Source organism: Solanum dulcamara, chromosome 7 (genome assembly GCF_947179165.1).
Source record: "Solanum dulcamara chromosome 7, daSolDulc1.2, whole genome shotgun sequence".
Classification (NCBI taxonomy): domain Eukaryota; kingdom Viridiplantae; phylum Streptophyta; class Magnoliopsida; order Solanales; family Solanaceae; genus Solanum; species Solanum dulcamara.
Window position 1 is genome coordinate 76101632 of NC_077243.1, and position 72089 is coordinate 76173720.

Consider the following 72089-nt stretch of genomic DNA (forward strand, 5'->3'; position numbering starts at 1 on the left):
AAATATATATGAATACATCAGATCTACGACAGTCTTAAGGACCAAAATATGTGTTTATGAATAATAATAATAAAAAAAATATAAAAAAATTTGTGTAGAGAATAATGTGGTTAAGTTGTCAATCTCAAGCAATAAAATATTATCTACAAAGCAACCGTTTGCCTTGAAATTGACTAATTGAGTTAAGAGAAACACCGTACGTTTCTGACTCCGTAGGAATTGGATCAAATGCTTGTTCCATGGCTTTTAACATTTCTTTTTATATTTATTGGATCGTGATAGGATGAATACGATTTTTTTCTTCTTAATTAGAGGATATCAAATTTAAACTTTCAATATGAAATGAATTCTACTTGGGAGCGTTTCATCCTTAATGAGTCTTTTGTATATAAGAATTAGTTGGAATCCTAATATAGATATCGAATATTGAGTAAGGAACCATTCAATTATCAGAGATCAATGTTAATTTAGATATTATAATAATTTTTTAAAAAAAGAGACAAGAATTATGAAGTTTTGAAAAGTTCCTTGGGTAATATATATGTCATGTATACGTTTTCTTATTTAGAAGGTTCTTTCTTTTTCCTTTAAAGAAAAAGAGTTCCAAGAGAAATATCCAATTTATATATGTAAAAATAATTTAACTTATAATTTTTATTATCAAAAAAAAGTAAATATCAAAACTTGATAAATACTTGATATTGTTATGAATGTTGACACCCAATTTTGACCCTCCACAACACAAATTAGCTATCGAGTTTCTTTGAATTTCAAACATTTTGAAATAATTATCTTTTATAAAAAAAAAGATATTTTCATATTATTCTTAACTATTTTTATTTTTTTTATATAAATTTTAGTATAATATACATATTTCTATATAACCGCATCTTTGATTACTATTTATGTAGTTATTTGAAAATCCTCTCAAAAAGATTTTATTTTTAACTAAATATAATGTTAGTTAGGTTATTTTAATTATAGTTTGCATTTTTGAAAATTTTAGTTTTTTCTAAAAAAAAAATAAAAGTAAAAATCCCCAATCTCCCACATCAAAAATTACAAGAAAATTTGAAGTTTTTGGAGCATATATAAAGTCTCATATTCTTATTAAGTAGGGAGAGGAAGTGAGGGGTTTTTTAGCCACCCCAAACTTAGAAATTTTCTTAACTTGCTAGGATTTTGGACTCCTGTCCCAGTCTAAAAGTTGTAAAAATTTCTAGCTTTCAATCTATATTTTTCTTCAAGAAAAATAGGAGATTGAAGTCGAAATTTAGGCTAAGAACATTGTTCTTATAACGTCGAACCCACAAAGGTTCGAGTCTAAATTTTTAATCTTTTTTTTTGTAGATTGGAGTTCCATCAAGCTTTTGGGTGGTGATGAAGTTGTCTTCCGCTCATCGTCTTCAATCTTGCTGACCGGAAAGAGGTAAAGTCTTTTCTTAGCTTTATTTTATTTAATTATTTCATATTTTATATTTAGTTGATTCGTAGTCTTATTTTTTTTAGTTAGCATGTATTAAAAATAATTAGATTAGTGATATAAATTTTTTATAGTTAGAATGTGTTAGAATTAATTAGCTATCATGTGTTAGGATTATTTAATGAAAGATCTTAATTTTGTTTATTATTTATCCAAATAGTTTCCTTTGACAATATAGATTTTCATGTTTTTAATTTATTCTTTTAACATGATTTAGATAACAAAAATATGCTTAAAGTTATTATTCAATTAGAACTTTCATGGCCTAATTGATTTAATTCTTTCTTTAAAATTTGAGCTAGTATAGCGTATATATTAAATCCGTGTTCTTTAGTTACTTAAATATGTTTCTTCTTTCCTTTCCTTTGTCCACGTATATGCATGTTGTTAGTCACTTCTAGGATGCTTATCAATTTGATAACTTAAACTATTATGATATGTTCCTTGGTTTAGCTTAAAATAAGTAAATGCTTCTGTAATTTTATTTTGGTGCATTTGATATCAATTCGAGTCCATCTTTGGACCCCATCGTTGCATATCGTTGAGTTTTGAGTCTTCCATCATCTTGTTTGAATTGCTGGAAAGTTGATAAATGGAAAAAAGGTAATATTCATGATTTATATATTGATATTGGGCTGTATACACGGAATACAGGTGGAAAACAGTGTAGTATACACTGATATACAATATCCATATAGTCTGATATGCAAGAAAATAATGTTGTATACACTGATATACAATATATATATTCTGATATACAATGTATATACATTTCGATATACAATGTGTATACAGGTGCGATATACAGTGAAATTGTGCTTAAGGCCTAAAATGCAGATGGCCCAATAGCTTAGTCTAGGCGTACAGAAACTAAGTGTCGGAACATATTTTCATGTGTTATTTATTGTTTATTTATATTAATTCGGGTTGTAATAATTTATTCACTTATGTTATTTATGCTTGCTTAGATATTAATTTTAATTTGTTTTAACTTAATTAGATTCCCCTAAAGATAAACCAATTCATGTTAATTTACTCTTTAGATGATTTTCTACCTTTACTTAGGTATTTGGCAAACTTTACTTTTTTTTATACATGTATATTATTTTCAATGTTTAAGTTTGATCATTTTTTCCAAAAAAATATTTTAAAGTCTTCGTTTCCTTTTAAATTAATATTTTAAAAGTTAGTCAAATAATTTTTAAATCGTCGGATAACCGCGCGTTAGCGGCCATTTAAAATGCTTAATACATTCTCAAAGTGGAAATAAGAATCTCGTACCTTTTTCTCTGAATTTTTAAGACTTAAATATGTTAGGGTCTTTTAAATTAAGTTTTCTTAATTTCTTTAAAAAAATTAAGTGGCGACTCCTCTTTTCTAAAATTAATTTTCTCTTTATAAAGTTGAAATTAATTTTAAATCGTCTTTTTCCGACATAACGATAAAATTATGTCAATATTTCATGGTGAAGGATAAAAATAGACACAATTTCATGGTGAAGGATAAAAATGAACCGTGCATGTGTAAAAAATATTTTGTTCAAATATTTGTCATTTAAAAAATATAATCACTATAGAATTAATTATATTTTTACCTTTATCCTTATTCTAATAAACATAAAAAGATTAATATGAAAAAAATATATTAAAATTAGATCAAATAATAAATAAAAATAATTTTATTAAATTATCTTCTTAATTAATATTTTTTTCTAAGTGGTGAATAAAAGATAAATATAACAACTAAAGAGGATGTGAGGGAATGGTAGTGGCTTTGTTGGAATGAAGTAATTAAATATGTCATCGATCTTATTGAGGCTACACATACTTCTCCCCCGATTACTTATAGAAATTGACTAAAAGTTGTATCTCCTAAAAATTTATGGACTAACACATACAATTTTTTTTTTGAGAAAATCGCTTAATTTCGCTTGAGTGACCCCTAAATGCTTTAAATATGTCGTTGATCATGTCGAGGTTACACGTTCTGATACCTCGGGTACTTACGAAGGGTCTCGTAAAGTTTTCGAGAATAAATTGACCGAAAGTCATATTACCAAAATATTTATAGGCTAACACATATAGAAAAAAAAGAGAAAATTGCTTAATTCTGCTTGAGTGGCTCCTAAATGCTATAAATATGTTGTCGATCGTGCTGAGGCTATGTCACGCCCCGAGAGGGTACCCTAGATGTAACTGGCACTCAGAAGCCATGTTTAGCTCCCAAGCGAACCACTTAGCCTGATCACACATTCATTCATTCAGCGGAATACTTAGTTTAAGAGAAAAAAATCTTAGTGGGCTAACTCAATCAACAATCTCAATCATTCTAAACAGTAACATAGTTTGAAATAAAACTAATCAAGCATTAAAAACATCAAAACAAATTCATCACTATCTAGTCTATGCAGCCTTTATCACTATCATCTAATTGGTGCCAATGATAGGTTCATTACTATTTCAAAAGAACTACTCATAAGCAATGGATTAAAAACAAATATTATTCCTCCGAAAGCAACGAGGTCTCACCACTATCAAGAAAGAAGTAGATCTTCAACGAAGTGCATGCTGATGATATCTAATAGTTGTCCCTGCATCATAAAATGATGCAGGTCAAAATGGACGGCAGTACATGGAATGTACGAGTATTTAATATGGCAGAATGAAACAATAATACATCAAAGGTACTCAAGATAGAATGAAACTCATCCAACTCAACATGATATGCAAGTATAAAATATAACAATGCTTTAAGAAGCGCTCAATAATATGCAATTTGTTCAAAACATGTCATATACTTTCATGTGCAATCTGGGAGTCTCTTTGTCACGCCCCGAGAGGGTACCCTAGACGTGGCCGGCACTCAAAAGCCATTTCTGGCCTTTAAGCGAACCACCTAATCTAGTCACACTTTTATTCAATCACATTCTATCAGCGGAAGACTCTATTATGGGACTACTAACCATAATATAGGGCCAAAGGTCAAACAACTATCAAATCAAAAATCAGCTAGAATAAAACTAATTAAAACGAACGAATCATCATTCCCACACTCTAGTCTATGAAGCCTCTATCAACAATCTAAGAGGTGCCCATGACAAGCCCATGGCTACCAATAATCAAAATAAAGGAACAAAACAAAGCTATAAAGAAAATCTCGGTATCCTCTGGAAACTAGGAGGACTCACCAAGTGACTGGAAGTAAGGGGATCTTCAACGGTGCATCGGTTGATGATCTCGAGTACCTGTCTCTGCACCATGAAACGATGTAGGCCAAATGGCGTCAGTACATGGAATGTACGAGTATGTAAAATGGCCGAATGGAACAACATCAGAAAGAATCAAACCAATTCGGAATCTCAACTCAGAAAGAAGAACAACTCAATCAAGTGTCCTAAGTCTCAACAAGAATATGGTTTAGACGGGACCAATCACATACAATTTAACCCAATCTGACTCAGAGTACTATCAATACCTATATGAGAGTTTCTCTTATCTGACAACCATCACTTATGAGCCAGTGAAAGTACAAGAAACCGACGTTGTTGCCGCGTCTGTTCAAACTTTACCAGAGTATGAACGAATCAACCAATCATGGATCCAATCCAACCAAGTCATATAATGTCAGGACAATAATTTTGGAGAAGCATCCGACTTTAACGGTTCAATCCCCTCCTACGTTTGGCGACGTAGTTATTGGATTCGAGTTATTACTTACTCTTACCTAATTCGGTGCTCGATACTCCTCCCAAGACTCAATGCTCATAAAACTCCATCCAATCAACTCAGTCAAATCATATCGACAAGTCTCATTTACAACCTTGTCAACTCATCAACTCTATCACAATCAAACCTCTCCCAATCATACTATCCAATCAGTCCCAATCATATCTTTCAAGAGTAGATTAAATATGCATTTATAACAACATACAAACCTATCCAATCGTGCCTCTATTTATTTAACAAATCTTTGGGACTCATCACAACTCCAAGGTTTTAAATCAACAATGCAAGATAAGCAACATATTTAAGAAAATTAATATTCTTTATCATAATCAACATAGTTAAGAAAATTAACAATGTATGTTCGACCCCTCATCTCAATCAACTCATACCAACATGTAGCACATCACTTTCTTGACTCCACAACATCAACATAATAAAAATTAGGTTAATAGATGAAAATGACCTATTTGGACCTAACTCTATCAATGAACTTCATTCTTATGAACAATCACTCTCAAAGAAGATGTAGGGAACATGGATGGACTCAACCCATGCTTTGAGTAGCCTTACATACCTTGGTGAAGACTTTGAAGAAACCTTGATGTTGGGTCTTCAATGGAAATCTTTGTTGGAAAAGGATTTGAAGGAGAAGAGAGGGGATTTCTGGGGATTTTAAGAGAGGAACTAAAAAATGGCCCAAAAATGTCCAAGGCTAGTGTGTATATATAATTTGGGAAATGCCCAATTTGCCCTTTCTTCAAAAATCTGGAAAAAGGGCTAAAACACTCCTAGCGCGATAGTGGCGCATCGCGCCACTGCGGCGCCAAGTTGAATATAGGCTTAAAATTTGCACATCTGATAGTGGCGCGTCGCGCCAAGGACCAAACTACTGAGGCTGTTTTATGGCGCTATAGTGGCGCGTCGCACCCTTACAGCGCCAAACCTAAGTTTTCTGGGTTCTGGGAAATAGGCTTAAAAACCCTGCACATCTCGTAGTGGCGCGCCGCGCTAGGGACCAAACTACTGAGGCTTGTTCATGGCGAGATAGTGGCGTGTCGCGCCACTGCAGCGCCAAACCCAGGTTTCCAGCAGTTACCACCCAGGTCTGAAATTCCTGCAGTACTAGTCCATCTTAGGATAGTTATAACTTTTGACTTTGAACTCTAAAAATTACAATCTTAGCGGTGATGGAAAGAAGACTCGAAGACCTTTAATTTAATAGGTCATGGGCCACCCAAATCATCATATTTCAAAAGGTATGATCATTAGAAGTCGACCCCTTATACGGACTCATTCTAGAACTTAGCCAAGACGAAGTCTTTAGACTTAGCTTGGTTCTAGGGATCCTTTGTGACCCCACATCACCTATAACACTCTTCAATTTCTTGGGAACTCATCCTAACTCATGCATACACTTCATAATAGTCGAGTTCGATCCTACACGTATTCAAAGAAGGGTCTGAATCTTAGTGAGAAATTTTGGGGGGGTGTTACACTCTCTTAACCGATAAAATCTCACCACCTATAAGTAGGTGATGTACAATGAAATGACGTCGCTGCCACGTCCATCCAATACTTGCCAAGGTAAAGTACGAATCTACCAATATGGATCCATCAATCAATCAAGTCCTATCTTTTCAGGACAATGAAATAGGGAAACATCCGACTTTAACGGTTCAATTCTCTCCTACGCTGGCTACGTAGTTATTGAGTTTTACTCTCACTCAATTCGATGTTCGATACTACTCCCAAAACTCAATATGCCCATACAACTTAAACCAATCAGTTCAATCAAAACTTTCGGCTAGCCTCATTAGACTCTCATCAAAATTGAATCTCATCTCGAATCATTAGATTCTTTCAAATCAACTCATTGAGACTCAGTATTCAATTCTTTTAAATTTTTTTAAAACATGCAATCTCGACTCAAAATAATGCATAGTGAAATCAGGATCAAAATAGTTATAATCTTAAAGACTCTTTCAATTCAACTCAGGCTCGGCTCATGCTCGAATTATCAAGTTCTTTCAGAAAAATATTTTTTCAAAATCGATTACAACTTATTAATACTCTATCTCAAAACCATCATTTATGTTCAAAATATTGAAAACTTTCAAAGACTCCTCAGACTCAACTAATGTGAAACTCAAACTCTTGTAAAATCAATGCTCAAAATTAAAATATAATTCTCAATTAGGGTTCATGTGAATGAAGACATGAACATGCATCCAAATGAAATACTCAACCCATAACAACATCAATACGTATTTAAATAAGTATAAGGAACTCAATAAGACAATAGATAACTCAAGAATTCAATTCAAGGAACTCAAAAACTCCATCTCAACTCAACTCAAATCAATAAAGATGAAGGGGCACGTGGACGAATTCAATCCAACGTTATGTTAGCCTTACATACCTGGAAGAATTATATTTTTGAAGGACTTTGAAGAACTCGACGAATGCTCTTGTAACCCTAGCTTGTTCCCCTCTTGAAATAACTTAGAACGTGTGAATTTTGATTTATATAAGGGTTTGGAATGAATGGGGAGGTTATAAGACTATAAGATAGACTTAGGGAAGTTAATTGAGGGTAAGAGGTCAAGAATACCCTTTTGGGAACATAAGAAAATCATAAAAATTTTAAAAAATGACCTTTTAATGAGTCTCGTCTGCCAAATCGGCGAGTTGGAGGTCTCCTCGCCAAAAGGGGCTTTAGCTCGCCTAAAATAATAGTTTCTAGAAGATTTTGGATCCATTCGACGAGCTAAATCGGGGTCTCACAGAACCATTCGACGAGTCGCCGAATTGGCTAATGAACTCGCCTTGTTGTCTTGTCAAGACATGCTTCACTGAAACGATTATAACTTTCTACTCTGAACTCCAAATGAGGCAAACTTGATGGTGTTGGAAAGAGTACACCTAGATATTTAATTTTATAGGTATGGGCCATCTAACGCTTAATATTCTGAGAGATATGGTCATTTGAAGTTGACCCTCATATGATCTTATACGAAAACTCAATCGGTATATGATCTTTGAACTCGACTTAGTACTAGAGGTTTCTTATAACCCTAATTCACCTTTAATAGACCTTGAATACTTAAGGAATTTATCCTAAAACATAGATACAATTAGAAATCATCGAGCTCGGGACTATATGCACAAGAAGAATGGCTCGGGTCTTAGTTTAAAAAATTTTGGGGTTATAACAGGCTACACGTACCACTCTCCCGGGTACTTTCCATAAGGATTTCAAAAAAATTGACTGAAAATCATATCACCCAAAAATTTATGGGCTAACACACATAAAAAATAATATGAAAATTGTCTAATTTTTCTCGAGTGACCCCTAAATGCTATAAATATATCGTTGATCGTACCAAAGCTACACGTGCTTCTCCCCTGGGTACATACAAAGGGTCTCCTAAAGGTTTCGCAAAAAAAAATTGACCGAAAATTATATCACCAAAAAAATTATGGGCTAACTCAAATGAAAAAAATAAGAAAATTGACTAATTAAGCTTTGATTGGCCCCTAGATGCTATAAATATATACAGATATAGATAATAAAATAAAACAAATAAATAAACAAAGATGGGTTTTAATAACTTGTTTAATTTGATTCTTCTTTTCAAATTCAAACCGATCAGATCTCATTATTTTTTGGATTTCATTGAAATGACATAGTTTGTAATTACTTTAAAATATTTATACCTAAAAAAATATACTTATTGACATGATAAAAATACTTAGAAAAAGTCGTCATTTAATATTTGAAAAAAATTAATAAAACTTAATTTAAAAAAGTTTTAATAGATAAATCTTTAAAAATTTAGAGAAAATGGGTAAGAGGTTCATATTTGCACTCTGAGAAGGTGTTAGAACGATTTCATGTGTCTTCCAAGAGATACTATTTCGACGAGATAGTCTCAACGATTCCGACGACAATAGTACTGTTCACTATCTTTGTTCTACCGCTATTCACTATCTTCGTTCTACTGGAATGACTTCAATGCCGTTGGTGGAGCTTTCCAAGCCACTGGATGACTCTCAAAACAAGAGGAGTCTCAATAAGAACATAATCCATCAAACATCATCTTCTAATTCGGCCCATATTTCCTCAAATCTGCAAAAAGAAGCTGAAATCGCAGTAGCAATTTCAAGTGAATCTGAATTGATGCAATCTACTATTCACATTATTGAAGAACTGATTCAATCTCAACATCGACCTACCTCCGATGGCATTCAAATCAATTTGAGTACTGGGGTTTGTTCTCCATGTCAAGGCGCTCCTACCACCAAAAACTCAAACCAAATGACCGATGAAATAGTGGTGGAACAAACTTTCGGCGATGGCAACGAAGCTCCGACGAACTTTTCAGGAAACCACCAATGCCAAAAGGGGTACTTTAATGAACTAAACAACCCCCACTATGTATTTTCCCTTGAATCTTAACTCAACAATTCAAATATAAAAAAGAATGCTGCTGGAGCCAAAACTATTGAAAATAACTGAGACAATTCATTGAATGACAAGCTGCAAACTACAGTGTTGAACTATGGCCGCAATGAGATTAATGGAATCAACTCATCTAATTTCTCCTTTGGTGTAACACCTCATGGTACCTTGTTAGATGGTCAAACTAATGACAAGAACAAAGAATCCTACGCCAATGGGGTATGATGAAGAGGACATCACTTTAGGGAGATGGCAAATAATACAATATGAAAATATCCCTGAATATTGCATGTATTGCAAACACCAGGGACACATGATACATGTATGTACTATTCAAAAGAGGGATGAGGAGCATAAAAAAAGAAAAGGATTAGAAGATGCTAAAAAAACAAAAACAAAGGAGAAATGGAGAGAAAAGATCAAAAAAAAGCACAAACTACTAAGGTGCAACTAAAGAACAATGGCTCCACATTTAGTCCTAAGGTACAACCACAAGTTGCTGCTGATAAAAAGGATGAAGATGGGTGGCAAACTCAAAGAAAAAAGCAAAATAAGAGACCCAACAATGTTCAGCAAAACCAAGGTCCTAGACCCACAGGAACACAAGAAACAGCCAAAGATGTTCAAATACAACAGAAACATACTTTGTCAGGGGAACAAATTAGAAAAAGAAATTCTTCCATGTGGAAGCAACCAACAAACCAAGACAACATCAATCATCAAGGACTAGGTATTTACTTAAGACTCCCAAAGACCCTTTCCCCTTATATTCAATGCACATGTGATGATATAAGGACCTCAGGTATTGACTCAATGCTCCCAACCCCCTGCATCCCATACCTCATATATTTGATGTTGTTGACTTAAGACTCCCAAAGACCATTTCCCCTTATATTCAATGCACAGTGATGATATAAAGACCTCAGGTATTGACTCAATTCTCCCAATCCCCCTGTACCCCCTATCTTATATCTCTGTTATTGTTGATTCAGAAGCTGTTGGAGGTTTGGAAGGAAATGTAAAGGAGACTCTCACTAACTTGCAAGATGGGGTGACTAAAAGGGGTGAGAATCTGTCTCATGTTATGTATAAGAACCCAAACACTGACCTTAGGTGTGACCTTAGAGCCCCTACTACCACTGAATACACTGATCAACACCTTATTGAACTCTCAGCAGTTACAGAAATAAATGAGCAAATAATTGAGCATTCATATACTGTAAGACCTGCTATTTTCCATTAAACAATCAAAGGTTCAATGGCTAAAGATATGGGGTCTGTAGCAAGTACAAGTGCCAATGATTCTACTGAAAAAAAGAATAAGATGAGTAAGAAAAGAAGGGATGCAATCAAAAAAAGAATTGAGGAAAAGAAAACTGTTGTCCCTCTGCAAGTTCAATACAACTACACCCCTCACAGGCAATTAGCAGGAAAGAATTCAGAGCAACCCACAAACACTCATTCCAAATGCACTCCCAATACTAACATAAAATTCCCTCCTGATCTGGATGAATATGTAGTGATTGAGTCTGAGAATAGGGTTAAAATGATATTTAATCATTGAAGGATCAAGATGAGGATGATGTTGTCAGTGAGCAACTAATCAGAGCTTTTAGTCCAGCCAATAAAAAGGATGTGGATTTAGAGAATGAGATTCAACAAGTCACCAAATCTCAAGGTTTGTCCCCTAGAGGTGTGCACAAAACCAGATTTAGTATCAAGTCAAATAGCCCTACCAACTCTGACCCAACAAGAAGACCACACACTAGACTCTTCATTTCTAAAATCTCCTAATGATTAGTGCACTCAGCTGGAATGTGAGGGGTATTAATACCCAAGGAGCAATAGAAAGAATCAAACAACTTAAAAGCATCCACTAGATTTTCGTTATTGCTATCTTGGAGCCATTTTCTGATAACTCTAAGCTTCAGCATTTCAAAAACCAGCTCAACATGGACCATGCTATTCATAATCTAAATGGTAAAATTTTGGCTTTTTTGGACCAAAGATGTGGACTGCAGGATCTTAGAGAATGAGGAGCAATTGATCACTTGTGAAATTAATCATGTAATAGTTCCAAACCAGTTTACTGCTACTTTTGTCTATGCAAAATGCAAGGATCATCTCAGAAGAAACCTATGGGATAGTATTCTACATCAATCAACCACCTCTCTTCCATGGTACACTTTAGGTGATTTCAATGTTATAACTGATCCTGAGAAAAAACTTGGGGGTGTCACCTATAATATGAGAAAAAGTATGAACTTTATCAGCATCATTGAAGCCTGTGGTTTATAGGATCTAGGCTTTTATGGCCAAAAATATACATGGTGTAATCAGAGATGCATACTCTTCAGAATTTTGAAGAGATTGGATAGGAAAATGGTCAATGACAAATGGTTGGAAACTATGCCTCAAAATTCCATTACTCATCTGTCTTCTATGGATTCTGATGACTGTCCATTACTCTTAGAAATGGTTGATCATTCTCAGAACCCCACCAAATACTTTAAGTTCCTAAACTGTTGGACTGATCAACCTTCCTTTATGGGTACTGTTAGTAGTTGCTGGAACAGGTGTATAGATGGTAATTCAGTGTGGATTTTTCATCAGAAAATAAAGAGGTTAACAACTACACTTAGTAAGTGTTCTAGAATATAATTTGGAGACATTTATGCCTAGGTTAAAGAATATGAAGGCAAGACTAGACAAGCTGAAGAGGAGCTGACTTCTGTAAACTCTGATGAGAATAGAATCAAGTTACATGACATCAATATAGAATATATTAATTACTTAAAAATGGTGCAATCCATACTCAAGCAAAAAACTCAATTGCATTGGTTCAAAGAATGTGATATGAACTCCAGGCACTTTCATGCCTTGATCAGAGGAAGAAAAAGGAAACTTTACATCCATAAGATTCAGGATGAAGAAGGTACTTGGCTGTAGGGTGATAAAGCTATAGCTAGGGCTGCATGTGAGCACTTTCAACACATCTTCACTGGTGAGGAAAAACATATTCAGGAGGAGGCTATTCACTGTATCCCTAGGATGGTCAATGATGATCACAATAGAGATCTTTAATGTCACGCCCCGAGAGGGTACCCTAGACGTAACCGGCACTCAGAAACCATTTCTGGCTCCCAAGCGAACCACATAGCCTGATCACACATCCGTTCATTCATTCATTCAGCAGAAAGTTTAAAAATAAAGAATAATTTAGCAGGCAACTCAAATCACCCATCCAACTCAAAGAATAAAGGCCATGGGCCGACAGATCAACTAAAATATTTGTCATTTAAAAAAATAGTTTGACAAGAATAACTCAAGGATAAAAATACTCAATTGACTCATCACTATCTAGTCTATGAAGCCTCTATCACTACTATCTAATTGGTGCCAATGATATGTTCATGACTACCTCAAATAAAATAAAAAGGGCTAACTCGATGTAAGAATACACAAATAGTGTCCTCCGAATGTAGGGGAGGACTCACCAATACGCTGAGTGAAAATAGATCTCCAATGATGCTCCTATTGACGATCTCATAAACCTATCTCTGCATCATGAAACGATGCAGGCTAAATGGCGTCAGTACGTGGAATGTACTGATATGTAAAATGGCAGAATGAAACATACCTCGAGGAAGAATAACATCGATCCACATATCTCAAATCAGAAAGATAAGAGGGACTCAAATAAAGCGTCGTAAATCTAAAGTAAGGATACAGTTTAGACAGAGATCAATCATATACCATACAATCCAATCCAATTATGTATAATACAGTTCAATTAAATCATTTACAATTTGATCCCTTTCAATCATGTACAATCCGATTATATACACTCAACTCAATAATTAACTCAATAATCAAATCCAATCTAGTCGCATACCATTCTATTCAATCCAATCACAATTCATCTAATCCAATCCGACCATATAAAATCAACTCAACATTCAACTCAACAATCAGCTCAAAGGACTCAACTCAGTAAATATGCAAATTAAATTATGCAACATTTTACAATTCAACTCAAAGGACTCAACTCAATAAATATGTAACAACTCACTCAAGTGTCCTAAGTCTAACAAGAAATAGTTTAGACAGGACTAACTCATAAGCATCTAGTAACTCACTCAAATGCCCTAAGTCTAACAAGAATTAGTTTAGACATGACCAACTCGTAAACCACTCAACTCAACTGACTCAGAGCACTATCAAGACCTAAATGAGAGTTTCTCTTATCCGACAACCATCACCTATGAGCCGGTAATAGAACAACAATCAGATGTTGTTGCCACGTCCGTCCATACCTTGCCAGGGCATGAACGCCTCCCTAATCATGGATACCATCGATTAGTCAAGTCCTTTCATTTCAGGACAATAAAAATGGGAAATATCCGACTTTAAAGGTTCGATCCCATAGGAAGCATCCGACTTTAACGGTTCCATCCCTATCTACGTTGGCGGCGTAGTTTCTGGGGTTCGAGTATGGACTATACTCTCACCCACTTCGGTGCTCGATACTCCTCCCATGACTCCATGCTCATAAGACTCCCTCCAATCATCTCAAACAAGCCCTCATGGCTAGTTTCATGTGGAACATTACCACCTCATCAACTCTGTTCTCATTTCAACTCAAATAAGTCATAATGGCAAGTCTCATTGGACTCTTTTCAAAACTCAACTCAAATCATCAAACTCTTCTCTTTAAAACTTGTACAATCTCAACTCGATGAATGCAGAAAATATTATGTACGTTAAAACATAATTTCAACCCCTCAACTCAAACTCAAAATAGATACTTTAATGTAAAAATACTCAACTCATTTAAAGGCTCCTCATACTCAACTCATACTTAAACTCCTTTCTAAATCAAAGATGAAACTAATAATTCCTTAGACTCAAAATAGCGTGTAAATGGTTTATGCAAAAAGGTTCACAAATAATTTATTTAAAGCTCCTTCTCAAAAGATAATTTATTTTCAAAATATTCCTAAGACTCCAATCAACTCAAATTATGCACATCATATACCACAAAATCACATTTGGACTCCAATCCACTTCATCACACAACATCCTCATCAATCATACCTCTTCATTAATCATTCTACACATATTAAATAATCACTATTCACATCATCACTCACACCATCATCACAACATCGTCATTCACGTCACCATCAAATATTATCATCACATCATTGTCAACTATTATCATCACGTTATTATCAAACATCTACTCCGCAAATCTTCATTTTAGTCCTATGTTCAAATTATAGAAATAAAGGGACATTCTTAACTACCCAATTCATCCTTTTCATTCCAATCAATACATATATACACAAAACCATCCACCTCAACTCAAGACAAATTATGACCAAAGAAATCTCATCTTGGGTTCATGTGAATGAAACATGAATCCATACTCTAATTAAAACTCAACTCAAGAATATCGTCAACATCTATATACAAAGATACATTTATAATCAATAATATGAAAGATAACTATTTAGTAACTCAAGTCATTAAAATCATCAATCAACCATTTGTATCTAAAAACATTCCTTAGTTTAGGGAAAACTTTCAAGAAAACCTTTCTAGAAGGTGCAACTCTTTCATAACTCTTAACCAACACATCTATGGGCATATGGAAGAACTCAATCCATATTTTAGGTTAGCCTTACATACCTTGTTTGAAGACTTTGAAGAAAACTTTGTGTTGGGTCTTCAATGGAGAACTAAAATCTTGAATCTCTTGGACCATTCTTGTTGGAAATGGAGAAGATGAAGAAGAGAGAGAGAGAGAAGCTCCTAGGGCTTTTAGAGAGAGAGAGAGCTAAAAAAAATGAGCTCAAAATAGAATAGGGTGATACATATATAATTTGGGACAATTCCCAAATTGCCCCTTCTTAAAAGTTCTAAAAAATAGGCAAAATGCACCTGGCGTGATAGTGGCGCGTCGCGCCCTTGCAGCACCAAGCTGATTACGCCTAAAACCTGCACACCTCGTAGTGGCGCACCGCGCCAGAGCCCAAACTACTGAGGCACATTCTTGGCGCGACAGTGGCGCGTTGCGCCCTTACAGCGCCAAGGCCAATATTTTCTGGGTTCTGGAAATTGGCTTGAAAAACCCTGCACACCTTATAGTGGCGCGCCGCGCCAGAGCCAAACTACTGAGGTATGTTTCTGGCGCGATAGTGGTGCGTCGCGCCACTGCGGCGCCAAGCCCAGTTTTCCAGCAATTGCAACCTATGCCTGAAAATCTCTCTTGTATTAGTCTGTAGTAAAATGGCCATAACCTCTGATCCCGAACTCCAAAAATTTAAATCTTGGTGGAGTTAGAAAGAGGACATAAAGACCTTTAATTTGGTAGGTCGTGGTCCACCCAGTTCTTTATATCCTAGGAGATATGGTCGTTTGAAGTTGACCCTAATACTAACTCATCCGAAAACTTAATCGATTGGAGTTCTTTGGACTCGACTTGGTATTAGAGATCTCTTATGACCCCTAAACACATATAACACACTTCCAATACTTAGGAATTAATCCTAACTCATGTGTAGAATTACAAGTCCTCCGTTTCGAGTTTACACACACGTAGAGAAAGGTCCGAGTCTTTGCGAAATTTTTTTTGGGGTGTCACATTTAAGCCACCCCTACCATGGAGGAATTAAGGAATGTGGTCTTTTCTATGGACCCCAATTCAGCAGCTGGCCTTGATGATATGAATGGCAAGTTTTTTCCAAGTATGCTGGGATATCATAAAAGAAGATCTCCTCAATGTGGTTTTATCTTTCTTTTGTGGACAAACTATGCCTAAATACTACACCCATACTTGTTTGTCCCTACTCCCAAAAGTAAGCCATCCAAATAAAATATCTGAGTTCAGACCTATTAGCCTTAGCAACTTCACCAACAAGATCATTTTCAAACTCCTATACCTTAGACTAGTATTTATCCTACCCAATCTTATATCTCTCAACCAATCTGGTTTCTCAAGAATAGGAGTATCTCAGAAAACATCATGCCAGCATAAGAAATCATACACCAAATCAAAAAGCCAAATGTGGGAGGCAATGTTATAATCAAACTTGACATGGACAAAGCCTATGATAGGGTATCTTGGTCCTATATTTGTCTAGTTTTGAGAAGAATGATCTTTGAGGAAGGGTTCATTGACATGGTATGAAGGATTATGTATGACAATTGATACTCTATCATTGTTAATGGTTCAAGACATGGCTTCTTCCATTCCACAAGAAATCTTAAACAAAGGGATCCTCTCTTCGCATCTTTGTTCATTCTTGGTGCTGAAGTACTATCTAGACTCATAAATAATCTCCACCAACACCATCAAATATCATGGTTTCTTTATGTCAAACAGGGGCCCCAGATTAATCATCTCAGTTTTGGATAACATAATCATCTTTGCTTTTGGGAGAACCCATACCTTGAAGCTCATCATGGAAACTTTGAAGATTTATGAGAGTGTTTCAGGACAGTTGATCATCAGAGACAAGAGTCACTTCATGATTCCTTCTAATGCTTTCAATTCTATTGTGACAAGCATCAGGAAGGTTATAGGTTTCAAGCAAAAGAGCAGTCCTATCACTTACCTGGGGTGTCCTCTCTACATTGGCAGGCAAAAAGTCATCTACTACTTAGAGCTTACTGCTAAAGTTGTAGATAGGATTATAGGTTGGCAAGCCAAAATTCCTAGTTACAGAGGAAGGGTTACACTTGTTAAACATGTAATTCAAGCCCTTCCTATACATTTGCTTTCAGCTAGTTCTCCACCATTAACTACCATCAAGCAAATTCAAAGTATCACAACAAACTTTTTCTGGGGATGGAAAAATGACAAGAGGAAATATCATTAGTCCTTTTGGAAGAATCTAAGTTATCCATATGATGAAGGAGGTATTGCTGTGAGACAAATTTCAGATGTGGCTAATCTTTCCAATACAAATAGTGGTGGAACTTCAGAACTAAGAACACTTTATGGGGTGAGTTCCTAAAGCCAAGTATTGTCAAAGGTCTAATCCTATCACTAAAAAATGGCATACTGAACAATCACTGGTCTGGAAATATTTGATGAAGAACCTCATATCCAATGGCAAATCCAGTCTGGTTCATGCCTCTTTTGGTGGGATAATTGGTTGAAAATTGGACCATTAGCAATCTACAGATCTGGAAGTACCAGAAAAAACAACACTAAGGTCTCTTCTTTCTTGATCAATGGCCAATGGAATGTAGACCTGATTATTAAAGAAGCTCCTTCTCAATTTATTCCTAAAATTATGAGAACTCACATCAATTATCACCCTCACAAGCCTGATCAAGAATCCTGGACATACAACAGCAGTCGGGAGTTTAGCTACTCCTCTGCATGAGATCTTATCAAGGACAAAAGGAACAAGACAAGGATCAATTCTCAAACTTGGCACAATCATATACCTTTTAAATGCTCTTTTTTTTATGGAGAGCACTTATAGGAAAGCTACCAACCAATGAAAAGCTCATCATCTTTGGAAAGTCCCCATCTCAATGCTACTACTGCTACAGACCTGGCCAGGACACCATTGATCATATTTTTGTTTTTGGACACTTTGCCAAGAAGACTTGGAGTGCATTTGCAGATTCCTGGGAATGAACAAGGACTACACACCTCTAAGAAACTTAATAATAAGGTGGTGGTCAACCAAATACAAGAATGATGTTCACATGCTTATCCTCCAATCCATCTCCATCTTTATAAGTTGGAACCTATGGAAGAATAGATTTGATGTCAAATATGGTGGGAAACAATCTAATCTTGCAAGAGTGATATACTTAGTGTCCAAAGATACATCCAATTTACTGAGAACTGCATACCCCTACTTCAGTTGGCCTACTAACGGGAAGGAACTGGTCCTTTTTGTGGACAAATGCACTAATGAAGTCAAAGTTAGCACTGTCTATTGGAGGAAACCATCAGCTCACATAGTGAAGTAGACTCTGAGTTACTAATCAGATGGCTAAACCATCTAGAAAAGCCCCCATGGTCTGTCAAAGAACATCTTCAAGTGTACCCACACATATAGAGAAACCAACTTTACAGCTGATACTTTGTCCAAACACAGCCACAAATGCTCTTCTCCACAAATCTACCTTACTAAGCAAGAACTTCCCAAAGAAGAAAGATCATATTTTGAATTAGACAAACTGGAAATGGCTAACTTTAGAAGAAGAAGACTCAAGAGGATCAAGAAACCTCCATGCGCTCTGCATTTTTTGATGTACTACTTGTTCTTCACATTGGCTGTCTCTAGTAGCTAGTTATAGCCTTTTTTGAAGAACTTAGAGTTAGGATTATATTATAAAGGGGAGAGTCCCCCTCATTTATTATTTTTCTAGACTAATCAACTCACCACTAGAGGTAAGGACTAGAGTAGGTTCTTCTTCTTCTTTTTTGCTATGCAGGTACATTGCAGGTACTTTGCAGACCTACAACATTTGATCCAACACATGGACTTCCCTTCTTGTTTGCTTCTTTTGTGTAGGTACACTGAGCTGCAACACTTGATCCAACTCTGGGAGTGTTAGAAGAACAAATCTGAAGGATTAAACAAGACTTATTGTCCTTTGGACTTTGTTTTGAAGTTGTAACAGTCACCTTGTACCTGCACAGTCCAAGTTCTCAATCACCAACAACTTACAAAAACTTGCAGTGGAGTGGATTATAGCCATTTGGAGCTCTTTTATACTTATTCACATAGATGAAGAGGCCTTATTTGTTGAGCTTTGGTTGGTACACTCCTCAACAAGAGTCTCAACTACATCAATCACCTACAACATTGTAACCTCCTTGTAGGATAGCTCTTTTATCTATTCTATCCTTCATTATCTATAATTGAATAGACTTCTTCCTTATGTTTATGTAAGGGGAGAGTCTCCCTTATTTATGATTTCCTAGAACTATTGTATTGAGAGGAGTCCTCTCTTAGGTTTATAGTCTAAGTTTACTACTTGTTGTAAATGGAGATAAGTCGAACGGCCTTAGTCTGCCCTCGACTTATGAACCACCATAACTTTGGAGGTAAGGTCTATGCCCCTCTCCTTGTACTTTTGCATTCTTATATTATATTAAGGCTTGGGGGTGTTTGGCTCAACCCTTGACCGCCACGAGGGGTGAGATCCTTGGGTAAGGTCCGTTATATTAAAAAAAAGAAAAAAGAAAAGAAGGTGTTAGCACTTAAAGTGTCCGCTAACATGCGGTTATCCGATTTGACTAAAATATTGACTAGCATTTTTAGTAAAAAAAATATTAAAAGTAAGAAAGAGACATTTTGATTTATTTGAGGAAAAAACTTAACTTGAAACAATTAAAGTTTTTAAAAATGAGCAAAAACTTGGTCAAATACTCAATTAAATGAAGAAACAATGGTCATTGGTCAAGATTTGATAATTAAAATCATAATGAAGTAAATCGACATAAAAGAAATTGGTTCATATTTGGAGAATTTAACTAAGTTAATTAAAACAACTAAAGTTAATATTAATACAAGACAAACAAATATAATTAAGCAAAAACAAGTGAAATAATAAAATTGGGCCCAAGATTGGTTTCTGTCTGCCCGGACCAGTAATTTGGGCCTTCTTAGCATATTTTCACTGTATATATAAGGGTAAGTTACATAAATATACTATATTAAGAAAATATTTATCATTTATAGTAATAATATTTTTTTATCACACACTTTAATTCACTTATAATATATTGTAACAATTTCTTACCAAACAAGTATAATATATTTTAAAACGCGTATAATACATTTATATTGTATGCATAATTCACTTTTAATACATGAAAGCTATATCCTAATATTGCTATGTTTTGTTATAGATGATAATAAATAAAAATTATAACTAAAATCAGTAATTATTTATTAAAAAGTGTTTCCCCTGATAATTTTTCGTGTATATACTGTGTTGTTGTTGGTAAAGTGGGGCCAAAAATGCTCTAGAATACCGAGAAAGAAAGAAAACAAAGGGAAAAAAGAAAAAGAAAGGAGAAGAGAAAAAATAGGAAATTTTTATTTCAAAGTGTCAAGGTAATTATTCTCGTTCTTTTTATTAAATTTTTGTGATTATGAACATATTTTTAGGGAATATTCGTGAAGAAATAATTTTGAAATAAGAAAATATAGCCATAGGGTTCTTAGCATAAAATCTTGATTTTGGATCGAATAACGATCCGTTTTAGCTAAAATTTGACATGTGAGTATATTTTATTATGGATGAACATAATCTGAAACAAAATTTCAGATTCGAATTCGGGGGCCGGGGTGACCTTTTTACCCGATTTTTAGCAGAAAATAAATATAGCAATATGAGTGTCATAGGATTCATATTCTTATGAAGATTATGTATTTGAATAAATTTTGATTGTTCAAAAGTGTTACGAAAGACTCAAGTTTCGAAGTGATTATTCGATTAATTGAGGCAAGTAAACTTTTAATCTTGTAGAATTCTCGAATTTCTTTTTTTAATGTGTTGGGAGTAATGAAAAAGAGGTTGTGGACTATTTTCTTACATGAATTTACCTAACTTAAAAGAACGGGTTAACAAAAAAGGCAATGTGTGTTAATCTTGTGATGTGAAAGTGTGAAATGCCTTAATTTCGATATGAATGTGAATTTGATGCAATGTTTTGATAACATTGTGATTGTGAACTTCTTGAACTTGTCATTCCTCATTATTGTGTGAACATGCCGATTTTATTTTATTTTTGAACACCGTGATGAGATGGACATGTTGTGTTGCCGAGGTCTTTTTCGGCGAAAGTGTGATGCCGAGGTCATTTTCGGCGAGCATATGATGCCGAGGTCATTCTCGGTGAGAGTGTGATGCTGAAGTCTTTTTCTGTGAGAGTGTGATGCCGAGGTCTTTTCCGACAATATTGTGTTGTCAAGGTATTTTTCAGTGAGATTCAATTGAGGTCTTTTCCGACGAGAGCGTGATGCCGATAGGAGTGTGCAAAAATCGAACCGACTGATAAACCAAACCAAAAAAGTGTTATTGATTTATTGGTATTGAGTTATTGAGTTACCAGCTATTTAATGATTTTATAAAAAATAATTATTGGGTTATCATTTCGATATTAATTTTTTAATATTAGGTTATTGGATAAATTTATAACCCATTAAGACTACAATATACTATTTTAATATTTACTCATACACAAATATCAAACAAAAAATATTACTATAAATATATAATAACTATATCATACTATCAGTGTTCTACACAATTCACACTTCATACTACTTCACAGTTCACACTGTATTTACCATTTAGGCTTGCCGCTTTAGTTTCACAGAGTCAAAACTCAAAAACTAAAGAACTAAGAACGATGACGGCTACGGTTTGCAAGTTGCAATGATGACTATAAGGGTTAGGCGACGGCTAGGGTTGTGAATTGTGAGTTTAATTTTATTTTTTTACTTCTGTTTTAACCCTTTTCTGATTTCTCCTCTTTTCTGTATCCACTTTTTAAAAATATTCGAGCTGGTAAATTCGACTTCTCTGGTAATCAATTAGGAGATTATTTCATTCTAATTGGGGTTAAATCTGATGAACATTTAAATATTTTTCTTAAGAAACTCTTTTTCCTTTTTAGTAATGTTCAAGATTTTTGAAAATTATTGGAGAATTCGTATATTTTTTTTTGAAAGTATTTTCTTATTGGTTAAAATCGAAAATCAAACCGTTAAAGAGAAGAAACCAATAAACCAAACATCGATAACAAATATCTTATTGGTTTGTTTATCGATTTAGTGTATTTAAAAATAGAAAATCGATCACCGAACCGATAATACTTAAAACCAAACCGATTGATACACACCTCTAAATGCCGAGGTCTTTTCCGACAAGAGTATGATGCCGAGGTCAGTTCCGGCGAGAGTGTGATGCCGAGGTCTTTTCCGACGAGAGTGTGATGCTGAGGTCATTTTTCGATGAGAGTGTGATGCCAAGGTTTTTTCTGACGACAGTTTGATGTCGAGGTCATTTCCATCGAAAGTGTGATGCCGAGGTCATTGCCGATAATAGTGACTGATGCTCGGTTATTATTTATGTATGGGTTTCCTTGTAGATTTATGTGTGATGTATTAACTTTTGTTGATGATCTGTGTGATACTTGTGATTCAGTCTTGTAATGACTTAACTATGATTGTGGAACTTATATGAACTGTGTATTGTGAACTCTAGGTTGGGCTGATTTTATGTGCAAGTTATAGTTATGGAGGTGCGGTTGGGATGAAAAAAGATCTCAAATTTTTACGAGATTTGCCTAATTCTATTAGTTGGCTTGCTGGACACCGTGTTGTTTGGTATTCACTTCTTGCTTCTACACTTGTGTAGGTTCCGAGTCCGAATCGTGAGTTTGAGTCTTTTTCTTTTCATCCGAGTTTTCTAGATGACTTTGAAAGATAGCTGATTGACGCCCGGTGACCTCCCTTGTTCCTTTATCTATGCTTTGTTCTATTTGAGACACAAAGATATTTGAGACTTTTATTTATCTTTAGTTCTATATTTACTAGTGGCTTGTACACATGATAACCAGATGTTGGGGTTTTTCCAGTTATTTAAGTCTTTTGATTTTGTATATTTGATCTATTTAGTACTTCCGCAACTGTTTTTTCTTAATTGTTGGGTTTAGTCTGACTTTGTCCTGATGGCATAGGACGAGTGCCATCACGTCCGATTTTGGATCGTAACATAATTTAAGGAAAATAAGATATGTACTAAGTCAAATGCTTATTTTTTGAAATAATTTTCTAAATATTTATTAAAAATAAAAGTCGTATATAAATATATAGAAGTATATAGTTCTTTATGAAAAAATAGAAAAACTATCTTAGTTTAAATATTTTTGAATTTTTCAAAAGCAATTATTTCAATTTGTTTGGAAATTGAAGAAGCTATATAATTAATTCAAGTCCTGAAGGTCAAAATTAAGTGTCAACACTGATAACATTTTATTTATATTGGCAAGTTTTAGTCCATGTTAAGAAGATGTTACCTAAATGTTTTTTAATAATTATCCTAAATTTTGTTATAAAAAAATAAATTATCAGCACAAAAATTTAAATAGTTTAATTTAAAATTCTAAAATATTTCAATTGTTAAATTTAAATGAAAAACTTGAAAACTTAGAAAGAGATTTACTACGCTCTTAGTTTCACCATACAGAAACAATGTATATTTTTCTTATTAATTCAACAGCTGGTTGAATAATGCAACAAAACAAAAAACAAGTTTCTATTTGTGTAAAACAAAAATATATAAAAATATTAATTTTAACTCCTCTGTATTTAAATTATTTAAAATTTATTATTAGTTTTTATACACGTGCATTGAATATCAATTAAATAAAAATGATTTACAAGATAATTAGGTGTAGTTTTCCTGAAATCTTGTAGGCCATTGAACATTTTTTGAGATCATTGATACTTGGGATACTTATGTTTTTATTTTAGTTTGTGTTAGTCTTTAACTTAGGTTCTTCATGACAAAAATAAGAAAATAAAAATTTGTGGGGCATAAATATGTGTTTTCATATTATAATATCTCTCAAATTATGTTTCACGTATTTAATTTTTAAAAATTTATGCCCATTAAATATAAATTCAACTATTGAAGACTAAAAATTAAAGATCATTTTTAGACCATTTTTGAAAATCTCCCTACAAAATGTATTAAAAGTTGGCACAATTCATATCTTGTGCATTGCACATTTACTTTTTGATTTGATTTGATCTATCCATTTTTTAATATTTTTTTTGTGTGGTGAACTTGGCTCATAAAAGGTTGGGAATTTTTAGAGGGATTTTTTTTTTAAAGTCAAATACATGACAGAGTAAATATTTTTATACTTTATTCTGCAATAGTAGATCACTTATTATTTTTTATCAATTTATTAAGAAATAATCATTATGAAAATTTATTTATAATAACTAAATAAGTGATCCGATTGTGTAAATTTTTTGTACATTATTTGAGTACAAAATTTCATCAAGTTGCTAACAACAAATTTCGTAATTCAATTTGCAGAAAATAATGGAGTGGAGTACTTTTTGCAAAACATGTAAGCAGAACTATAACTCATCTCCTATCTCATACCATAATGAACATTAAAGATGAATGATGAGTTTGATTTCAAACTCGAATCTGAGACATTTAATTAACATACACGTGGTCGACCCTATGATAAAAGCAATGTGAGTTACGATATTCAAACTTTTCAGGGATATATTATATTGGAACATTTTTCGGTAATTTAGTTTCCTGCGAATTTTCTTACAAGAAAAAAATTCAATGAAAAAATCTTCGTAGATATATAATAATTATCGGAGTTGACGATCCCGGACCCTGACTTGCAAACGTGCTAGAGCGTGCATACAATGAAGGGCTATTCGTGCTTGTCTTCTTACACTTACTCCACGTACAAGTGCTTGAAGCTTCACTAGGCTTTTTAGAGCCTTAAACATTCGTCTAGCCTTCAATTAATTAAAATGTATATTAGCAAAATCAATAATATTCCATACATTTGAAGTGTCTTAAGGTAAAAAAAAAAAATTGAAAATTATTGATTTTCGCGTATAGTCATCTAACTTTTAGTTTATTATATATTAAAAGCCGTAAAATTATTTTTTATAATAATAAAAATAACAAGAAGTCAAAAAATGCAAAAATCAGGTTCAGAAAAAACGAGGAGCTCATAATGGTATCTCACAATTCAAAAGTCTCTCTACGACTTAAGAATGAACTAGTCATAATCAAATCATTCTTCAGTTACGATATTAAACTTAGAACTATGATTTAATAACCTAAATATATAGTTAGTTGACTATCTTGATTGTGAAATCAATTATTATTAAACTATTGACTCGAGGTAGCTGTAACAATCCATAAATTTCAAATCTTGAATCTGCATTTCCTACCCTTTATATTACCCCAAACAAAATAAGAATGAATGACCATATAAGGAGGAGTTAATTAGTACAACTTACAAGGTAGCCCCTAAAATAAGCTTGGATAGAAATGGATGCCATATTCTCTTTAGACATAAAATGAGGGCCACTATGGTCTTCAAAATATTGGTCATTGGCACTACTTTTCCTGTTAGTAGTACTTATGGTGTTGTTATGGACAACAATGATTGTTGTTTTTTCATGATTTGGATGGTACAATTTTTTTCTGACTGTCCTAAGAATTTTCTTCTTGGACATTCTCATATTGGATGTTTGTTTCTACAATTAATGTTGTGTTTGATTGTGGCTAATGAGCTTATTTAATTAGGCAGTTTTAATTTTGTGTGTTGTTTAATTCTTGAAATAATAAAAGGAGTGTGGCCAACATGATTGTAAAGACATGAGAATTGGACAATGTAAGATGAACGTGGAGGGATGATCAATTTCTTTAGTAATAATTAACTAGTGCAAATTAAGCTTAGAGTGTTCCAAGAGTCAATCTAGGCAAACTTTCTTCCTTATTGTATTTTCTTTTCTTTAATCAGAGCGATTAAAAATAAGTTTTTTATCTTTGCAAGATAGAAATAAGATTGTATAGACATTCTTCTCTTCAAATTATGCACACTTGTGAGATTACACTGGATGTGTTGTTGTTACTCATTTGGCAAACCTCAAAAAACCACAAATTGAATAGCAATATCAGGTATGAATAATAAATTCTTACGTTCGATCAAACTTTCTATAGAGGCGGAGTCAAGATTTTTCATTTATGATTTGGGATCATTATTATTTTTGCTTATTGGATACTTAATGGATTATTTAAGCATATTAAATAATTTTTTAAATAAATTATAAAGTTTTGAGCCAAAATTATTAGATTCTACCAAACCCCTAGGGGCTTCGCCTATGACGTTCTATGCTCCTTGTTATTAGGAGAAGGGAAAAAAGTTAAAAATATTTTTTTCTATATGCACATTTTATTCGTATTTGCCCTCAGTTTGATCGACCTAACGGAGCTTCAATTAGCCTAAAATAAAATGAAGGATAATTTTAATCATAATCAAATGTTGAGGGTAAATCTAGACATATTTTGTGAAGTATTTTGTCACTTATAATTTATCAACTATACCTTATCTAAATAAAAATGAGTAAAATCATTCCAGTCCATTGTGGAAGTTCCATAAAGTTTATCTCATTTAGTAATTAAGTACAAACTTGAGGTATTCCAAGAACAAATCTAGGCAATCTCAAGAAACTATAATTTGAATAGTAATATCGAATACGAATAAATTTTTATTGTCAGAGTTTAGAGTGTAAGGTGTCTAATTTTCTGGTTCGATTGAATAGGGAATTGGTCGCTGTTCATTCCAGAACGGTCCTACTCATTCTCCCTTTCCCGTTCCTGACCCTGAGTGTGGAGGGGTTAGCCTTGAAGGGGAAAAGGTCAAAAATATTTCTTTACTATACTCACTCTAACAATGCTCTGAACACGAATGTATACAGTTCCACCCCTTTCTTCCATGTTGAGTCATAGGCAACACCTCAAAAAGCACGAACGAATTGTTGGGATTAATTGATAGTTTGAATGAGAAATTGAGGGAAAAAGAAGTGGAGAAGAAAATGATATGTTCTCTCTTGCTTTATTAAATAAGCTTTGGTCCCACATAGGTGGTGGAAATGAAAAGTCTCCTACTTAAAAGTAGAAGCACTCCTTCATGTTGCTAAAGGGTCAAGAAGAGGGTCTCCCCTCGCGCCGTCGTCGTCGTCGCTCGGCTCGGCCTCGGCGTCGGCTTCGGCTTCGGCTTCGGCTTGATTGATAATCTTTTTGGACCAAATTTTCTTTACATTTTAATTAATTAATATTATTTATTTATTTAATTAATTAAGTGGAAAAATCCTGATCCGCGATCCGTTTCTTTCCCGGATTAATTTAAATATTTCCCTCCGTTTTTTCCAACAGATTTTTAAAAGGTTGCAACCTTGTCCGAAAAGTTGCAAACCTTTTCTCAACAGACAAATCTTTTCCCAACAGGTGCCTTTTCTTAAAAGGTGCAAACAGTCTATATATATGTCTTTTAATCCTCAGAATATTCCATACGAAATTCTGAATATATACCATCTTTTTCTTCTTTCTGCACTTCCTAAAACTCGTGTGAAATACAGCCATCATGTGGTTCGAAGTCATCAAAGATTTGCAGTACCTCTACTTTGGTGAGTAAATCGTTCTATCCTGGGAGGAAAGATTCCAAAACCTCGGGTACTTTGAGGGGAATAATTTCCTTAAGGACACACTGTGCAGTCAGTGGGCTCGATTTTGTTCTTGCATTAAATTTCCAGATTCTGTGTTTTATTACTTTTAGTTGTTGTTACTGTTTTAATATTTTTCAATACAGTTTACTAACACGAATCACATGTACGAAAACTTGCACGTGTGGGCAGCTATGTGATAATACTACAGAAAAAGCGACAATTTCGTGTGATCCGATAGTGAAAGAAAGCCCATACCTAATTCGCTATGCTTGGTGCAGTCTAGTTATCACACTATCACTTGATTTTTTTTTTTTTGAGATCAATATCAACCGTTCATCCAACGATAAACAACATCTGAATTATAGAGCTACGATACAATCAAATCTAAACGAATAAAATATTGAATTTCATCGTACTAGTGTCTACTAGAGGTAGCATGCTACGGTCTCAACACTCTTTTTCATGTTTGCCCTTAATTTGATCGAGTAAAACAGAGGATAATTTTAAACTATAATCGAAAGTAGAGAATAAATTTAAACTTTTAATTTTATAACTCATTTATTTTGATCTGAATATGACCCAATCCACCCATTTAACATCCGGTATTCCATCAACAAAACTAAACACGCACAAGACAACATCCGCTAATGACGGATTTAAAACCAAAGAAAGAAAAAATAAAGTTAGCAAATCCATCGCCCTGTTTTCGCACTTGTTTCTATTTTTTTTGGCACAAATGGTTACAACAAAGAAGAAAGAAAAAACAGAGCAAGAAAACTCAGGCCAAGGAAGAAGAAGGTTTGTGAGGGGAGGAAGAAGAAATTTTATCTCTCTTTTCATCCCTCCTCTCTCATCCTTCTTCATCATGAAATTGTTATCACATTCTTGAAAAAAAATTAAAATAAAATAATTTATTTCAAGAAAATTTAATCATGGCTGCTGCTACTACAGAGAAAATGGCCACGGCGGGTTCTTGCAATCAAGAATTGTTCAATCCTATTATTAGTATGGGATGGCAGTATTCTGGGATTCTTGTGATTTCTCATATTTTGCAGATTTTGCTCAAGCCATTAGGACAAGCTTCACCCATTGTTCAAATTCTCGTAAGTATGTCATATCTTCACACTGTGTTTTTTACAAACACATGGTGTGCATAGCCCCAAATCTATAGGATCTTGTTTTATTAGGGATCTTTTATTGCTAGCTATTTGTTTATTTTACGGGTGTGTTCAGTATGGAGAAAATGTTTTCTGGTTTTCTCATGTTTGGTTGATCAAAATTTTTGGATAGGAAAATAAGTTTTTTAAAAACGAGGAAAATGAATTAGCTAATGCAAGTACAGAAAACAAGTTTTACAAGTGGTACTCCACGTTGATTGTGTCATCCGACCCTTCAGCACATCTCATCTTCACCCCTACTCATGCCACCACCCGTCCTCACCTCCCATGTTAGTTGTATAGATTATCTATAAACGCTTTTAGAATGATATTTGTTGTTGATGTACCAAACACAAGAGAAGAGAATAAGTAAGAAGCACACTTATTTTCCTAGAGAACATTTTCTAAGAAAATGTTTTCATTTCATACCGAACACACCCTATGGTTCGGGTGATTTATGAACTTGTAATCAATTCAAACATAAGATTAGAAAAACAAGAAATGGAGGGGAAAAAGACAACTTTATAGCTAAAAAGGTGATATGGTGGTCCAATGTTGCATTTGGAATACAAGTATGATGAAGCTATGTTGCACAAACTCTTAAAAAATGTCAGATGAATGCATGTTGGATCCTCCAAATGTAGTGCATTTTTGAAGGAACGGACACATGTATGACAATATTTTTGGAGAGTTTGAGCAACATTAGTGTTGTAGTATATATACCTGCTATTTGTCTAAGATTTGAAATGTTGAGAGTGCACGATGACGAAATGTTAGCGATTATTTATGAGAAAAAAATGAAATTATGAAAACTCCGTTTTGATACCACCAGGAACAGGAAAAAGAAATTCCTTTCACTCGTGCAGTTGGACTGACTAGTGACTTTAAATTCAACCTTGAGACCGAGCCCTGCCTCTCACCTTTCGGTTCATTGCAAGGAAAGACTAAAAAGAAAGCATTTGGAACACAAGTATGAAAAACTATGTTACTCAGACTCTCCAAAAAAGTGTTGCCACACATGCTATTTGTCAAAGATTTGAGAGTCCATATGATTACGAAATATGCGCAAATTGATAACTTTGTTTTTGACTGGATATGGAGTAACTTGTTTCTTGTCCTTACATTTTTTATTTGGTTGATTACACAGGCGGGGTTCTTGATGGGTCCCTCGGGGTTTTCACGAATCAAATATGTAGAGGATTTCTTCATTCAAAATTATAATTCGGGTTACTATGAATTCATGGCGTTAATTTTTAGAACGATAATCATGTTCCTGATTGGTCTTGAGACGGACTTCCCTTATTTGATGCGCAACATACGCCGTGCAAGCATTATTGCATGTGGCAGCAGTTTAGCATGTACTATCTTTGCTGGTGCTGTCACTTTCTTAGTATTTCAAGAGACAGCTTCCCATGGTTCTTCATTCATAATGGCCTTAATGATCATCATAACCTTAGCCAATGCAGCATCCCCGATTGTAGTCCGCGTGGCAGCGGACCTTAAATTTGGAACTTCTGAAACTGGGAAGTTGGCTATATCTTCTTCCTTAATAGCCGATGCATATTCGGTGTTTCTGTTGTTTATACTTTCAGAGTACAAGTCAACATCAATTGCAAAATGGATCTTTTTCTTTTTTCTGTATTTTATTATTGTTGGTGTAGTTATTGTAATCAATATGTATCTGGCTAATTGGTTGAATAGGAGGAATAGGAACAAAAAGTACCTTGGAAATACAGAAATATTTGTACTTGTAGCGATTCTCTATATCGCTGCTATGGCCCTCGAACAGCTTGGATTCAGCAGCATTATAGCTTCTTTCCTCATTGGCTCAATGTTCCCTAGAGGAGGGAAAGCGGCTCGAACTTTGTTGATCAAACTCACATATCCAATTCACAATTTCATATTTCCAATCTACTTTGGTAACCATGGTTTCAGGGCAAATATAACTAAGCTGAAAAATCTGCGGAACTTTATGGTATTCTCTATCCTTATTTTGTCAAGTATCGGAGGGAAGATTGTAGGAACACTGGCAGCTTGCTTTCACCTAAAGATTCCTTATAGAGAAGGGGTGCTTCTTGCTTTTATGATGAACCTAAAAGGTCATGTTGATATTCTAGCATTGACAATTAGCTTGGCGAGCGATGTAAGTTTTCCTTTCCAAGATTTCTTCGAATAAGAATGAAATAGAACTTAAAGCTTATATTATATGGTTTTATATACCTTGCATGATTTTTTGTGTTGATTTAAAACCTACAAAGCTTATGTTTGTTTAGTTTTATACCTTAAATAGATTTTATTAAGTAGATTGGTTGATGTCAGGTTTCATAATTAAAGAAATTGGTAAATGGAAAAATGTAAAGTATCAATCTAACCTTATACGATAACTCCAGCCAAATGCACTATTTAATCAAGAAACAACCTGTTTTAATGAGTAGAAGCAGGGCCGGAGCCATGTACAGCCAAGGGGGTTCATCCGAACCAATGAACCCCCTTCGGCGAAAATTACACTATTTATGCATGGTTAAAGTTATCTTTTATGTATATAGAGTAGATGTTTGTGTTTACTTTTCATATTTTGAATCCTTAGTGAAAATTCTAGCTCCGCCACTGAATAGAAGGCAAAAGAATTGTGCCTTTTCAAGTGCTTATTTATCCTTTTCACAAATGACAATTGTTAAAGTGGCATGTCTGCAAGCGCATAAAAAGTCACATGCAGTGATATAATAATGTTGTTATCTACTACCTTCCTACAGTTAGATTTCTGCTACCTTTTGCCTATCTACTATATTAGTAGCATGAAATAAGATTGCGCAATTTGCAGCTTGTTTCGAGCCAGAATTTCTATGACGTGATGATAGCAACAATTATTGTGAATACGTTGATATGCGGACCAATAGTAGCTTTCATGGTGAGAAGAGAAAGTGATATTATTGGCTACAGGCAAATATATTTTGAATCTCATAATCCAGAAACAGAACTACGAATACTTGCTTGTGTGCATAGTCCGCGTCCAGTGGCAACTATGCTAGGACTTGTTGCAGCCTCCAGAGGGCCAAGAGAAGTTCCAATAACCCCTTACTTGATGCATCTTGTTGAGCTCCCAGGTAAAAAGAAGACTAATTTGATGTACAATCAACGAGAGGACGATGAACTAAGTGATGAAGATGATTATGGTGGGAATGATGTTGTTGAGATAAATGACGCAATGGATATGTTCACTAGTGAGACAGGGTTATTGGTTCACCAGATTAAAGCTGTATCTCCGTTTTCACGTATGCACGCAGATGTTTGTAACACTGCTCAAGACATAAGAGCATCTATCATTGTCCTTCCTTTCCACAAACACCAGAGAATTGATGGGAAGCTAGAAAACGGTAAACAAGGCATACGAACTACAAATCAGAAAGTTCTTCGTCATGCCCCATGTTCAGTTGCCATTCTTATTGACCGTGGACTTACAGCCGGATGCTTAAATCCTTCGGGTTCTGATTCTCTGCAACACATTGCTATCTTATTTTTTGGTGGACCTGATGATCGTGAAGCATTAGGCTTTAGTAAACGCCTTGGCATGGATCATCACGTAAATCTCACCATAATTAGGTTCCTTCCCTCATCTTCAAGAGGACAAATTTCAGGTGTCAATATTGCCCACAAAACGGATGATGTCTTGATGGCAATATCAAATGACGAAGTAGAGAAAGAAGCAGATAGCGCAATTTTGGCAGATTTCCATAGCAGGTAATAAGAAAACCTTTTACATATCTAACATGCTAGTACTCTTATCACCTTTTACGTTGTATGTACTTTATAAGTGTAATATATAAATAGACCCTCAAACTTGGCCTCATCTGACTATTAAACACTCCAACTTTGAATATGTACATCTAGACACCTCAACTCGTATCCACTGTGTCAGTTGAACACTTCAACTTACAAAATGATCATCTAGACACCTCGAAAATTTATGTGTCATGTTTGTTGGGAAAATGATAATCTCACCCAGGATAATATCTACACTAAATAGCAATAACAAGAGAGTAACAACAACACCAAATATTATAAAGGGGTAAATATGATACAATAATAGTGATGACAACTTGGTAGTATCAAAAGATGACTACTCTTTTATAAGAACAACACTCTTTTATTTCACACAACTCACTAGAATATTACTCCCACAATATTTTCTCACAAACTAAGAAATAGTTTGTGGATTAGTCTCTATGCTCTCTATTGCTCTCTCTATTTTGGTGTCCGTTCAAATGTTTAATTGTTATTCTATTTATAGAGTTTTTGGACCTCTTGATTGACATAAATTTGATGGTGTACTTTCAAATGTTCAATTGCTACTCTATTTATAGAGTTTTTGGACCTCTTGATTGACATAAATTTGACAACCAATTTCTACAAAGTTAGGTTGCCAACTTTTACCAATATTTGACTAACAATTTGAACAAATGCGGAAGCCAATTTCTACAAAGTTTGGCTACCAACTTTTACCAAAATTTGACTATTAATTTCAACAAATGTGGCTACCAATCCCACCAACATTTGATATCCACAATATCAACATCGGGTGTCCACGCGACACGGTGAGGAGGACGATGAGTTGGAGTATTTAATTGTCAGTTATAACCAAGTTGAAGTGTCCTCTCGAAGTTGGAGTGCTTATTTGTTAGCTGAGATCAAGTATGAGTGTTTGTTTTATGCATTATTCCTACTTTATATGTGAATATCCTTTCCATAAATAGCAAAAGCAGTAGTAGTTAATTGATATATTCTCATTCTGGTGTGAGAATTGATAGCAATTTTTCGAAATGATCAGGTATGTGGCAACAGGTCAAGTAGGATATGTGGAAAAGGTTGTAGAAAATGGCGTAGACACAGCGTCTGCGTTGAGAGACATGGCTGAAATGTATTCATTGTTCATAGTAGGAAAGGACGGGCGAGGATATTCGATACTAACAGCTGGAATGAGTGATTGGGAAGAATGTCCAGAGCTCGGTAAAGTAGGCGATTTCTTGGCTTCTCCAGAATTTGATATTAGCGGTTCAGTTCTTGTTGTTCAGCAGTATAGACCTTCAAAGAATGATGACGACGATGACGATGGCAAATAATAGAATTTCTTAGCTAGGTTTATAAACATTTCTTTTTATTTTTTTGTACATTGTATTTTACCTTAATTCTCTACCTTGTTGCACTCATGTTTTGCAAGGAAAAAGAGAAAGAAGGTTGCCTCACTTTATTTTTGCAACAATCAAGCCTTGGCTTGAGAGTTAGGATTTTAATTTGAAATGGATGTTCTTAGGCAAGACAACATGTGGAATTGATAGTCTTAGCTGGTCATCATTTTGAGAGTTTCATACCTAAATTATTAGTTGTTCACAAAATCTTCCGTAACTATCATGAACTCATATTAAAATACCCATGGAAGGATATGTCATGCTTAACATCACGCTCCAAAAACTAATCCAAAGATTTTATTCAAGTGGTAGTACACATGGATTTTTTTCGAATGAAGGTTCAAGAAGAACCCTAAACTATCATCGTTTTGTGAGTTTCATTACTGAGTGTTCTCAGAACTCCCCTGGACTACCATGTGCTAGGTGGACCTTTCATTTTTAAAATCTTTAATTTTTCTTTAAAATTTTACATATTAGAAACTTGATAAGAAGTACTTTAAGTTTAGATCATAATACTTAACTTCAAAATATTTAAAAGTCATATGAAAAAAAATCACGATTAGAGAAAAAATTTCATTAATACTCATAATTCAAAAAGTATCACATAAGTTAGAGCCCGTTTGGATTGGCTTAAAAGAAGTAACTTTTATGTATGAAGTGTTTTTAGAACTTTAAAGTGCTGAAAGTTATTTTTATAAATAAGCAGTTGAGTGTTTGGATAAAAGTGCTTAAATAAGGAAAATTATTTGAATTTTAGGGTTAAAAGAATAAAAAGGGTAGTTTGGGAATTTAGTTAAAATATATGGGATATAAAAGTAATTTCTATGGTCAAAGAAAATAACTTTAAGCACTTAGAAAAAAAAAGTTAGGAATCCTAACTTTTCATTTTTGACTGATTTTAAGAACTTTCTGGCTTAAAGTTAGCATTAGGCAAACACGTCCAAAAGCTGAAAAGGAGCTTTAAGTTGGTTTTGACCACCTTAAAGCCAATCCAAACGGGCTCTTAGTACGAAAGGAAGTGACTTTTTTGGAGAAGTATCGCATCACCTTTCATAAATCAAAATTATACAATATACTAATGAATAAATTTGCGATTCACAGACAAACTAAGCAAATATGACCAAAAAAATCCAGTGAAATTGAGTTGATGAGAAGGTAATATACTATTTTACAAAAACCAAAGATCTCTACTTTTCCCTTGTAAATATTTTCTCCATATATATATATGTCTAAGAAAATGAAAGGTTTTGGCTCATTTTCTTAAAATGTTTTTCCCATTTAAGATAAAAGAACCAAAAAAAATCTAGGAAAAAAAAAGAAGATAAATGTAGCTTTTTTGAATTATGAGATTCCCCCACTACCTTTTCACAGACCATAATAATATAATATAATGATTGCTTGATTGGTGATTGATTTGATTGATACGTGACCACTATGCCAAAGGGAGAATTTAGAGGAAAAAATATGAGAGATGTGAATTCGTGATTTTATATATATATATATATATATATATATTGTTTGATATAATATTATATGTAACCACTATATATTTACCACACAATAATATAATTTTCATAAAGAAAAAATAAGAAGAGCCCATTCAAAAGTGTCATAAACATCATTCAAATGCTATGAACGATAATTTGAAAGGAAAAAACACGAATTAATAACACATTGTACCCAAAATTTACCGTATTTTTTTCATTACTCAAATAGCGCAATCACGTGTTTCAAACAAAAATTACACTGTATAAATTAACAGTTTATGATCGTACCGTTCCAAATATGATAGGAAATCACTATGAAGAAGAGAGTTCACATAAGTAATTGTGTTTTATTCTCCTAATTAAAAAGAACGTACACTTTTATAACGAGAAGTTGTAACATTAGGACTTTTTCTAAAGAGACACATGTACTCCCCAAATAGTTTTTCAACCGTTGTCTCTTTTTTCTCTTTAGATAATTCGAGGTTGAACCACATAGGTGTACTGAATCCTAGTTCCTTCAAGATATTCAAAAGAGAACTTCTTGATCTACTCATGCATCTATATATTCCTTCCAATCCATTTTCAAAGTTATCAAGGTGAGCCTCGAATGGTTCCAACCTGTTTTCCAAATCCATCTTTTCTTCTTGGCCTTCGCATGCTAATCTTCCTTTGTTTACCAATAATCGAGAAACTAATGACCATTTAGATACCTTTGGCTTCAAAAGTGGAACAGATAAGAAGGACAAGAACATTTGGAACATGGAAATACGCATTGCGTTAGCTTCCTTAAGTGTTTTAATCATATCTACCGTGTCTTGGTCTGCATCTTTGGGTACGAATGATCGTTCAGTCTCTTGATCCATTTGCTTTAACATCAAGGCTAATCTTTTAGCTTCCTTCTTAATCTTCTTGCTGAAAGAGTTGAATTTAGTCATACTGGTTTCTGTTGTTGAATCTTTTTTCCTCCTTTTGAGAGAGGATTGAAGATCGCGGACATTTTCTTTATATTGCAAGACAAGCTCCCTTGTGGTTCCACAAAGATCAAGAAGTCTCACCGATTTATCCAATAAATCTTCAACCATTTTCCCCAGACGATATTGGGAAAATGCTTGAAGTGTTTGAGGCAAGTTAAGTAGAACATTTACACATTTGTATAACTCCTCTAGACCAAGTAAACCGTTGTACATAACCTCTGCTGACGATGTCGTTGATACTTCTAATGCTTTGAGATTATTGATAGCCTCTTTAAGTTTTTCCGTGGTTTGGTGTGAACACCCAGGTATACCTATTGATCGAACATGGTTGGAATGTGATCTTCCAGGTAAACTGATTGATCGAAAATGGTTAGATTTTGAAGTTGTAGTAGTAGGCATTGTTGGTGTTTTTTATTTTTCTTGAGAGGAAATTGTATTTGTGATGGGGACAATTATAAAGACAATGTTATCATTTATAAGAGGAAAAATTAAAGAAATTAATTGATGTTTTGGGAATAAGAATCTTATCAATTGCATATGATATATAGTAACATGAGCATTTCTTGGAATTTGGTAAGGTGCTACATATTTGTCCTGCAAGCTCTATAATAATTTCCACTTGTTTAATCAATATTGTCATTAAATTTTGAACATGGGTTACTGAGGTGGTCTGAGCTGGAGGGAGCGCAACAGAAGGATAATTAATTAATTATAACTCATAATTATAATCTGTTCATAAATAATAGAGATTCACAAATTAAATTAAAATACTTATATTTGTGCATGTATGGATGGCTGGCCATGTGTTTTTCTTGATAAGTAATTAATTAAGACCCAACATTATACTTCTGTAATTGAGGCAGATCAGCTAATTACTATGAGTAATTAAATTTGATGTTCTTCCGATGTCTTGTGGGATAAGAATGTGCTATCAAGACTTAAAGTGGTTATCGTCTGATGAATTATTGGCTGGTCAAGAACTAACGCTTTCAGAAGATGAATGTAGCTGAAATGAGGATGTTGAGATAGATGTGTGGACATACTATGAGAGATATGATTACGAGTGAAGATATTTGAAATAAGATGGGAGTGACCTACGATGTGGTAAACAAGATGAGGGAAGTGAGACTAAGATAATTAGGACATGTGAAGAGGAGATGCATGGATGCACCAGTGAGGTGTGGAAAATTTACTATAGTGGGTATGAAGAGAGGTAGAAGTATGCTGAAAAAGTGTTGAACATATGTGATTAGATAAGACATAACACACCTGCAGTTTACCGAAGACATGACCTAGATAAAATGATATGAACGTCAAGGATTAAGGCATAAACTTAGTAGGTAGTTGATCATTGTCTAGTTCTCATTATCTCTATTGTTATTATTACTCTTCTACTATCTATGTCTTCAATATTATTATTATTATTATTATTTATTGTTTCATTTACTTCGATTATCAATTTTTTGATGTTACTATTTTATTTTTCGTATACTTAATTTTAATATATTTTATTAAATCATTCGAGATTTATCAAAAACATTCTTTCTACTAGACTCAAGAGTAAAGCAAGTGAAGCCATTGAGGCCCAAAAGTTAAAAGGCCCTAAAGATTTTAATTTTTTATGTTGTTCTTCTTTAATTTAGTTAAGGTTGGGCTAGTAAGTTTGTAAATGGGATAAATACCTTTTTGAGTTCTATTTATAAAATATTTCTTATTTTAAAATATATTTTTTATTTATTACTTAGATATATCATATTTAAAAAATAGTTATCATTTATAATCATCGTATTATATATTAAAATAAATTATATATGTAATATATACTCGCCTATCTCATTCGTACTCTAAGACAACCCCGCGTCATTGTTGAGATTATTGCAAGTTCTTTTTCTCCCGTTGTATATTATCAGTATACTTTAACTTGTCGGAGAAATATTCAACTTTCCTTAAAGGGCAGTCTGGTGCACTAAAGCTTCCGCTATGCGCAGGGTTCGGGGAAAGGCCCGACCACAAGAGTCTATTGTACGCAGCCTTATTTTGCATTTCTGCCAGAGGCTGTTTTCAAGGCTTGAACCCCGTGACCTCCTGGTCATATGGTAGCAACTTTACCAGTTACTCCAAAGCTCCCCTTCAAATATGCAACTTGCCTTATTATAAAATAATTAGTGTATAAAAGTTAAACTCTTTCTCTTATGTATATATAATTCGAGTCAAAGAAAGTAGATATGTTTTGATTGTTATAGCGAGATGTAAAATGTATTATACTTGTTTTGATAAAAATAACTGCACTATGCATTAAAAATGAATTATGCATGTAATATAGATGTATTACACTATGTATAAAAATTAATTCTGCATACAATATAAATATATTATTATAAGTGTCTTAAAATATAGTGTATTAGGCTTATTTTGATATTAATAAAAACAGCACTATTTATTAAAAGTAAATTATACATGTAATACAATAAATATAAATAATTCATATTTTCTAAATATGATATATTTAGGTAAGTTCCCTCCCTAAATTACGGTAAATTTATTTCTCTCATTAATTAATATATTTATTTCATTCTATCTTCAGTTCTGATGTCATCATTTATGTACTATTATGTACATTAATTTTTTTTTCTTATTTATGATGATTTTGATTTCAAGTTATGTTTTAAAAAATTCATTATTCTTTGTCTCGTTATCAGAAACATGGTTTTTTGTGCCTCATTAATAAATAAGGTTTATGAAATAAGTTTAATAATGTCTTTAATATTATTTAGCTTTAGCCACCCATTCTAAATTTTTTTAAATTTCTTTACTTCTCATATTTTCTTCACGAGAGTCAATTTGATTACTATTTAAAAATAAATTGATTTAAAATAATTTAATATTTTAAATTTTAAATTAAGATGTTTGGAAGTATTATATAAAAACAATATAAGTTGTAATTTTTTTCATATTAATATGATAAAAAAATAAATTTTATTGATCAAAATTCATGCAGTTTGACTCTTGTGAATCGAAATGTGACAAGTAAAAAGAAATGAAGAGGGTAATGTCTAGTTCATTACATATTAAATCTCTCTTCCAAGTTTGAAGCTTTATCCAGAGTCCATTTGATAATTGATTAAAGGAAATTTACGTAAATGTAATCTTCGACCATTTAGTATATCAATATAATCGCCGGTAATTCTGCATTCACTTTCCAGCCGGTTGGAAAAAATTTATGTCTTTCTGAAAAATGAACTTATGGAATACTCGACTCAAGAGATAATCATTCATTTTATTTTGTATATAGAGCGAGAACGTGACACTCCTCCAACCAAGGTATGGAATAGCCTGATCAAAGGAGCCAGGAGCACGAACAAGATAGTTTATATTTTTTTTATCCTCACTAGCTGACTTATAGTAGAATCTAGAGAATATAAACTTGCCGTATTCTTTTTTTTGGTACATTATAATGATCAATTCTAGTGCTCGATCTTAGGTCTGAAGTATGAGTCGAATCGTGATAATTTATTCTTTTAAGTAAAACTGTAATTTGTTACACACTAGTTACTAGTATTTACTTACTATGATTTATGAACATTTATCCATATTAGAAATAATATTTGAGATCTAAACAAACAGAGATCCAATCACATTAATTATTATTTAAATTACTATTGCATTGACAGATGTAATTAGTTGTGCACGAGTGGCTTGACGTGCTAATGATTCCCTAATTAAAAGTAATGATTAATACAGCTAATTGCAATATTGACTTACCAATTTTATTTAAGTTCCACTTCTGCAGCAGAATCAGGAGAGATTAAATTAATTAAAATAACAAGTACTACTGATTGCTTATATACTTTTTTTCCATCTTTATTTGTCTTTTACAAGATTTTTTCTTTTTTTCTTATTTCTCATGTTATTTTCCTTTTGGATGTGTTCGTTATGTGGGAAAATATTTTCTTGAAAAATATATTGATTTTTTATTCACTTGGATTTCGTACACTTGAATTAAGGGTCTTTCAAAAATAGTATCTATACCTTTATGATATAGTGGTAAAGTCTGCAATATTCATTCTACCCTTTTCAGACCTGAGATCCTACTTAGTGAGATTTTACTGAGTATGTAGTTGTTGTTGTATTCCGTACATAAATAAAAATGTTATCCTAAAAATATTTATATATAATATAATCAAATACTATGAGAGATGGAAGTGGAGTTAGCGGTAGGGGTGTAGGTTGATGGAGGATGAGAGCTACGAAGGTGAGGCGACACAATCAATATGACATGCCACTAGTAGAACTTGTTTTTCATGCTTCCACTAGAGAAATCATTTTTTTTATATTTTTAAGAAATGTATTTTCCCTAGAGAAATTTATTTTATCAAAATATTTAAACAGTCGAACATAAAAAAAATTAACATACCGAACAATACCCTTTGTTTAAACCACAAAGGTATTGGGTAACTCATGAAAATTGATTATATATTATGAGAATAATTATGAATTTTCAACATTTAAACTATTCAAGAAGATGGTAGGTATATATGAACTCTATTATATTGTGTTCAATTCCTCAACTACAAAAACGTTGGTTGTCATAATAGAAGTATGGAAAATAATGATAGTATTTCTTTTGTAGCCATGATTGAGTAGAGATTATGGATGTGTTCGATATGAAGAAAAATATTGTGAAGTTGTTAGTCTGAAGAGTGAAGCTAATTCGTAACATTATTGCAGAAAAATGAGGTTCAGGTTGATGAATTAGTGGAAATCAAGGTTACAATACATTTCCATCATCATTCTCCTCAAGGGTTGATTAATTAAATTAATGAAATTAAAAATGAGACGATCCTATTAAAGAGAGTATTAAGGATGCATAGATTCTCTTGGATTTCACAATTTTCAATTTTCATGTTTGTTTGGTCAAAATTTTGAAATATAAGAAAAATAAGTTTTACAACTGAGATTTGTGTCTTCCCAATCCTCGAACACATTTCATCAGTTCATCTTCACCTACACCCTCGTAGCTTCCATCCCCACCACTCTACAGCCTCACCACCCGACCTCGACCTCTCACAATAATTTTAGAATCATATTTTTTTTGCATACATACCAAACACAAAAACAAGAAGCAATAACTCACATATTTTCCTAAAAAAATATTTTCTATAAAAAAAGCATTTTCCATCATACCGATCACACCCTATAAGTGCACGTAGTTTGGTACGCCACTTAAAACCCTAGAGGAAATGATGAATAGTATTTAAATATTTTTTTGACCTATTAAAATTTTGCCTACTAAAAAAACTCAAAATTTGGACGTTAAGTACTGAAAACCTGATTTTTAGTACTGGTACAATCTTCATAATAATTTTCTAGATAACATATAAATAACGTATCGAATTTTTTACATAAAAATTCTCGTTGGTCAAGGGAGTAAAATTCCCTAACCCACCTCAGAATTTTCTCTTACCAAAACATCACTAAAACATGAATGAGCAATTTCGATTAAGAACCTCTTTAATTATAATCTTAAGAGATCACTAAGGTGTGTTTGGTACGAAGGAAAAAAGTTTCTTATGGAAATGATTTTCTAAAAAAATCTTGAAAAATAAGTGGATTTCTTTCTTATTTTATGGTGGTAAGTAAGAAAACATTATTCTAAAAGAATTTATATATTATCTAGCAAAATATTATGGAGGCGAGATGGGACAGAGAGTGGGGGTTCGATGGTGGCGGGGGGTGGGATGATCAAGGAGTGGGGGTATAATTGGGGGATTAAGTGGTGGGGATAAGATAATAAACTTGAAATATCACTTATGAAACTTGTTTTTCTAGAGAAAATATTTTCCAAACATTTTGACCAAATAAGATTAAAAAAAAAAAACACCTACTAGCAAGGAGTGATAAGTAGCACATTGGCGACGCGAGTTCGAATGTGCTTGTTGTGAAGGTAGTAGAGCTGCATATTGATCGGCTCGAATTGATTTTGAAGTTTATTGGTTATTGATTCGTAAATATGCTAAATTGTTATAGAATCACTAAGATATCGTTTATTGGTTATTGATCGCTATCGATTTAACCGTTAAACTTTAACGCAAAAAAAAAATTATTGAAAATTTCTTAGAAACAAGGTGACGAGCTAGATAAATCGTGCAAATTCAGCTCTCTTTTCCATTTTTCATCTTTTCTTTATTTGTTATTTTGTTATTAATCCAAATTGACTCTTTTTTGCTTTAATTAATTCTTGACTTGTTTTTACTTCCTTTTCCCTTAGCTATTAGTGTCCTGATGTGCGCGTCTTCCATATTAATGAATCCTAAATTAAAAACGTTACATTAATAGTAATAAAAAAATATACTTAAATAGTGAATTTTAAAAAACGTTTTAAGTTTTAAAAATGATGGATATTATTATGTTAGAGTTTTAAAATTTTAAAGGTTACTTAGATCTTTCACAGTTTCACCAACGTTGGGCTAAAAGAAGATGATTGGGTTGAAGCTACGATTTTTTTTATTCTTTCGCAACTATATATATAAAACAATACATAAAGGTAATGAAATATGAATACATTGAGTTGATGATATTAGACAGTTTGTACAAATTGGGAAAATCTTTTTCTTGTTTTATAGAATAAGGTCTCTTACAGTCTTATTAATTCCTAAAAAAAAACTTGGACTGCTTAGGTATTTTTTTAACTCATAATATCTAAAAGAAAACATTATTAAATATGCTTATTCGACCAATTTTCTATATAAATCAGGAAAACAATTATAGCCTAAAATTAAAGAAATCGATCTGTTTACCCTATTTGAACGATATGACACCCGAAACCTTCAAATTCTGCTGGATCCACCTCTATTTGTACATGTTCTCAATGCTTTCATTGTAGGTGCATAAACTTGCAAGTCAACAATCTCAACCAATATATAGGCACACCTAAACCTACATAATAAAGGAAGCTAGTAGGAAACATCTCTTAACATTTTTCATAAATTAAACTCCAATTATGATTCTACTTTCTTACCAACTTGGTCTCATTAATTAATAACAATAAAGATCTACCAAAAATTCTACTTTTCTATTTGTTTTGTGTGTGATTTTATTTTTCATAATTTATTTTGTGTCTGATTATATGCTAGTTAAACTACGATCTTTCCCCATTGATTTATTTTTTATGAAGAGGAGTCTTGAAATAACGGTTAATAAGTTGTTTTCGTGTGATTTATAAATTACAAATTCAAATCGCGTGAAAGTCATCACTAAAATTTATATTAGATTAGACTGTCTACATTAAACTTATTAAGATGCGACTTATGCATACAAAATGTTTTGTGCATAAAGTTATCTTTTTAAATTTATATATATATATATAGTTGTTAATAGGCATCTTATATATTATGGGCATGTGCACAGGCTAAGATTTCGCATCTTATAGCCATATGCACTGACATCGATCTTATCTGTGGTTTGTATAAATTGTCGAGCGTCGAGTTCATCTAAATTTAATAGTTTTTTTATTTTTTTTATGTGAAATATAAATTTATGCAGAAATTAATAAGAATTGTAATAAATAATAAATATGAATCTATAAGTTATCATCAATCATCATACTAAAAACCTATAAAATTGAATTTATAAAATTTAAATTTTAAATTCAGCACTCCAAATATTGATGCCTTATTAAGACATTATAAATTTGTCTTTAAATATAACTCGTACTACATATTCTAGTGGAATTTTTTTAAAAAAAAGACGCAGGATTGTGGTAAATATTAAAGTTGACAAAAAGTAGATGGACGTATATAATATATTTTATATAGTGCATGAGTGGCTTTAGCTACTCTCACATCCACGATGCACTGCAATAAATAAAGAATTTTGTGTTAATTTTTTAATAATAATAATAATATAATTATCGCTATATTATATTTAGCGATTATAAAAAAAAAATATTTATAACATCCATCACTCTATACAAATACAATTTAAGACTTTAGTGACTTCGGATTCAATGACATTAACTCAATTGATACTAAATATTTTTGCGATAATAAATATTTGATAGACCCCAGAAATTATTCGCATAGCGTGCCATCCCTAACTTTTTTGACAATACGAGGCAGGAATATCGATCAGGGGGGAAATCATGTGGGAAAGTGGTCTCGATTGAATTTTAGACCAATCGAATCAAAAGATAATTTTTTGGGGCAAAATGGAATTTTCAAAAGGGTGCGCGACCAGTCCGAATCGCAGACTTGCTCCCCCACAGTGCATTTCTAGGTATGTTGGTGGTGAGTCTCAAACCCAAAACCTTTTGACTGCTCGGCTACCATATTGAAGGATATGACCATCTAATCATCTAAAAATTTAAGTTGTTAATAAAAGAATAATTTCATTTATTTGATATATATCTTCAACCGATCTCATCCACTTGAAAATTCGTGTAAAAATTGCTAATTCGACTTTCTAATAGACTTTTCTCAACAAGATCAATTTTTCTGATTGTATGATGAACTCCCTTGAAAAACATTGGTGCGCGCGTCATTGACATAACAGATGTCGTTTCTAGTCTATCTCTTTCTATTTCTTTTCTATATATGGACCAATCAATGGTGCTCTATCGGAAACAATATTCAGTCGCTACAAGCCCACGGCGGAGCACTGACTCGGAAATGCAAAAACCGCACCCTTTAAAATCATAGAAGAATAGGTTATCTACTGGAAAGATACAATCCTGAGTTGTGGTGGGATGGTTTGGGATCCCTCCACCTTTAATCGGAAGTCTCGAATTCGAACTCCGAGAAATGGAAAATGCAATACATAAATTTAAATTTAATTGGGACTCAATACGAATACAAAACACCGGACGAAAACCAAAAAAAAATGTAGTAGAAAGGATTTGAGATCTAAACAAACAGAGAATCACATTATTTTAAGTGTTGAATTATAAGAGTAGTTAAGAAATATAATGAGTAGTGCACGAGTAGTTTGCAGGAGCTGATTAAATTAATGCTTAATACAGCTAGCAAACTGCAATGTTGACTTCCAATATTGTTTTTGTTTCTCATGTCATTTTCTCCTATGTTTATGTCATGACCTACCATTATGGCACGTATGGTTAGTTTTGGCCTAATAGAATTTACGAATTTGTTTCTTTGGCTACGATATCATCGAGTTTAAAAATGTGCATGTCATATAAACTTATATCATATCTTATAAAGCTTTTTACTTGCTCTTTCGTTTTGAGATGGAATTCGATTAAGGTATATATCATGGATATCCTTTCATCAGAATCTTACCAGCCTAAAATTATGTTAAGTCCTTCTATATGAACCGTTCTCATCGATCTGCCCTCCACATGTGCATCATATAGATAAGCTCCTTTAGGGATTCAGCATCCTCACTGAAGTTTTCCCCACCACCCTATTTAGGGAGTGTCGAACTCTAATATTATATTTTTTGTGACCTATGACGCTATGGAACATATTGTCCACTTTAGTCCAACATACCTTATAGATTTATCCCTTAAGTTATGTCATCATCAAGCTAACAAGTGTGTGTACCATGTGAATCTATCTATTCCTTACAAAGCTCATAATTTTCCTATCCTATTTTGATGCGGGATTCACCTAATGTATCATTGTACCTCTTCTTCAGAATTTTTTCATACCCTCCGTCTATGGAATCATATACATTCCCGCCCCTCCTAGAGACTCAACGTCCTCGCAATGCGCCACTGTATTAGGTATCTAGCTCTAATATCATGTTTTTCACGACTCAAGGCTATGGCCACGTATTAATTCACTAGAAATACTTCTCAACCTTTTTTTTCCAACTTTGAGTTTTTAATTTCAAGTTGAAGTTTACAATTTTAAAATTGGTGAAGAAATATAGGTTACAAGAATTAATGAGAGTGTTTAAAGCAAGTGCTTTACTTTGTCTTAAGTTTAAGCCAACACTAATTTTATATTGTATGCTTTGGTAAGGGTGTTGGGAAGGAGGAAGCAAAATCGTAATTAGCCAGTGCACCTAGTGATTAAGAAGCCTAATAACCTCCATAATAGGAGGGAGGAATATAAAAAGAGTTTAAGTAAGATATATTTAATGTAAATAATATTTACATTATCAGGTTATTTTTATCTATTGCAATAGGTAACATAGCTCACTTTTAAAATTTTAAATTTCACATTTAAAAAAATATTAACTATAAATATCATAATATAAAAAACGTTTACACTAACCGTGTATACAACTTAAATAATAAAAATAGTGAATCGGCAGCCACCTATATTTCCATGAAGTAATATACTTGGCATCATTTTTTTTCTTTTTTTGATAAGGATAGTGTTTGGGTCAATTTGCATCTTTTTTTTTTCATTCGGTGTTTGGAGTCCGTAGAGCTCCGACTAAATTCGAATCGCGCATTGCAGGCCCATTCGAGGGTGGCATCTTTAACAAAATACACCTGTGTGTTAGAAGTGGAATTTATTAGGGGCCTTGTAGGCCAAATGTGTAGCAGCTTACCAAATTTTCTAAATACACAACTTATTTTACCATATTCTTTAAAATTTTCTACCATTTGAAAAAATTACTAAAATTCCGACTCTCTCATGCTCTAGGATACATCACTTTACGTGATGTATCGATCAAATACATTACTTTACGTGATATATCATGACGTTTTGGGATGTATTCGAATTCCACCGAGAAGGGATGAGTCTATGAGGCTTCTTGATGTGTGTGTTGCTATAAGGGAACTTGTTTTACAATGCAAGGAAAATGTGAGAGATCTTCAATTCTCTCTGAGAAGGAGTAAAGGGGATTTAACATCGAAAATCATCATAATTAAATTCTACCAAATTCATAATTGTTATAGTTATTAGGCTCGCAATTAAATATTTATACAATATTAGTATATTTTCTAATACAAATACAAATTCTAAAAAACATTATTGCGTTTCTCCAAACACGAATGTGTCACTAATGATCTTTTTTTTTCTTGCATTTTATAATTTTTTTAGACCATGGTCTAAAAGCTCCTTTGAACAAACTAAATATTTTATAAATTACAATCTAAAATATTAAAATTTGCGCACGAATGGGCTCTTTGCTGTTTGTGTTACATAATTAAAAGTCTATTTGGCTAAGCCTTGAAAAGAAGATTGTTTTTAATAAAAAATATTTATTTTAGAGAACTAGGGTATTTGATTAAGCTTTTAGGAAAAAAAATAATATTTTTGAGTAGTAGAAAGTATTTTTCAGAAGTTGACCAAAATTTTAGCCAAGGAAAAATTATTTCTCTAATACGGTAAAAGTGGTTTTTAAATTTGATTAGTCAAATATAAATTGCTATGTTTTTAAAAAAAATTCTTTTCAAAAAGCACTCTTCAAATTAAAATAGTTAGATTTTGAAAGTTTGGTCAAAAGGTATTACTTTTTTGATTCATGTTTATTTGTTCATGTTTAATTTTGTACACCTTTTAAAAAATAACAAATAATTTTACTATCATTATAAATCATCTAAATGTTGGAAAATGAATAATACTTAATAATAAAGGTAAAATTTATAAAACGATAAATTATATCTTTGTTTTACAAATTAAATCAGTATAAATGGACATTAATTTTAATAAAGTGAATAAGTAAAAATGGACAAATAATGTAATATATATGTCCCAAACACAAGTATAATGAAAATTAGATAAATATTTTAAAACCTACTCTCTTAACTCGGTAAATGGGAGGTAGGGGATTATAAGGTGCACAATTAAACTATTATCAGTCAAATATCATATAATCAACCAATTAAACTATTAAAATTTCTTTGTGGCTCATTTATTTAATGGATTTCGTATAAATATAAAGGATATACAATCCTTTTCGTTGACTTAATTGGATGATGAATTTAAATGTGACATCAGAAATGCCCCAATTATTTTATTTATGTTATATAATTACTTTAAATATTATGTTACGTAAAGTCAGGATGGCCGAGTGGTCTAAGGCGCCAGACTCAAGTTCTGGTCCTCGTGAGAGGGCGTGGGTTCAAATCCCACTTCTGACATTTTTATTTCTAAGTTTTTAAAAAAAAATAAAAATCCAATATTCTTTTTTCATTACTTTAAATTTAAATAATTGGCTACCAATTAAGTTTACGCTTTCTCTTTAATCAGTTTTAAAAAATGATATATTTTTTAATTCGACAAATATTTAATGACATTATATTACCCTTGTTGGATCGTCTCACTTATTTGGCAAAAAGTCCATAAAGGAGTATTGTACTCTTCTATTTAAAAAAATATTTATTTTAAGGATAGTTTTAGAACATTGCAAAATTTTCTCATATTTCTTAAATTTTATGCCCAATTAAACTATATCAACATAAATTGGGATAGAGATTATAATATTTTCTTACCTTTCCTAGAATTCAAACCTAAAACCTCATGATTGTCGACTCACTCAGATAATCATTAGGCTAAAATCTATCAAATTTGGTGAGCTGTAATATTTCCTATATCTATCAAATTTGGTGAGCTGTAATATTTCCTATATCTATCAAATTTGTTTACTCATATCTAAGAGATCCAGGGGAAAAAAAAGATAGAGGGTGTTCAAAAAATAAAAATATAAATGTGTGAACTAGAGTGCAAATATCAACATCAAAACGGAAAAAGTTTTAAGTTATTCTAACTTTTTTTAAAGTAGTAGTTGTACACCAGCAAAGAATTCAATTTAAAAAAATTAGACAGCATGTGTACCAAGCAAGAATCAAACCAGCAAATTGGAGATAGTATTCGCGGCCCAAGTTTGAGAGTTTAGTACTACTAGGCTATCTTTTGTCTTTGATTTAGATGGTTCAAAATTAGTATATATATAAAAATATAAAAAAACATATTCTATATATACTGTGTAATTTTGCCGAGTTGGTTCGGTTGAACCCCTTGACATCTACGTAGGTCCGGCCCTGATTGTATAGTCAAAATAATACTCATCAAATATATATTTTTGATATATTAATTATAATATACATAACTAAAGTATATCTTTGTCTATTAACTAGCGATTGTAATTACTCCTTTCCTTCATGTTTACTGATTACTATTTCAAAATTAGATTTCTATTTTACTTGTAACTTTTTATATATCTAGAAAAATAATTATGTATAGTTTTCATATTTTATCTTTAATATTACTTATTTGTTCTCTAAATATTTTCTAAGATCTAATATTAAAAATTAATTAATATGGACAGTATAATAAAATCTCCGTAGCAATCATTATTTTTTTTTAAAAAGGGGACAAAGTTCAAAATAAATAAGTAAAAATAAACTTAGAAAGTATTCTTATTAAGCGATGAAATATGTTAAAAGCTAGAATGTCACACTTGTGATACAAAAATATTCTTTTTGAGTCATCTTTAACCATTTAATTATAGTTGGTGTTACATATAAAGACACAATATGTCTCTACAGAATAATTTGAACTCCTATGATTAACCTTGATTAGAATAATTTTTGACAGTTAAATTAAATAGAAATGAACATGTTTTATCCTGTCGATATGTCTCTACAATTATCAGTACAAGACATGAATCTTTAGTACATGCATGTAAAGGGATTCATGCATGTAGATTAATCTCTTAGTAATATTCTTTGAAATAATACATCAAAACTCCTCCGAACTTGGCAGCATAACTTACTTAAGTACTTTAACTATACGGGTATTTAAATATTCCCTTAACAACTTCAAGTATATTAAATATCACCCTAAAGAATGACGTGACAGGGCATTTAAATACCCCCTTAACAACTTCAAGTGACTTAAATATCACCCTAAAGGGTGATATGGCAAAGAGAGTGACTGCACTCTCCTTAAAGCGAGTGAAGACCTTTTTTTAAAAAAAAAATTATAAAATCATACAAATGACATTTTTTTATAGGTCAATATATAATTAATATTTTAAAAATAAAAAATGACAAATTTTTATATTTTAATTTTTTTTAAAATATATCTTTAATTAATTAATTAGGTTAAATTAATTTAAGAAGTGTTAAAAATAAATAAATAAAATTAATGATTGTGGTGCTGACATGACAGTGATGTGGTGCTTACATGGTGATGATGTGACAGGTGAGAGTGGTTTTATGATCTCAAGGTGATATTTAATTCATTTTAAAGTTGTTAAGAGGGGGCATTTAAACACCGGTGTAGTTAAAGTACTAAAGTAAGTTATGCCGCCAAGTTTGGAGGGGTTTGATGTATTATCCCTTATTCTTTTAACAATTTGAGCATTAATTTTTATAGTCAGGATATATCTGTTACATTTTATCAGCAACAGGTAATAATTAAATTTGTTCATTAAGATTACTCAGATGGGTGAAATCACCTGAGTGTGTTTGGTAAATGGAGGAAAATATTTTCCATGAAAAATATTTTATTGAAAAAAATAATAATAGATTTCTTATTTTCTAATTAATGTTTGATAAATAAGTAAAAAAATATTATTGCAAGATTATTTATATGTTAGCTAGTAAAACATTATATGGATGAGAAGTGTGGCTAGGACATATCTAGAGGGGGCGAGGGTGTTCAATCAAAACCCCTTGGGAAAAGAGTATATTGTATATATAAGGTTTATTTTTACTTTTAGCGTATGTTTATAGATTTTGAATCTTTAAACATAAGGCTAGAAGTTGACTCAGTAATTTTGGAGGTTCAAAATTCACTTTGGGGTTCCAAATATAAATACTAAGCACTACATTTTATTTTTTGAACCTGCTTAGTGAAAATTATGGATCGACCTGTAACACCCCAAAATTTTTCGTCAAGACTCAAACCATTCTTCATATGCGTATAGACTCGAACTCGATGAATTCTAATTATATATATGAGTTAGGATCAATTTCTAAGTATTTGAAGTGTATTAGAGGTGAATTATGGTCATAAGGAACCTCTAGTACTAAGTCGAGTTGAAAGATCATTTACCGATTAAGTTTTCATTTAAGATCTTATAAGGGTCAACTTTAAATGACCATATCTATTAGGATATTAAGCGTTAGGTGTCTATCAAATTAAAGATATATGTGTCCTCTTTCCAACTCCACCAAGTTTGCCTCATTTGGAGTTCGGAATAAAAAATTATTACCGTTTTATTAGAGACACTCCATCCTGACAGAAGTCCGTGATGGCTCCACGACGCGAAGAGGACGCAGACTCTACTGCCTAAGACAAACGACGATCCTTTTATTTTTAAGAGTATTTTTGTCCTATAACACTTTGGAGAGTTATTTTAATGTCCTTAAACGTGTAGAAATCAATTTTTCCTCATTAGAAACTCTCTCATTCACTCCTAAACTTTAACGCTCAAGAAGTTTTAAGAAAAATATCAAGTTAGGGTTCTCTTTCAAGGTTCTTCATCAAGATAAGTTCTTCTTCATATATTTCAAGATTTCCAACCCAAATTTCTTCATACATACATAAATCGCTAAGAGAAATCATAAATCCCAACCATATGGTTTCCAAGAAAACAAATCCAAGAATTTCAAGAAAGGGTATCTTGATTGTTCTTCAAGTTAAGATTTTTCATCAAGATTTGTGGAGATTTTAAGGTATGGAAGGCTAACACAACTTTGGACAGAGTCCGTCCACATGCCTCTTCATCTTTATTGATTCGAGTTGAGTTGAGTTGGAGTTTTTAAGTTTTCTGAATTGAATTCTTGAGTTATCTATTGTCTTTTGGGTTCCTTGTACTTATTTAAATAAGTATTGATGTTGTTCATGGGTTCAGTATTTGATTTGGATGCATGTTCATGTCTTCATTCACATGAACCCTAATTAAGGATTATATTTGATTTTGAGCAATGATTTTATAAGAGTTTGAGTTTTCACATTAATTGAGTCTAAGGAGTCTTTGAAAGTTTTTCATTATTTTGAATATTTATATTTTACTGAAAGAACTTGATGATTTGAGCATGAGCCGAGCCCAAGTTTAATTGAAAAGAGTCTTTAAGATTATAACTGTATTGTGATCATGATTTCTCTATGCATTATTTTGAGTCGAGATTGCATGTTTTTAAAGAGATTTAAAAGAGTTGAGTATTTAATTTAAATGAGTGGATTTGATTGAATTGATTTGAAAGAGAATCATGATTAAGGATTTAGTCTAGAGCTTTGGACTGTGAATGCATGATTGTGATTGGAATGTGAGTATAATGATAGTATTTATAGTGTTGACAAATTGATAGTCTTGGATGTTGTCATAAATGATTGTATAAAACCCTTCATAACTAAATAATTTGAGAACGATTGGGAAATTGATTGGCTGAAATGATTGATCTGATAGAACGAATGAGTTGAAAAAGGGTCCAATGAGACCAGATGAGATGATTTGAATATCTTACCTGAGCATATTGAGTCTTGAGAGGAGTATTGAGCACCGAATTGTGTAAGAGTATAGTCCCTACTCGAATTCATGAACTACGTAGCCAGTGTAGGATGGAGGGTTAAACCTCTTAAGTCACAAAATGATGGATTTTGATAGATTGTGGATCCAATGATAGTGATTCATCCCTTACCCTGGCAAAATATTGGACGGATGTGGCAATGACACTGCTTCATTGTGCATCACTGGCTCATAGGTATTGGTTGTCGGTTAGAGAAACTCCCAAATTGAGTGGATTGTGCATGATGTGATTTTTTTGATTGAAATTGTAGATGACTGAGTCGATTTGAAAGGCATTGCTAAATTCTAATTTGTATATCTATCGAGTTGAGTCCTCTAAGTCGACATGAGTATTTTCGGAGTTGATCTAGATTGGTCTTGATAATACTCTAATGATTGAATTGGATTGGATTGTATATGATTGGTCTCTGTCTAAACCTTACTCTTGTTTTTGACTTATGATATCCTGATTGAGTTCCTTACACGTGATTGAGTTACTTGAGTTGATGCCTTATGTATGTTTCATTCTACTATATTACATACTTGTACATTCTACGTACTGACGTCTATGTGGATCGGCGTCAATTCATGATGCAGAGACAGATGTAAGTGATCATCAACAGGCGCACCGTTGAGGATCTGTTCACTTTCAGGTTATTAGTGAGTCCTCCCCTACATTCAGAGGATACCACTTATGTTATTCTTGCGTTGAGTTTAGTCTTTTCATTTTGATTTGAGGTAGCCATGAACATGTCATTGACACTAATTATATAATAGTGATAGAGGCTTCATAAGCTAGATAGTGATGGGTTGATTGAGTATTTTATTTCCTTGAATTATTCTTGTCAGACTATTTTAATGACATACATTGGAGTTCGATTTGTTAGTCCATGGCCTTTCTTCCTTGAGTTAGATTGTTGATTGGAATTGTTCACCTAATTATCTATTTATTTTAAGTCTTTCGTTGATTGAATGAATGAACGAATGTGTGATCAGGCCAAGTGGTTTGCTTGGGAGCCAGTAATAATTTTTGAGTGTCGACCACGTCTAGGGTACCCTCTCGGAATGTGACACGGCCATTGGGAGTAGGATTTTGGGGGTGGCGGGGGTTGGGATGGTCATGGAGAAAGGGGATGTTGCGTGGGTGGGTGGGAAAGAGATAATGTACTTGCAATGATACTTATGTAAAAAAAAATTACCTACTTGATTAAGAAAGTTATTTTTCTCATTTTTAAGGAATTTGTTTTCCTAGAAAAAATATTTTTTAAAATATTTTGACCAACCAAACATGAAAAAATTTAAAAACATTTACTAAAAAATATTTTCATCCATACCAAACACACCTCGAATATTTTTTTTCTCTATTAAATTAATTTAAATTTAAAATCTCATGATTCTCAATTTACGAATCGTTAGATCACGCCCTTGAATGCTCAACTTGAGCATAATTCATTGTACTATGATGGTACATTCACAAGAATCCAAATCATTTGCTGCTTAATATTGTCTTATTTCATTTGTCAGTTAATAAGATTACATAATTATCATATCTAATTATCTAGTGATAGAAGCAATCACCACAAAAATTTTCTGCTTTTTTTTCTTTTAAGGAAAAATCCGGTAGGTGATTACAAAATGGGGAATTAAATCCTCGCCAACAAAATAAAAGTTCAATTAACTAACAAAACGAGCTACTAAAATTCTCCTATGTACAATTTTTTTTCTTTGGCTACAATTTTCTTTTTTAAAAAAAATTAAACATTTTGAACACACCCTAAGTTCTAAGCACATATTTAAAAAATGTCGAATTTTAAACTGGTTAAATTTAAATATTGGATCTGTCTCTGGGACCATGAGCCTCAACATGACAATGATTACTGCTTGGGGTTGGGGTTTGGGGGGGGGAGAGGGGGGGGGGGGGGAATGAAGCATTTGTTATTATTTCAAGGGGCGGAGTTAAAGGGGTAGAATGGACTTTTAGATTGTCATAAAATCATGTATATAACATTAAATTATTTTTTTAATGGGTATATAATAGATATGATGTCCTACACATTATTTACACTAATGGGTCAAATTCACTTATTGACCTGCCACCTTATAGTAAAATCTTCATGTCCATTTACTATAGAGTTTTATAATCATGAATGTTGAAAGCAAAATCGGATTCATGATTTGAAGTTTATGAATTTGTATAATGATCACAAGTTAATATATAACATTAATAATTGAATTCACAGTCTAATTAATATTTATAAATATTTTATAAATTTCTTAATATAAATTAATGTAAAGTCATAACAAAATTATTTATTTTACGTAAATCCATGTCTTATAGATTAGGTCCGCCCCTAGTTGGAGGAGTAGAGGGAGGGAGGTTATTGATTTCAGGGATTAATAGTAGAAGAGGCCTTGTTTTCTCATCAACAAGAAGATTTATTTACTTAACTATATCTTCAACGAAGCAATTCATCCATGGGATATCCTCCCAATCCACACGTTTCACTAGTTTCTGAGCTATTTACTTAATTATATCTTCAACGAAGTAGTTTAAAAGATTTATTTATTTATTTCATTCCCAACCTAGGTGCACCTTTATGTTCCTAGTTTAAGGTAGCAAGTGCAATTGTGTGATTATATGGAGAGCCATCAACAATAAGAATTAGCCGATCCCAACTGATTTGAGACTGGGGTATATGCGTACTAGTAGTCAAGTCGTTGTTGTAGCAAGTGTGTAATCGTCCGAAGACGAGGAATAATAATTGAAAAATGATTGCAATTTATGTCTTCAAGTACTTTTGAACATGCTAACTACTCGATTACGATAAATTGGGCAATTTTATCTTTCTCATGTTGCAGGACAATGCATACATACATTTAGAGACACAAAGGGGGCTTTTATTACCACCAATTATCAACACATTGATACACAGATTTTCCAGCAAAGCCAAGTGCTGCTGCTGCTTCATTTTTACTCTAGAAAAGACTGCCCAACGCACTCGCTTTCTCCCTCAGGATAAATTTCTGTATCTTGCCTGTGGAAGTTTTAGGAATATCTTCGAATATAACTGTCCGAGGTGCCATGTAATGAGGCAAATTATCGCGACAAAAATTGATGATTTCTTGATCGCCAACACTAAATCCTTCCTTCAACTTCACAAACGCGCAAGGTGTTTGCCCCCAATAGTTATCTGGTCTTGCGACTACTGCTGCTTCAACAACTGCTGGATGACTATACAAAACTCGTTCTACCTCAACCGTGCTTATGTTTTCTCCACCGGATAAAATAATGTCTTTCAACCGGTCCTTAACTTCTATATAACCATCGGGATGTTTCACAGCAAGATCACCACTGTGAAACCATCCGCCTTTAAAAGCCTCCTCTGTTGCTTTCGTATCGTTTAAGTATCCACTCATCACAGTGTTCCCTCTAAACATAATTTCTCCAATTGTTTTACCATCAGCAGGCACTTCTTCCATGGTGGTAGAATCTCGTATATTGACTTCTTTTAAACAAAGATGTTGTACTCCTTGTCTTGCTTTCAGTATAAATTTTTCGTCAGGAGGCAAAGAATCCCACTCGGGCTTCCACAAACAATACGTACCTGGACCGTAAGTCTCTGTAAGTCCGTATAAGTGATTTACTCCGAATCCTTGCTCCTCCATTTTGGAAATAATTTGCGGAGGAGGCGGTGAACCACCTGTCATTATTTTAACCTTGTGAGGAAGAGGCTTTAGATCACATGGGGGCGAATTCACAATCTTGTTCAACACAGTTGGTGCCCCGCCCATATGTGTGACTTTGTGCAGCAAAATGCTTTCGAATATGTCTTTTGGAGAGACATTTCTAAGACAAACGTTCGTGCCACCCAACGCTGCAAGCCCCCAAACCAAGCACCAACCATTGCAGTGAAACATTGGAACGGTCCAAAGGTAAACAGGGAACAAACTCATCTCGTGAAGCAAAAAAGTGGCAATGGTATTGAGATACGCACCTCTATGACTGTAAACAACTCCTTTGGGTCGCGACGTTGTACCTGAAGTATAGTTAATACTAATGGGATCAAATTCTGTTCTCGGCCATCTTATAGAAAAATCGCTATTCCCACTTCTGAGGAGACTTTCATATTCGTGATCATGAGTGTTTAAGTTTTCAATAGCAGGAGATTCGTCAGATTGACGAATTACAACAAGAAGAGGCAGTTTCTGCTTCTTGTCAGTAAGAAGAGCTAATGCTCCTCGAGCAATTTCGAGCAATTGTTGATCCACAAATATGACCTTTGCTTCTGAATGCATCAGAAGTATCGATAACATAGCTGAATCATGGCGCGTATTTAATGTACAAAGAACGGCTCCAGCCATCGGTACAGCAAAATGTAGCTCTTGCATTGCTGGTACATTAGGAGCCAGAGTTGCAACCTACAAATAAATTTCAAATCTATAAAAATGAAGAAGTAAATAATGTAGGTAAATATGCAACAGTACAAAGACAAGCTCCCACATATTATGTTGCTCGGAGGTGCATGGCGAATTCTCTAAAAGTAGTGTGTTTTTGGATGATCAGACACAGGTGTCACAACATTTTGGAGAATCCGAGCAACATAGCCCACATATAGCCAACTAGATTAATTGCAATTAATTAGTTATATTGATCTCAAAACCCCAAACATATTATCCGTTTACTTTTATAGCCCATAGAATAACAAGTCCAAACTTATAAGATCATAAATTTCAAAAAGTCGTTACAACAACAATAATATTTTCACTGTAGTTCTACACGTGGAATCTGCAAAGTGTAGTGGGCTATGCAGACCTTAACACTTATTTTTGAAAAACTTCAAAAAGTCGTAACAACAACAACATATTCAGTGTAATTTCACAAGTGAAGACTGAAGTGATTGAAGCCACTAAAAGTCAATACTTTAGGTAGGCCCCAAATATCTTGTATCTGTTATTATTACTTTTTACACATTTTTAAAATCTAATACAATTTACAAAAAAAAAAAAAAGGAGCTTTTAATTATTTGATCATAGTTATCTTAACTGAAATAAATTTTTGAAATCTAAAATTGATCAAATTTTAGTCAAGATCAACAACATATCAAGAGAGATTGAATTGACTAAATATACTATCAATTGAAAAGGAATCATTACGAGAACTCAATTATAAAATAATTATTCTATCCCTCTGCATTTCAAAAAGTTGGGGAAAAAAATACATTTCAAATTATGGCCTCATTTTAAATTTTGACTTTAGGCCACCAACATGAAAAGATACCACATACAGAGTGATTCTGATACAAAATCTTAAAAAGTCAATATTTTTATAAAACTTCGCACCGAATCAAACTAAATATAAACTACAGAAATGATACAAGATTTAATTCTAACTAAAAACTTACCACATCACCATGAGAAGTCCCCAAATGAACCAGAGAAGAAGCAAGTTTTACACATCTATTATGAGTTTCTTCCCAATTATACTTCAATTTTTCACCATAAATAACAGAAATTCTATCCCTAAAAACATTAGCTGCCCTTTCCAAGAAACTTAAGGGTGTCAATGGTTCAAAATTTGCAGAACATTTAACAAAACCCTCCATTGATTTCCAAGATTCAGAGTGATTGCAAATTTTTCTAGTTGATTTTGTACTTGTGGGGTGGATTTTTTTACTCAAATTGAAAAACCCAAGAACCAATTTTGAGTTCTTGAAAAATTGATTCATGATGAAAGTGTGAGAGAGAGATTTGAAAATCTTGGAAGACTAAAGCAATGTGTATTTGAGGATAACTTGGGATTTTTATACACTTGGTATGAGCGATAAGAGATAATAATTTTGTAATAAGTTTGATTACGAATATTAATTAATTTTGAGATCATTAATAATTTTATTTAGCTCATTCTTATACAAAACAACCTCAGAGTTTAACACTTTATTTGGATGGTTATATGTATTTTTTCATAATGTATCATATTATTTTACTGTTTTAATGAATACAATGTTTGAATAGATTATATCGTTCGACATTATTGCATAATGTTATACATTCAAAATTTGATTAATAAAACTACAAGAAAATTAGGGTATAAGATAGAACTATTATAAAATAGTTGGGTAAACGATAAAATTGAATTATTAAATAATAAATAAAAACAAAATAAGAAGAAAATATTAATATAAAGATGTGATCACACTAAATCGATTGTTACACAAAATAAATTTTTTTGTTATTACCTAAAGAGGAATTTAAGTAATACAATATTATAAAATTTAAATAACGATCAAAATAAATATTATATTTAAACTAACAATACAATACAATAATAACTGTCCAAACAAGGTGTAAATGTATTGGTAATCAAAATAGTCTATTAAGTATATACTTAACAGTTTTTGATTTTTTTTAAGTTCTTTAGTCTCGGTCAAATATTTGTAATATATAACTGAATATATTTAATTATTTCAGATAGATCAATAATTAATTAATATATTTAATTTTAAAATATGTTTTTTAGTTTTCTTAGATAGAAAATATATTTTTTTAATTGTTATAGACAAAGATAGAAATTGAAATTTATGTGTTCGAAATTCTTACCTTTTTAAGTCACAGAATTCTAAATTAATGGTTTATACATGTAAAATAAATTTTTAAGTATAATATTTGGATCAGCTGCATTCGACCAAACTCAAAACTCATACTCTAACTATACAACAACAACCCAGTGAAATTCTACAACGTGGGGTCTGGGGAGGGTAAAGTATACGCAGACCTTACTCAAAACTCATACTCTAACTATATTACCATCAAATATGGAGAAACAATAAACTTGTGAAGATTCATAAGCAAAGAAATTAAAAGTGCAGGATTCAACTAATTTAAAAGTTTAATATGCTTAATTAGATATTATAAAGAATTAAAATCATAATACACCAATAAATGAGAGATAAAAAAATGATATTACCCTTAAAGTGAAAGTAAATTGTATAATTTTAAAAATAATACTTCATAAATAGACATTGTAAAAAATCTTTATTTTATAGAAATAAAATGAAATCTTTTGGATAAGGATTAGGGTCCACGTAAGCATGATTTTTTTTTTCTCAAAATGGAGCACATAAAATTTTTAATTAGGTAAGTCTTTGAATGGACAAAATGCATTCTATGATATTAATATAACATACAATAGGAGGCAAATCTTGAATTTTATTACTTCGTGACAATTTGGACACAAATAATTAACCATTTAAACCATCAAGTATGACCAAATCCAACCTAAATAAATAAAAGCCGATTGTAATTAAATAGATCCGATATTTAGTCAATAATTATCCTAATTATAATATGATCAATTAGGATAGAATTTGAAGTAGGAGTGTCTTCCGTAGATATCGAATTATCTTATTGAAATAAAAAAAAATCACATCGTAATTTTGGTAATATGATATTTAATACTGTTTTTTTTTATGTATTTGAAAAGATTTTAATATTAAAGTTTGATATTCCATTATTATAAAAAAAATATCAAAATAATAAATATTTAATCAAAATCTTTATTATACAATCCATTATATTATATAATATTATTACTAACAAATACTATATAAAATTATACTACATCCCACATCTCATTTCTTTGGAATTTTGAATATCCTATATTGATCGGAATATTATTTTTGTGTGTGTGTAGTTGAATAATGAAGGGGTTGCTTATATTTATTTTTTTGAATAGTTTTATATGTGTAAGGTGTTAGTTAATACTATTAAAATATTTTTTATAAAATTAAAATTATAATTAAATATTGTATGAGTATATGTAAATTGAAGCAACTAAACTATCATTATCGTTTTACCATAATAATCGATACTAAACTTAAAAATTCCAAACTATACCAAATTAATTTAATATAATTATAATATACTCACCCCTAATTTGAAGGAGTTGAATATTTGATGCTTATAAGAACTTCACCACTTGTTGGACATATTTTCTTTACTCATTTTTTTCTTGTCATTCTCCATTGGCCCACTAGAAAGAAAAAATATATTTACTTTTCCCTCTTCATTTATTTGCAAACATTCAAAAATTAAATTATAATTTGAAAGAAATGTTGATCAATTAAAATGTCCTTATAAAGTTGATGAAATTTGTAGATTTGTAGACAAATGCACATTAATTAATCTTTGATATGCAATAAGAGAGTAAGAAACGTGTAGGATTTCTTGAAAAAGACATCTTTTTATCTTCTTTATTTGTTGAAAAAATAGATAAAGTGGATGTCCATTGGATCCATTTTTATCATAGTGAATAGTATTTTTAAAAATTACGGTAGAATCACGTGTTTTGCACTGTAGTTGCACTGTAGCCCCGTGTTTTTTTTCTTCAGCTTTGCCATAGTAAATCAAAACTAACTCAAATAATTTTATTATTTGGTATGACCGATTAGGCCATTTCAATTCTAATATAATGTGCAAAATAATTGAGAGTTCACATGAACACTCTTTGAAGAACCAAAAGATTCTTCAATTTAAAGAATTCTCTTGTGCTGCATATTCTCAAGGCAAATTGATTACTACACCATCGGTAATCAAAGTGGGAATTGAATCCCCAATATTTCTATAGTGCATAAAGGGTGATATATGTAGAGGCTCATTCACCCATCATGTGGACCATTTAAATATTATATGGTTTTAATAGATATATCTACAAGATGGTCACATTTGTGCTTGGTAATATGACATTTGCGAGAATACTTGGTCAAATAATTAAGTTAAGAGCACAATTTTCAAATTATGCAATAAAGACAATTCGTCTTGATAATGCTGGTGAGTTCACATCTCAGGCATTTAATGATTATTGTTTGTCCACTGGATAACAGTTGAGCATCCTGTTGTTCATGTTCATACTCAAAATGGTCTAGCGGAATCATTGATTAAACGTCTCTAATTAATTGCTAGACTAATGCTTATGAGGACAAAACTTCCCATTTCATTATAGGGTCATGCTATTTTGCATGCAGCAAGTCTTGTGCAGATCAGACCCACAAGTTATCATAAAGTCTCCTCATTACAATTGACTTTTGGTCAGGAGCTAAACATTTCCCATCTTAGAATGTTTGGATGTGCAGTATATGTTCTAATTGCTCCATCACAACGCACAAATATGGGACCCTAAAGAAGATTGGGGATATATATTGCGTATGAATCTCCTTCTATCATAAAATATTTGAAATCTATGACTGGAGATTTATTTACTTCAAGATTTGTTGATTGTCATTTTGATGAATCAATATACCCAGCATTAGGGGGAGAAAATAAGCAGCTGAAAAGGAAAATAGATTGGAATGCATTATCACTATCTCATTTAGATCCTCATACAAATAAATGTGAACTGGAAGTTCAAAAGATAATTCATTTGCAAAATATTTCAAATCAACTGCCAGATGCATTCACTGACCTATCAAGAGTTACTAAATCTCATATTCCAGCTGCTAATACTTCAATTCGAGTTGATGTCCCAATATGACAATTAATTAGTGCAAATGAGTCTAAACCACATTTACAATGTGGTAGACCGATCGGTTCCAAAGATAAAAATCCTCGAAAAAGAAAAGAAGCAAACAATCAAGATGGTCATTATATGAAATAACCTGCTCAAAAATAACGAGGAGACATAACAATTGATAAGACCTTGGAAGAGGTTAAGACGCCTAAAATGATAAAGAAATTTCAATAAATTATGTCTCATCAGGAAAAATATGAAATCGAAATAATGTAATTGTCGACAATAGTTTTTCTTATAATGTTGCTATTGAAATAATGCAACAAAATGGGGATCTTGAACCAAAATCTGTCGATGAATGTAGACAGATGAATGATTGGCCAAAATGGAAAGATGCAATTCAAGTTGAATTAGCTTCGCTTGAAAAATATAAAGTTTTCGTACCGATAGTCCGAACACCTGAAGGTATAAAACTAGTGGGGTACAAATTGGTCTTTGTGCGAAAACAAAATGAGAAAAATGAAGTCGTAAGATATAAAGCACGACTTGTGGCACAAGAATTTTCGCAAAGACCTGACATTGATTATATGAAAATATATTCTCCTGTGGTGGATGCAATCACTTTCAGGTATCTTATAAATCTGACAATTCATGAAAAACTCGGCATGCATCTGATAGATGTCGTTACAGCCTATTTATATGGTTCTCCGGATAACGATATTTTTATGAAAATTTCTTAAGGATTTAAAATGCCTGAAATATATAAAGATTCACGAAAAACTTGTTTAATAAAACTTCAAAAAAAATTATACGGGCTGAAATAATCAAGACGAATGTGGTACAATTATCTTAGCGAATATTTGCTAAAAGAAGAATATAAAAATAATCTAATTTGCCATTGTTTCTTTATGAAAAAGTTTGGATCTGAATTCTTCATAATAGTCGTATATATTGATGATTTAAATATCATCGGAACTCCTGAAGAACTTTTAAAGGCAGTAAAATATCTGAAAAGGGAATTTGAAATGAAAGACCTCGGAAAGACAAAATTTTGCCTTGGTCTACAAATTGAATATTTTACAAATGGGATATTTGTTCAATCAACATATACAGAAAATATTTTAAGGAGATTTTACATGGATAAAGCACACCTACTGAGTACCCCAATGGTTGTGAGATCTCATATTAATAAAGATTCATTTCGACCTCATGAAAATGATGAAGAGCTTGTTGGTGCTGAAATACCATACCTTAGTGCAATTGGTGCATTAATGTATCTTGCCAACAATTCTAGAACAGATATAGCTTTCTCAGTAAACTTGTTATCAAGATTTAGTTTTTCCCCAATGCGAAGACACCGGAATGAAATTAAGCATATATTCATATACCTCGGAGGGACCACAGATATGGGATTGTTTTACTCAAATGAGTCTACGTCAGAATTGATTGGTTATGCAGATGCGGGATATTTATCTGATCCCCATAAAGGTCGATCGCAGACAGGCTACTTATTTACATGTGGTGGTACAGCTATATCATGGCGTTCAACAAAGCAAACTATGGTTTCCACTTCTTCAAATCATGCAGAGAAATAGTCATTCATGAAGCAAGTCAAGAATGTGTTTGGTTAAGATCAATAACTCAACACATTCAAGAAACATATAGCCTTTCTTTGACAAGAAACGCTCCAACAATATTGTATGAAAAAGATGATGCATGTATAGCTCAATTAAATGGAGGATACATCAAAGGAGACAGAAAAAACATATTTCACCAAAATTCTTCTTTACCTATGATCTTCAAAAGAAAGGTGAAATAGATGTTCAACAACTTCGTTCAAGTGATAATTTAGCACACATGTTCACCAACGCATTGCCAACTTCAACCTTTGAGAAATTGAAATACAAGATTGAAATGCGTCATCTTCGAGATATTAAATGATGTCTTCATCGGGGAGAGTATAATACGCGATGCACTCTTTTTTCCTTATCTAGGTTTTGTCCCGCTGGATTTTTCTAGCAAGATTTTTAATAATGCATCACTCAAGGCGTATTATCAGATGTGTGTACTCTTTTTTCTTCATTAGGCTTTTTCTCACTGGGTTTTTCCTAATAAGGTTTTAACGAGGAACAACATCTATAGGTGTTCGGGATATTTGTTCTTTCACTAGAATTTTTCTTTTGTACATGAACATCCAAGGGGGAGTGTTGAAAAAAGTAGATAAAGTGGATGTCCATGGGACCCATTTTTACTGTAGTGAATAGTATTTTGTTACTATTTTTTTCCTCCTTATTAATTTGTTCAGTTAGTTTGTTTTATAACATTATTCATATATTTTATTTTATTTTTATATTTATTTTATTCCCTCAAAGTCTCATCGAAAATACTCAAAAAATAATTTAATTAATCAAATAACTATAGTGTCAATGAATTGAAAAGATTAAGCAAGGTTTTTAGCTTTTATAAAAGGTTTTCCCAAATGTGAGACCAAATAACGAAAAAAACAAAAGGAGACAATTCCCTCGAGACCGTAATATTTGAATAGAAATAACTAATGAGGATCAAATTTCATAAATCATATGTTAAGAAAATTACTACTAAATGATATTTCTTTTAGGCGTAATTTGTTATATAAAATGTTTGATTGAAAAATATATTAATTTTATCTAGAAATCATATGTATATTATCAATACTAATGGTAGGATATAATGAGGAAATTTTAAAAATAGATAAGACTACAAACATAATCAGGCAAATTAGCTATAGTTGGCTTAATTACGATTCGTAGCTACATGTTACAAGGGGAGAGACGCGAGAGAGATTCAGAGAGAGAGATATGAGAGAAGCGGATTATATTTGTATATCTGCTGAATAATTGTATGTATGATGCATAATTGTATATATGTAACTAGTATGTATATGTAGCAATGATTGTAATTGTATTTGTATGTACATCTACTGGATATTTGTATATATGTAATTAGTATATATATATATATATATGTATCAATGAATATAATTTTATTAACGAATACAATTTGTATCCGAATACTTTTTGTATCAATGAATAAATTGTACCGGTGAATACAATTATATTAATGTCGTATCAAGTTCAACATTTGTATTTGTACAACTGATTGATATCCTTTGTATCGATGTTGTATCAGCGAATACATGTGTATTTATATTTTCTATCAATCAAAAGGTTATGTATAGTTGACACTTATCATTTGTATCATAGTTGTATCAGCGAATACATTTGTATTTATATTTTCTATCAATCAAAAGGATATGTATAGTTGATACTTATCATTTGTATCGTAGAATTGATTGTTATCATTTGTACATTTTTATAATTGATTGTTATCATTAGTACGTATTTTATAATTGATTGTTATTATTTGTATGTATTGATAATTGATTGTTATCATTAGTACGTATTTTATAATTGATTGTTATTATTTGTATGTATTGAGAGAGAGGAGGCAGAGAGGGGCAAGAGATGAAGAGGGGGAAAGGAGAGGAGAAAGGTGAGGGAGAGATGGGAGAGAGAGAGGCATGCGAGAGTGTAGAGATGCGAGGGAGAGAGGAAGAGAGGAGAGAGAAAATAGCTACAAAACCCTAACTATAGCTACAAATTATAATTTTTTCAAACTATAAATTAAATACATATCACATATTTGCCTAATAATTTTCCCTATTATAAATGGTCAAAAGTAAAAAAGAATAAAAAAATAGGGAAACAAGGTGACAACCCGTAGCATTTGCTTACCATTTTTCTGGCTAACTTTAAAAAATTACCCAAAATGACTCAATTCGGATAAAAGGGTCATATTTAATGTAATAAATATATTAGCCGCAGTTTATTGCTAATTAGCCACGGTTTATTCCACTCGTAAAATTACATTGTGTTGCTCTATTGACTATTCATATTAGTTATTTCCACTATCGTCAGTACCCTTAAGCATCACATTATTAGTGCGAGTGTGGTCATTCGAAAATGAAAAAAAAAGACATCAAAATATTATAAAAGGTGTCCCTAATCAACGCTATGGTGTGGACACAATCTGGTTGGCGATATTTTCGAATTCAAAACATTATATGATGGTAAAACAATGGGTAAGAATCATTTTAAGAGGGGTTACTAATGAGTGGATGGTTACACATAGAAGTTAATGAGTCAAAGGGGGATTCAACATATTTTTCATTGAAGGGAGTTTGGATGAACCCTTACAAACCCTATGTGGCTCTGGCTCTGCTTGAAGCAGCAGTAGTCGAGTCCCAAGACCAGATGATCATTGGAATAGGCACCTTGTCCATTCGTAAAGTTTGGATTCAGTGTGAGTTAGCTCAAACAATAAACAACTTCTGTCAATTCATCATACGTTGAAGAAACTTAGGAGATAACCGTGGCTTGTGAGAACTGTCTTTTCTAGAATTCAGAACCTATAAACTCAAAAGAGGGTCTTTCGAAAACAGTCTCTCTACCTCCATGAGGTAGTGGTGTGAAAGGAGATATATGATATAAGATTTTATTGCTGTTGTAAAAAGAGGAGAGAAAAAAAACAATTCAGGTATGTTCCAAACTGAACATAGTGAAAAACAACCCAAAGTTGTTTACAATATGAGCTAGCTAAGAAAGTTATCAAATTCCCCAGGGCAACAGCAGTTGCTGAGTTATTTTATGTTCTGTAAACTCCATTGAACCCCCCCAAACCATATATCATCAATCAGACCAACCCGATTACAGATGTCACGTAAAGTTAGTAAAAACTATACATGTCCGTCCTCTTATTGATTCTGCTCAAGAAGAAAATGAGCCGGCTCACATTTTGCTGCATGACCAAATTTAGACGTGTTGTACTTCCTATGTACCCCTGTTAGTTTCCCTGTTGCTGCCTTTTGATGGAATCCCACGATCAATCTCGAGCACTCCCTAAAGAGAACGAAAAAAAAGAAGTTAAATTAGAGCCAGCCTTAGAAATTAGTTACATTCATCACATGATATAGAGGCACAAGTTTACTCACAGAAGTTGATCTTCTGAGTATTTTGTATGCAACTCACACGTCGTGCTCCATTGTTTAACACCGTAAAGTGTGCACTGAGCTGTAAATATTGCAGCAGCAGCGATAAAGGATGGTGGGAATTTAAGCATTTCATATTCCACGAGGCAAAGCTCGATCAAGAAGAACGAAAGTAGCTCAAGCTGTTATAAAAGGAGTACACCACAAAGTTAGAGAATGTAAAAATCAAGAATATCAAAATTCCAAGACTGTTATAGTCATTAACCTTTTGATCCGATTGAGCAGCCTTGAGAAATCTTCTCATAAAAACATATGGTGTTGGAACAGACATATTAAACTGGAGTGTGTTGAGCATCAATTTTTCCTGCGGGGGCACATATGATGACATGACATCTTTAGTAATAGTTGAGAAAATGCAGTAATAATAGTTAACATTGATAGAAATATCGTTAGCTAGCTACCATTTCAAGAACCTCCTTCCTTGCATATGCTTTGTCCGAAATAAACACCAAATCATCCACCACAGGGAGAGTAACCTCCTCATATTTACATGCAAGTAGCGTGGCAACCAGCCCGACAAGCTGCAGCTTCTTTCTCACAACAGATTGCTTCTCCAAAAATCTATCTATCAAGTTAACGGTTAGGAATAACGTCTCTTCCCTTAGATCGAACTTGTGATGTACCTGTTGTTCGTTTATGATAAGCAATTAATATGACAATTAACAACTTAATTTGCTCTTTCCAATTGAGTAAAAATTTGAAATACCTCAATGAGCCAGTCTATTAGTATAGATCTCATCCTCTCGTTTACGTCGAACTGTTGTACCATGTAATCTGGCGAGATACGGCTGCAGACCTGAATATAGTGATCATTATTTAGTCAAAAATGTGCATCAGAAACCACATTCTTTATACTCATAAACTGACAAAATCAAAACTCACCAAATTAAAAAATTACACTATTTTGATCAAACATGTGAATCAGAACCACATTCTTTTTCATCAGGAACCAGATTTTTTATACTTAATTCATCAAATCTAAATATTAAACTACTTTGATCAAACATGTGCATCATTCATTTTCATCAGGAACTGAATTCTTTATAGGGATCCCTTCTTTATACAGTTCTAATCACTTCAAATAAATTCAAACATCATTTTGAGTAGGCCGTGGGGTAAATATCCTTCAGATATTGTAGATCCACCCCCGACTATACAGACGAAATTCACCTTTAATGCTAAACTAGTAGCTTCCCTTAATGTCTATGGAATTCATCACAAATATTTTTTTACCTTATTTTCACAATATATAACTTCTGGACGAAGGGAATTCATTTTGAACCCCTTCAGACAACATCCCCTGACTATATATCAAATTAATGCTAAACTATTTTGCTAGTAGCTTCCCTTAATGTCGATGGAATTCAACACAAATATTTTTTTACCTTATTTACACAATATAACTTCTCGGCGAAGGGAATTCATTTTGAACCCCTTTCAGACAACATCCCCTGACTATTTATCAAATTCACATTGGTAAAGCTGTAAAAGTCTCTTTAAGGTACTAAAGTGTTAGTCAGGTGGACTTACTTCCATTTTCGAGTAGTAAGCATACAGATCTTCCACATAATCAACAGCTGCAAGCGGGTTCTTTGCATCATCACTGTCAATATCTATCGCGGTCTCCTCAAATATATCCTCCATCTCAATCTCCTGAGAAAACGTATGAACATTATCTATCTAAACTTCCCAAGTTACTTGCCAAAAGGCCCGAAAATTCAGCTCGTTTATCACTCAACTATTCTCTTACCATTTGAGTCTTGTTGTCATGTGACACTGTCTCAGTTTGTTCCAAAGACATAGGAACAGGCTGGTCTTTTGCTGCTTCATATTCCTCCACATCTATTATAGGTACATCCTCCCATACACTAAAATTTTCATCTGCTAATTTTGGTTTCTTGGCTTCCTGTTGACATCGCAAAGGTAGAGAAATACTTTATGTACATATATTAAACTTAGAACTCAATTTGTAGCATTCAAAATCATCGTTCTAAAATGTAAAACTGAAATCCTGGCTAGGCTTTCACGCGTTATAACACTACATAAACTACAATGAAACCTCAACAATTCAAGAATCATTCTCATTAATCTATGAATATGAAAAGGCTTGTAGTAATTTGTACCTCAGGATAATGCTGCTGAGAGCTAGCAATTTGTGCAGCAAATTTCCTTCATTTAAAAAAATTACATTTACAAGTCAGATTCCAAGAAAATAGTCCTCAACATAATAACAACAACTTTGTGAGCGTAATCCCATGGAGTCTAGGGAGGTAGAGAGGTTGTTTCCAATAGACCACTGGGCTCAAAAAATAACATGAGTGAACACAAAACATACTGAAAAAGGAATACACAAATGAATTACAAGGGACAATAGATAGTAACAGAAATCAAAGGAACAAGAACCTACAAGAGTAATACTACGACTACTAGTATGATAGAATAAACGAGACCATTCCCAAATATTGAATTTGACTATAAATATCTAACCTTGTGATTGGTCTATGAGCTGGAATAGGAGGATTCTTATTGCAGATCCCATTAGCTCTGAAAGATCAAGAAAATCACCCAAATCAGCTCAAGAATAACAAAAAAATGAAAACACCCAAAATATAATTATTCAGAAAAAAAATATGAAAATTTCTAAAAGATTGGAGCTGGGAATTTACTCAGATAATCCTCTCTTGTTAACAACACAAGGGTACTGATTAACTCCAACAAAATTCTGATTAATCACACTCAATGCTCTTCGATTGTTCCTCGTCTCCACTCCAAATTTTCTGCTTCCCATTTCTGACAAAGAAACAAACTTTTTAAAAAACCCATCTTCCAAAAACTAATAAACAACAACCTTATCTGATATTAAGCTCTTAAAACCCAAAAATTGGACAAAAATTAAAAAAAGATTGAATCTTTAAGCTACATTTACCTTGACCATTTGTGGGTTTAGTCATAATAGGATTGTTCTCATTAGAAACATCCATTTTTTTTCTTTTTTCTTGATTTTATTCTTCAAGAATCAATAACCCCACCAAAGATCAAGAATCAAAAATGAAAAGAAAAAAAAAACAATCTTGGGATTTCTTTAGTACCCAGAGCATCTAAAAAAAACCCATCTTCCAAAAACTAATAAACACAAACTTTAGCTGATTTTAAGCTCTTAAACCCCAAAAAAAATACAAAAATTTTAAAAAAAAGATTGAATCTTTAAACTACATTTACCTTGACCATTTATGGGTTTAGTCATAATAGGATTGTTCTCATTAGAAACACCCATTTTTTTTCTTTTGTCTTGATGTTACTCTTCAAGAATCAATCACCCCACCACAGATCAAGAATCAAAAATGAAAAAAAAAACAATCTTGGGATTTCTAAAGAAACCAAGAAACTGTGGAGATGGTGACTGAGAGAAAACACCAATGGGGGGTATTTGTCAGTAGGAATTCAGAGGGGTTTTTATTTCAAATGAAACGGCTAGTTGGCTCAGAGCGTCTAAAAAAACAAAGGCATAACGGTCATCTTGGTTGGCATGTGGAGAAGATGTTGCTTTCAAAATTAGGAAACTTTTTTTTATTAACTTTAATTGAATGAATAGGTGAATGATTGGAGTTTGGACTTTATTTTGTATCGGATGTTTTTATTAAATTAATTTAATTCAGAATATGACGTAATTTTAATTTATCGAGAACGTTACTTTAGATAGAAGGATGTGGAGTTGTGAGTTGTCTTATTGTTTGTTTTTATTAGTAGTCGTAGTATTGTTTATGTAGTTTGTTGTCCTTCGAATTCTGTTAAAATCTATTGATTTTTTTATACCTTGATTATAGCTTCTTCTTCTTCTTCTTTTTTTGTAGTTTATGTTCTGTTACCGTATGTTGTTTTTGTTATTAGTTGTTGTTTCTTGTATCCTTATTTACTTCTTTTGGTTGGATTGCTTTGGACTGTTTTTTCTTGAACTGAAGCTCTATCGAAAACAATCTATTTATCTTTTACAATACGGGTAAGGTCTGCATATACTATATCCTCCCTCAGATTTCACTTTGTGCGATTACACTGAGTATGTTATTGTTGTTTCTAACTTTTTTTTCTTCGCATCAAAAATGGAAGTCCTGCGATAGGTAACAAATAACTTCTTTTTCTTCGCATCGAAAATGGAAGTCCTGCTATAGGTAACAACATACACAAGCAAAATGATCGAAAGAGACTCAATTCTACACTGCTGCTGAATCGTCGGAGAACGTTTCTACTCCTTCAAAGTTGGTTAAGTGATTTAATAAAGTGAAAGTATTAGAGTGAAAAAAATATGCATGAAATAATCATATAATTA

At 32.6% G+C, this 72089-nt stretch overlaps 4 protein-coding genes and 1 non-coding gene across 8 annotated transcripts; 2 read left to right on the forward strand and 3 right to left on the reverse strand.

Moving 5' to 3' along the window:
- Nucleotides 1-28592: 28592 nt before the first annotated feature.
- Nucleotides 28593-34340, forward strand: LOC129893752 (cation/H(+) antiporter 2-like). 2 transcript variants are annotated; one of them, XM_055969133.1, is made up of 4 exons: nt 28593-29045; nt 30247-31242; nt 31921-32837; nt 33925-34340. In XM_055969133.1, exons 1-4 carry the CDS (start codon nt 28875-28877, stop codon nt 34214-34216), a joined length of 2376 nt encoding a protein of 791 aa, XP_055825108.1. In that variant the 5' UTR covers nt 28593-28874; the 3' UTR covers nt 34217-34340. The 2 variants fall into 2 exon arrangements, with proteins under 2 accessions (XP_055825108.1, XP_055825109.1); XM_055969134.1 differs by having other exon boundaries at nt 28977-29049.
- Nucleotides 34341-36028: 1688 nt separating this feature from the next.
- On the reverse strand, nt 36029-37270 carry LOC129896399 (uncharacterized). Its single transcript, XM_055972287.1, has one exon. The coding sequence runs from the start codon at nt 37140-37142 to the stop codon at nt 36129-36131; it is 1014 nt and encodes a 337-aa protein (XP_055828262.1). The 5' UTR covers nt 37143-37270; the 3' UTR covers nt 36029-36128.
- Nucleotides 37271-48717: 11447 nt separating this feature from the next.
- Nucleotides 48718-48801, forward strand: TRNAL-CAA (transfer RNA leucine (anticodon CAA)). Its single transcript has one exon. It is a non-coding gene; the product is annotated as a tRNA-Leu (tRNA).
- Nucleotides 48802-56053: 7252 nt separating this feature from the next.
- On the reverse strand, nt 56054-58959 carry LOC129896471 (isovalerate--CoA ligase AAE2-like). Of its 2 annotated transcripts, XM_055972388.1 has the most exons (3): nt 58580-58956; nt 57173-57596; nt 56054-56878 (listed from the first exon to the last, which is right to left on the reverse strand). In XM_055972388.1, the coding sequence occupies exons 1-3, from the start codon at nt 58901-58903 to the stop codon at nt 56154-56156; spliced, it is 1473 nt and encodes a 490-aa protein (XP_055828363.1). In that variant the 5' UTR covers nt 58904-58956; the 3' UTR covers nt 56054-56153. The 2 variants fall into 2 exon arrangements, with proteins under 2 accessions (XP_055828363.1, XP_055828362.1); XM_055972387.1 differs by having other exon boundaries at nt 56054-57596; nt 58580-58959.
- Nucleotides 58960-67198: 8239 nt separating this feature from the next.
- Nucleotides 67199-71358, reverse strand: LOC129896473 (G2/mitotic-specific cyclin-2-like). Of its 2 annotated transcripts, none has more exons than XM_055972391.1 (11): nt 70985-71358; nt 70432-70555; nt 70253-70309; nt 69889-69934; nt 69516-69671; nt 69296-69418; nt 68472-68561; nt 68167-68388; nt 67971-68069; nt 67709-67887; nt 67199-67616 (listed from the first exon to the last, which is right to left on the reverse strand). In XM_055972391.1, the coding sequence occupies exons 1-11, from the start codon at nt 71037-71039 to the stop codon at nt 67472-67474; spliced, it is 1296 nt and encodes a 431-aa protein (XP_055828366.1). In that variant the 5' UTR covers nt 71040-71358; the 3' UTR covers nt 67199-67471. The 2 variants fall into 2 exon arrangements, with proteins under 2 accessions (XP_055828366.1, XP_055828367.1); XM_055972392.1 differs by lacking the exon at nt 70985-71358 and adding an exon at nt 70692-70866.
- Nucleotides 71359-72089: the final 731 nt, after the last annotated feature.

Bases quoted from the DNA above. Each gene is read 5' to 3' on its own strand.
- LOC129893752 (XM_055969133.1), top strand. From the start codon at position 28,875: ATGGCTGCTGCTACTACAGAGAAAATGGCCACGGCGGGTTCTTGCAAT. The intron at 29,046-30,246 runs GTAAGTATGTCA...TTGATTACACAG, and splicing joins CACCCATTGTTCAAATTCTC to GCGGGGTTCTTGATGGGTCC. The intron at 32,838-33,924 runs GTAATAAGAAAA...CGAAATGATCAG, and splicing joins TTGGCAGATTTCCATAGCAG to GTATGTGGCAACAGGTCAAG.
- LOC129896399 (XM_055972287.1), bottom strand. From the start codon at position 37,142: ATGCCTACTACTACAACTTCAAAATCTAACCATTTTCGATCAATCAGT.
- LOC129896471 (XM_055972387.1), bottom strand. From the start codon at position 58,903: ATGAATCAATTTTTCAAGAACTCAAAATTGGTTCTTGGGTTTTTCAAT. The intron at 57,597-58,579 runs GTAAGTTTTTAG...ATTTATTTGTAG, and splicing joins GGACTTCTCATGGTGATGTG to GTTGCAACTCTGGCTCCTAA.
- LOC129896473 (XM_055972391.1), bottom strand. From the start codon at position 71,039: ATGGGTGTTTCTAATGAGAACAATCCTATTATGACTAAACCCATAAAT. The intron at 70,556-70,984 runs GTAAATGTAGTT...TTTCTTTGTCAG, and splicing joins TAAACCCATAAATGGTCAAG to AAATGGGAAGCAGAAAATTT. The intron at 69,419-69,515 runs GTAAGAGAATAG...ACGTTTTCTCAG, and splicing joins ATGACAACAAGACTCAAATG to GAGATTGAGATGGAGGATAT.